This window comes from Drosophila teissieri, chromosome X (genome assembly GCF_016746235.2).
Source record: "Drosophila teissieri strain GT53w chromosome X, Prin_Dtei_1.1, whole genome shotgun sequence".
Classification (NCBI taxonomy): Eukaryota; Metazoa; Arthropoda; class Insecta; order Diptera; family Drosophilidae; genus Drosophila; species Drosophila teissieri.
In genome coordinates this window covers 8,743,291-8,801,501 of record NC_053034.1, presented here as the reverse complement: position 1 = coordinate 8,801,501, position 58,211 = coordinate 8,743,291, and the positions used below count along the sequence as shown (strand labels likewise).

The 58,211-nt window shown below is 44.4% G+C and overlaps 5 protein-coding genes across 12 annotated transcripts; 1 reads left to right on the top strand and 4 right to left on the bottom strand.

The window, feature by feature from the left end:
* Positions 1–99: 99 nt before the first annotated feature.
* On the bottom strand, positions 100–1,208 carry LOC122623035 (protein LST8 homolog). Its single transcript, XM_043801924.1, has 2 exons — positions 997–1,208; positions 100–927 (listed from the first exon to the last, which is right to left on the bottom strand). Exons 1-2 carry the CDS (start codon positions 1,108–1,110, stop codon positions 100–102), a joined length of 942 nt encoding a protein of 313 aa, XP_043657859.1. The 5' UTR covers positions 1,111–1,208.
* Positions 1,209–1,540: 332 nt separating this feature from the next.
* On the bottom strand, positions 1,541–4,070 carry LOC122624712 (lysine--tRNA ligase). 2 transcript variants are annotated; one of them, XM_043804392.1, is made up of 4 exons: positions 3,924–4,070; positions 2,829–3,495; positions 1,822–2,769; positions 1,541–1,744 (listed from the first exon to the last, which is right to left on the bottom strand). In XM_043804392.1, exons 1-4 carry the CDS (start codon positions 3,953–3,955, stop codon positions 1,655–1,657), a joined length of 1,737 nt encoding a protein of 578 aa, XP_043660327.1. In that variant the 5' UTR covers positions 3,956–4,070; the 3' UTR covers positions 1,541–1,654. The 2 variants fall into 2 exon arrangements, with proteins under 2 accessions (XP_043660327.1, XP_043660326.1); XM_043804391.1 differs by lacking the exon at positions 3,924–4,070 and adding an exon at positions 3,630–3,811.
* Positions 4,071–4,132: 62 nt separating this feature from the next.
* On the top strand, positions 4,133–18,876 carry LOC122624709 (E3 ubiquitin-protein ligase HECW2). Of its 3 annotated transcripts, XM_043804383.1 has the most exons (5): positions 4,133–4,883; positions 4,943–7,437; positions 7,554–7,720; positions 15,897–16,085; positions 16,142–18,876. In XM_043804383.1, the coding sequence occupies exons 1-5, from the start codon at positions 4,490–4,492 to the stop codon at positions 17,214–17,216; spliced, it is 4,320 nt and encodes a 1,439-aa protein (XP_043660318.1). In that variant the 5' UTR covers positions 4,133–4,489; the 3' UTR covers positions 17,217–18,876. The 3 variants fall into 3 exon arrangements, with proteins under 3 accessions (XP_043660318.1, XP_043660320.1, XP_043660319.1); XM_043804385.1 differs by lacking the exons at positions 4,133–4,883; positions 4,943–7,437; positions 7,554–7,720 and adding an exon at positions 11,833–12,101; XM_043804384.1 differs by lacking the exons at positions 4,133–4,883; positions 4,943–7,437; positions 7,554–7,720 and adding an exon at positions 13,506–13,665.
* A 2,672-nt stretch (positions 18,877–21,548) lies between these two features.
* LOC122624710 (tyrosine-protein phosphatase non-receptor type 9) lies at positions 21,549–52,665 on the bottom strand. Of its 5 annotated transcripts, XR_006326502.1 has the most exons (9): positions 44,340–44,616; positions 37,257–37,670; positions 36,954–37,184; positions 23,008–23,930; positions 22,785–22,945; positions 22,496–22,725; positions 22,223–22,430; positions 21,883–22,162; positions 21,549–21,821 (listed from the first exon to the last, which is right to left on the bottom strand). XR_006326502.1 is itself a non-coding variant. In XM_043804387.1 (8 exons), the coding sequence occupies exons 1-8, from the start codon at positions 52,602–52,604 to the stop codon at positions 21,936–21,938; spliced, it is 2,466 nt and encodes an 821-aa protein (XP_043660322.1). In that variant the 5' UTR covers positions 52,605–52,665; the 3' UTR covers positions 21,549–21,935. The 5 variants fall into 5 exon arrangements, 4 of the variants coding, with proteins under 4 accessions (XP_043660322.1, XP_043660321.1, XP_043660323.1 ...); XM_043804387.1 differs by lacking the exon at positions 44,340–44,616 and adding an exon at positions 52,533–52,665 and having other exon boundaries at positions 21,549–22,162; XM_043804386.1 differs by having other exon boundaries at positions 21,549–22,162.
* Positions 52,666–52,884: 219 nt separating this feature from the next.
* On the bottom strand, positions 52,885–56,431 carry LOC122623872 (nose resistant to fluoxetine protein 6). Its single transcript, XM_043803241.1, has 6 exons — positions 56,034–56,431; positions 54,754–55,156; positions 54,612–54,685; positions 54,020–54,549; positions 53,295–53,951; positions 52,885–53,220 (listed from the first exon to the last, which is right to left on the bottom strand). The coding sequence occupies exons 1-6, from the start codon at positions 56,317–56,319 to the stop codon at positions 52,951–52,953; spliced, it is 2,220 nt and encodes a 739-aa protein (XP_043659176.1). The 5' UTR covers positions 56,320–56,431; the 3' UTR covers positions 52,885–52,950.
* Between the last annotated feature and the right edge of the window lie 1,780 nt (positions 56,432–58,211).

Sequence of the window (58,211 nt, the reverse complement as noted above, 5' to 3'; positions counted from 1 at the left end):
AAAAATCCGCCAAAACGCCAGCAGGAAACTCTCGATGGTGACGCGCTGGTCACAAAGCTTACAAATTGCCTAGATTCTAGCGGCGGCTAGCAACTACAACTATTTGCCCACGATCTCGTCCTTGAAGGACAGGGCAGTGATGGCCTTGGTGTGACCGGTATAGTCCCTGATGGGACTCTTCGTGTGCAGCTTCCACAGCCGTGCAATGCCGTCGGATGAGGCGGTGAACAGCCACTTGGAATCGGCGCTAAAGGCGGCATCCCACACCCAATAGTTCTCGATGCACAGCTCGCGCCATTTGGTGAAGTCGTCCGTCTTCCAAATGCCCACCGTGCCATCTCCCGAGGTCGTTAGCAGGAGCCTGGAATCCGGACTGAATTTGCAGCGCAGTATGTAGCGAGTGTGCGCCGGAATCTTCTTGGTCGGCCGCAGCGTGCTCATCTTCTGATCCTGACTGGTCAGCGACCAGATGTAGCAGTTGCCCTTGTTATTGGCCGCCGCCAGGTATCTGCCATCCGGCGAGATGGCCACATCCTGTATGGATGCATCCACCTCGGGCACGATGCGTTCGTGCCGCTCCGACTTGACGTCCCACAGAAAGACGCTGCCATTCTGCGAGCCCATGGCGATCTCCACCTGGTTGGGATGCAAACAGGCGGCATTTACCGGCGCCTCACAGTCGAACACCCGGGAGCAGTGGGGCGGTGCGGCGATCATGTCCCAGATCCTAACGTGATGATCCTCGCCGGCGGTGAACATCCAGTTGCCGTCCTCCTGGAAGCCCAGTCGCGTCACATTCTTCTGCACGCCATCGAAATTGATCACCGGTGCGGTGCAGTTGGACTCCAGGTCGTACAGCCGGATGCACTGGTATCCGCACGCCGCCAGACGCGTCTTATCCGGCGTCCTGTCCAGCGCATTCACTTGCTGCAAGATACATAAGCTATGTTGATTAACCGGACATCAACAACATGCTCGATTAAAGGGTAATCCTACCGAGGTCTCCACGAATCTCATCGTTTTTATGCAGTTGCCCGTGTGCGCCTGCCACACCTTTATTGTGTGGTCATAGCCACCGGTGGCCAGGATCAGCTGTTGTTGGTCCCCCATCCTGTGATTACGGATTAATTAACAATTTCCGCTTTTTTCTCCGGCAATGTTTTCATTTGGCCGAATCTATCGGTCCGTGAGTCCTCGATAGCCGCCTATCGCGCTCATCGATAAGTGGCGCGGTGTTGGTAAGCGCGAAAATATTCTTATTGGAACGCAAAAAAACGAAACAACAAACTTGCTTTCAAAAAACAATGTTTTGCACAAAGCTTGCTAATCAGTCTCAAATATACAACATAATAATATAAAGCTCGCTTATCAGTATTAAATATAAACCATAATAATATAAAGCTTATCAGTTTGAAATATACACCATAATAATTAGTGGAGATATCTTCTATACAAAGTGTTTCTGTTTGAAAAGCATGTTGATTATGCAAATCTCGGAAATAACCATAAATCGACCACGCAAAATAACGCAAGCTTCGGATATTGGAAAAAAATGTTTATTGGTTGAATAACTTAGCAACTGGGACTAGTCCGGGACCAGCGTAACGTACAGGGATTGGGATTGAGTGGAGTGAGCGGTGGCGGTGGTGACCATCTACTGCTGGGCGCCAGCGGCGGCTGGAGCAGTTTCCGCTGCCGTGCGGTTGGCATCCTCCGGCTTCATGGCGGGGAACAGCAGAACCTCCTAAAAAACAAAACGAAGACAGTTTGAGCAATGATGTCAACAACTTAACTTAACTTAATGCCTAGCCGCAGACCCACCTTGATGTTGTTGGAGTCCGTGAGGAACATGGCCAGGCGATCGATGCCCAGGCCGAAACCGCCAGTGGGCGGCAGTCCGTACTCCAGGGACGTGCAGAAGTTCTCGTCGACCAGCTGGGCCTCGTCATCTCCGGCCGCCTTATCGCTGGCCTGCTGCTCGAAACGCTCGCGCTGCACAACTGGATCGTTCAACTCGGTGTAGGCGTTGCAGATCTCCTTCTTGGCCACGAACAGCTCGAAACGCTCCGTCAGGCCGGGAATACTGCGATGGTATTTGGCCAGCGGCGACATGATTTGCGGATGCTCACAGATGAACGTGGGATTCACGCAAAACTCCTCGATGAACTCGCCAACGAGCTTGTCCAGCAAGCGGGCGGTGGTGCGCGGAGCTGGGCACTCGACCTGATGCTTGGCGCACAGCTGGGACAGGAACTGATTCGTCTCCTGTGAATTGAAGGTATCGGCCGCCGGGAACTTCACCTGCAGCTTCTCCTCCAGCGTTTTGATCATGGATACGCGCTTGAAGGGCGGCGTGAAGTCCAGTTCTTGCTCAGGTCCCTCGGGGCCATCCGGATGATAGGTGATCTTGTAGGAGCCACGGATCGCCTTCACCATTCCCGAGACCAACTGCTCGGTGATGTCCATAATGTCGGCGTAGTCGGCATACGCCATATAGAACTCGCACGTGGTGAATTCGGGATTGTGGGTGAGGTCGATGCCCTCGTTACGGAACTGCCGTCCGATCTCGTACACGCGATCGAGTCCACCTACCACCAGCATCTTGTGGTACAGCTCGGGTGCAATGCGCATGAACAGGTCCATCTTCAGGTCATTGTGATGCGTCACAAAGGGCTTGGCAGTGGCACCACCGGCGATCATGTTCATCATTGGCGTCTCGATCTCCAGGAATCCCAGACGATCCAGGAACTGGCGAACGTACGAGATGATCTGCGGAGATGGAGAGTAGTAAGTGTTTTCAAGCCTCAACTGCTGAAATCATTTCATACCTTGGCACGGATCTGGAAGTTCTCTCGCACTTTGTTGTTGAGAATGAGATCGAGGTAGCGCTGGCGATAGCGCGTCTCCTTGTCCTTCAAGCCGAAATGCAGATGGGGCAGCATGTGTAGACACGGCGACAGCAGCTTGATCTCGCTGGGCATCACGGACAGTTCACCCTTCTTGGTCTTGCCGGGATGTCCGACCACGCCGATGATGTCGCCGCGTCGCAGCTTGGCGGTATCGGTCTCGAAATCCGCCTCCGACTTGTAAGACTTGGCGCTGGCCATCACCTGCACTTTGACACCCTCGCCGCGCAGATCGTAGAAGATGAGCTTGGCGCCCGACTCGCGGATGGCATGCACACGCCCAGCCACACTCAGTTTCACATTCTCCAGCGTCTCGCCCTCCTTCAGGCTAGTCTCATACTTGGCAATGAAGTCCTCCAGCGAGGTGCTCACATGGAACTTGTGTGGATAGGGATCCGTTTCGGGCGAACGCTTCAGCTCCTGGACGGCAGCGGAGCGCAGCTTAAAGTACTCATTGGGCGAGATCTCCTCCTCCTCGGCGGCGCTGCTCTTCTTCTTGCCAGCAGCTCCTTCCGGAGCCGGTGCAGCGGCCGCCTTTTCGGCCTTCTCCTTGGCCTTTTGCTCGGCCTTCAGGCGACGCTTTAGCTCACTGTGAATGAACACAAACAGTTGGGTATTAGCAGGCAATGGAGGTACTACCACAAGGCTGTTATAACCACGGATTATATGCTAATATCCATGCAGTTGTGACAGCCTGGCCAACGGTGCGTATGAGTAACCCACAGTTTGGTCTGCTTGCTTGGCTGCAATTGCGATGCGCTCACGTGGAAACCGGCGGCCAGTGGCCGAATTCCGACGTATCTGCATCGGGGCCACGCCCCCTGCACGGTTCTTAGGGCGCAGCGGGCGAACATTGTTATTTTAGGCAGCGAATTTCATCAGCGAGCGGCACACATGCAACATAAATAATGCGAACTGGAACGTTGCCGCTTCGCCCTAACCTCAAACGGGCAGCTACGTTGGCCGGATTGAAACGATTGTGGCAAATGGACGCGCTCTGGAGCCGGTTGCACTTACTTCTTGGACAGTTCTCCACTTGCAGCGGCCATGCTGATGCGGTTACGTTGTTCGCTGGTTAATCCGGGGATCACAGAAGCGGCGGAAACCCAAACGAAATGCGAATGCGAAAGCGCCACAAAAGTAAAAAGTACACGGCCAGCGCTGCCAGATGTGCTTAAAACGTTGCATTCGCTTTGCCGCACCCGGTGGTAGCACTGGCGCGTGGGCTTTGTTACGCCATTGCCATCTGGTCACACTGCACTAGCCCCGAAATATTTTATTTAGCTTTGCAATCCTTAAATTAACAATTGATCAACTAAAGCCAGCGCCACGGCCTCGCGGGCAATGAGCACAGCACAGCACGGCCCAGATCTGGACTCATGGCTGGAGGACGCGAAATGTTCCGGTCGGAAGGCAGCAAACATCAGAACGCCAAAGTAGAGCAACTGCAGCTGTAACTGTAACTGTTAACCCTGGACTGGGCGCGGGGGCGGGGTGGCAGTGGTGGTAGTGGACCAGGAAGAGGAAGAGCAAGAGTGCTGGGGAAGAGGAAGAGCACATCTTGAGAACCGGAGGCAAACGAAATGGAGCCACCAGCTGCACCGGTACCCCTACAGCCACTGGCAGCATCTTCCGCATGCCTGGCGGACAGGAGTCCAGTGGATCCCATTGCCGTCAGATTGCAGCAGCAGGAGGAGCAGGAAGAGGAAGATGACGAGGAGGAGGAGGAGGAGGACGATGATGATCCCAAAGAGGAGGAAGCCTTCTACGAGGCGCGCAACGGCAACGAAAGTGACGAACTGGAACAGGCCTTCCAGAGTGCCCTCACCCTGACCAACGATGTCCAGGTGAGTGTCAGCGAAGTGGTGGAACAGGAACCGCCCTTGGCATCTGGAAATCAGGACGTGGCAGAGGAGGTGGAGCAGCAGCAGCAACAGCAGCTGGGGGCCTGCGCACTGGCCCAGCCCAGTGAAGTTTGTAAGTTACTTGAGACTAACAAGCGAGTTCATCCACTTATCCACTTGCTTCACTTACAGCTTCGATAGAGGAAAAGCCAGCAGGCTCAAAGGAGCACAGGGAACCGCGCCACCAGACCCTGCTGTCCACCAAATCCTGCGAGACACCGGCCAACAATGCCACGCTCTCACCGACCAACTCCTACAACGGCAGCATTGGCAGTGATGGCGGCAGCAGTGTGGGCGGTGGTGCGCGTCGCAAGTCCTGGACACTGTCGCCCCAAAGCGGTGGCTCCACGCCCCTGAGCGGAGCCAAAAAGAAGACCAAGGCGGGCGCGACGACCACAACGCTGTCCAATGCTAATGGCGACGGATTTAATCTGTGGGTGGCACGCGAATGTTTCGAAACAGTGCCCGCTGAAATGGTGGATACTCTGAGCATGGCTGAAGTCGACGAGGAGGTGGATGAGGAGGAGGACGAGGAGGCGGCTGCCGTGGAGAGTCTTCTGGGCGCCGCTGCTGCCCTCCAGGCCAGTGCCCATGTGCAGCGCCGTCAGCAGCAACAGAAGCAACAGCAGCAACATCAGCAACATCATCAGCATCTTCGACAGCCCTCGCCTCCACAGCATCGTCCGCTGGAACGCTCTTGGCCGCCGCGAGCAGTTGGTCGGGATCTGAAGCTTCAGGGCGATGTCTTTCAGTTCGACATCCTGGACACGGACGAGCGATTGGCCGAGGAAATGGCCCAGGGCAGTGGAAGCTCGAATAATTCACCGCTGGCCACGCCGCCTGTGCGTTTTAAGCCGCTGCTGAAGAAGAAGATCGGACCCGATAGCTACATCAACACGATTAGCACACAAAAGGTGCCGGTCAACCAGAGCTATGAGTTCCCCACCTTTCCGAGCTCCTCGGCCGTTGGATCCTCGTCTTCGTCGCCAAATAGTCTGCAATTTCCGTATCTGCGCCAGCACCGTCCGCTCACCCGTGCCCTCTCCAATGGCAAGGCAAGTTCGTCGGAGGAACAAGCCTCCCCGCGCCTTCTCCTCTCACCAAAGCGGCCGAGAAGTCCTCCGTCGGGCTGTTCCACGCGCAGTGCCTCTCCCTTGGATCTCAGCCTGAGTCCCGAGCAGCACTCGCCCACCAGAGGCAGGGGAGTGGGTGGAGCTCTGCAGGATGTGGTGCCGCCCGGAACTCCAACATTCCATGGTCAGCGGCCGCAGCAGCGGCTGCTCAAACGCGTAGGCGGTGGAGCCGGCGCTGGTACTGCGGGCGGAGCAACCGGATCGCCATTGGTATGTCCACCAACGCCCACTCACCATGCCCGGCGGCATGCCCGCCTCCAAGCCGTCACTGCCAACTCCAGCCTCGCCAGCGGAGGAGCGATCCCAACGGATCCTCCAGCCGTTTCTAGTCAATTGGATTACATCTACCTGCAAGATGGTGGCCAAGAGCAGGGTCAGGAGCAGCCGGACGAAGTAGTGCACATAAGCAGCACCCGCCTGCCCTCCATTCCAGAACGCAGTGCAGCCGCAGCAGCAGCGGCGGCGGCAGCAGCTGCTGGAGCAGCTCTCTTGGAACCAGGATCGGGTACGGTATCCGGGTCAAGTGGAGCTGGAGCTGCGGGTGAGCCACCACTGCCGCCCGCATGGGAGGCGCGTATGGACAGCCACGGACGCATCTTTTACATCGATCACACAACGCGTACAACCTCCTGGCAACGACCAGGAGCGGCGCCAAGTGGCGGACCAGCTGGCAGAGAGCAACACCATCGCCAGCAGCTGGATAGGCGGTATCAGAGCATCCGACGCACCATTACCAATGAGAGTAGAGCTGCGCAGCTCTACAATCTGCCAGCCTCTGCCAATAGTAATGCTAATTCGACTGCTCCAGTTGCTCCGCCTCCCGCCACGGCTATACATCCAGCCATCCTGATGCTCTGCCGCCCGGATTTCTACTCACTGCTGCACACCAACGAAGCTGCACTGGCCATCTACAATCGCAATGCGGCACTGAAGCACATGGTCATGCGCATTCGACGCGACCCGCAGTGCTTCCAGCGGTATCAGTACAACAAGGATCTGGTGGCGCTGGTCAACACATTCGCCCAGATGAGCAGGGAACTGCCCTCGTGCTGGGAGACCAAGCTGGATCAATCGGGCAAGCAGTTCTTCATCGACCACCAGCACCGTCGCACCTCGTTCATGGATCCTCGCCTGCCCGTCGAGTGTCCGCGTGTGGTGCGTCATCGCCAGCAGCATCCGCAGCAGCAGCAGTCGGGTGTCGGCTACTATTACCCGGATCTGGTGGATGGCAACTGTTTGTCCGCCACCAGTGGGCATATTAACGCCAGTCCAGCGTCCTCGGTGTCCGGTGTGCCGCCTTTGCCTCCGCCGAGACCCTCATCGTCGTCCTCCTCCTCCAGAAGTAGCCATGGACATGGTCACAACTGCAGCACAACGGCAGCCATCTCCTGTGCCCTCAACGCGGACCGTTCGGCGTACGGTGCCGCTGGAATGGCCGGTGCGGGAGCCACTGCGGCCGGGTACGAAGACGTGCCCATCGCCTACAACGAAAAGGTGCGTTTTCTCCCTATTAAAATGTAAAAGCTTGAGGCAACGTTCCAGATCTTTCGATTGTAGTTTCTAAACTATCTTGCTTGATTTCCAATTGATTCCACATCGTTTGTTTCCAGGTCATTGCCTTCCTGCGCCAGCCGAACATCCTGGAGATCCTGCGAGAGCGCCAGGGCCAGCACACCATGTCCCGCCAGCTGCGTGAGAAAATCAATATCCTGCGGGTGGAGGGTGTTCCCGCTCTCGAGAGATTGGGCCATGACCTACAACTGACCATTTTGCTGAGGTGAGCGAACCGATTTCAAATAGAATAGTTGAACATGTTACTCAACAAGAATACGGTTCGCACCGGAGACTATGTATAGATTGTGCCATCAGCCAGACAGGTGGAGAACCCTCGGAACTGGCGTGGTGCTAATGAACCCACTGCCATGTAGTCCCGCTCACATGACGCACCGGTGGCCGTCAGCCAATGGCTCCACCTGCACTTGACGAAGGTCCCACGGCCAGGCCGAATCCACCTGGCCTGCAATTGCATTGCTGCGTCATTTTTTCTTGGCTCGAATGGAGTGTTGTGTTTTGGCTTAGACTTCGGCTTCGGCTTTGATTTGTAGCTGGTGCTGTTGGCTTCAATCGATTTTGGCGGCGGTCCTGCATGAGTGCGCCGCATATGAGTGCCGCTAGTGGGTTTAATTGTTTTTGAAAACCGTGTCGAAGGTCGCTGGCTAATTTTCCAAAACCAAACACCAAACGCCAAATGCGTTCAACAAAGCAAACGAACTAAGCCACCTACCCGCGGCAAGGCTAGCACTTCAACATCGTCTTGGCTTCTAATCTCATTGCTTATTGTCTAATTGAGCGTGTTTCTTCCAAGCACAAGACTACAAAAATATATATGTATATGTACATTAACCACAAATATTGAGGAACTGCAGCCCGCCAATTGCCCGGCATCCAATCCACAGTCCACATGCACATTGCGCTGACCTTAATCTTAATCCCAATCTCGGCCGGCAGCGAAATGGAAATCGAAGTCGAGAGTTCGAGTTCGAGTTCGAAGTTGCCGGCGCTCAAGCTCCCAAACTGTCGATTACTCCATGCTGGCCACCAACAATTCTGATTCCCATTGCGATTGAGCCATTTAATTGCATTTCAATTAGCCACATTGTCGCGCTTCATTGGCCCCCCGCACACTCGGAAAACGCAGACGTGGGAGTTTTTTATTTGCGAGGGCAAATACTCAGCACATCTGGTTAAAAAAGTCCTGGTAATCATGAAGAATCCTGCGGCATTTCGACACGATATTGGCATCTCGGATTTAAAAGGCTTAAACGCTTTAATTCTGACTCTTTGTGGATATCAGGGTCAGCAATCCCTTTACTAAAAAGTCATAGCTTAGCTAACCGCAATTTGATTGTTTATTAATTCCCTACAATTAATGCGATTGAAACAAGGAAGTTGTTTCTTAGAACTTTAGGCATTCACTAGATAAACGTATTTAAATAGGTTTCTATCCGATTGATTAGTTCAACATGTTTGCTAAAACGAAACTAGTAAGCTAATTAGTTTGTCAATTTAAAGCATATTGTATTGCAGCGAGTGACAGCAAATGACACTTGTTAGGGAAAGTATTTACACAATCTTTGGCAAGCGATCGGAAATCGGGGAAACACAACTAGCAACTTATGAATGCACCACTCCGGCTGAGATCAGACTCCGCAGCCTCAGACAATCTGCACTTGGCCATTAGTCATCCGTCATCCGAGTGGCGATGAGGTAACACCCGCCGCCCAGCGCCACCCCCTTTTGCACCTTCCACTTTTCCAAGTCGTTGGGCTATTAATATGCCCACTAAGAGTCAACAGATAAACGCGTTTAGTTATCTTCAGATTTCGCCAGTTGGCTAAATGCTTTTGCCGTTGAACTATAAATAGCGGAATGGCTTAAAAGAATCTCGATATATATGTTTCATATATATATTATAGGGTATCTATTTATTGAGCGATCTGGGGGCCACGCCTCCTTTTCGCTGGCAGGCCAACGCCCCAAAGGCTCAGCAGCAGCAGCAGCTGCCCCATAAATTCCGCACCCGCCGCACTAATCCGCTAATGCCCCTCGCCCCGGGTCACAATTTAACCCAATTCCAAATCAAGCATAATTTATTGCATATATATGTATGTATATAGCAACTCCAATTCGAATTTCGAGTCCCGTCCGATCGTCTACCCTTTTTTTTTTTTTTGTTCGTTTTCAAGCGGGGGTGTGGCAGTGTCGTCATCTTCATCAGCTAGTTCTATTATCATTATCGTTGTCATTATCATTATCATCGGCACCCTCGCAAAGTCTCGCTGAACTTCGTCGCCGTCGTCGAGGCATTGACAAGTTTGCAGTTGGCCTTTTAGCTGCTCTTCCCAGGGGTACATCTAGTTTTCCTAGGGAAATAGATGAGTGTTAACAAGGATTTCTTTAGCCACCGAAAAACCCAAAAAGTTTCGTTTTAATAAGTTTCGTTCTACTTAACCTAGATGTGCCCTGATAGAGGTAGGTCAAGAACTGCTCCATCTTATATACCATTATTTAACTTTATATTATTAATATGAACTATTTTAATATAGAAAGGGTATTTGGCATAGGCATACACCATTTGCCAAGCAGGAAGTTGGCGGTGGAGTTGGGTTAACTGCTGTTTGCCGTTCAAATTTGACCCGTAGAAGGGAACATTCGCTTTTTTTCCCCCCAGTTGTTGGTTGTTTGCTGCTTGTTTACAGTTCATTGGGCTTTTGGGGGGCGGCTGTTGTGCTGCGCATGCGTGCAGTTCGATTGGGACATGGGATCATCGAGGCATTGAAGCATTGGAGCATTGGAACATTGGAGCATTGAGGCAGTGGAACATGGAGGCATTGGGGCAGGCAGTCAGGGAGACACACTCAGACAGTGGCCGGCGTCTGTTTGCGGTTTGTAGTGGCTTCCGTTTTGGGGCGTGCTAAATGCGGGGCGTGGCAGTAGTTCTTCACATGTATGCATGTAGTTCCAGTTGGAAACGGAGTGTGGCAGTGGCTGGGAGAAGGGGAAGTGGTAGTGGTAGTGGTAGTAGAAGTGGGAGTGGTTGACGCGGTGGAGTGATGAGCGGACAATTATAACCATGACCAACGCCACACACTCACCCATCCACATGCCATGGATTGCGATGGGTTTCGGGAATGGGAATCGGAATGGGAATGCGAATGGGTAAGGGTATTGGGATGGGAATGGGGATGGGGCTGTCGTCGATCGTTTGAAGTGCACTCCTCGTGGGGGTGACTCAATCGCAATCGCAATCCCAAAGCCGAACCCGAACCCGAGCCCAAAATCGTAGTCATGCCGGCAACAGCTGACTGGCGGTACAGTGGATCCAAGTTCTGGCACTTTCAATTAATTCTAATATAATAATAATGATGGTTTAATTATTAACAAGTTCCAATTACTTTCCTTGTTAGGATTTTTTAAGAAGCAAGTTTCTTATTTCTAAACTAGAAAGTTTAATTCGGATTTAAAAAATTTCTTTAGGTTTGCCGCATTATTAGAAATAAGGAAAAGAAATACAGAAAAGAAATAAGGAAAAGAAATAAGGAAATATTCCTTATATAGTTATTAATAATTCCTGTCCACTGTTGAACGACCTCCTGATCTGCAACCCGACCACCTGACCACCCAGTTGGTGACCACTGTGCCGTCGTTGCCGCTTGGAGTTCGTCGGCGGATTCTGCTGGCTCTGCGGCGGCGTCATTTGGAGCATTTGGAGCTTTTGGAGCAGCGCTGCACCGCCTCGCACGTCGCCGCCTTGCACAGCAAAACTAAAAACCAAAAATCAAAGACCAAATAACCGAAAAACGAAAAAAAAAAAAAAAAAGTGCAGAAAAGAGAACTCCGGCGGTACGAGGCGATACGAAAAGAGCCGATCGAAAACAAAAACCAGCGAGTAATTAAATAATTTCCTTAGCCGCCTAAATTGAATCGAAACGAAACGAAATTCATATTTATCGGTTCGGCGGCCAGACAAACGCCAGCATTCTGCATTCGTCGGTCATTGGGGTAGCATGCTACATGCTATTTGCTATCTGCTATCTGCTACTTGCTACTTGCTACTAGCTATCTGCTACTTGCAACTTGCTACTGGCTACTTGCTTTTAGCTATTAGTTAAATGCCATTAAAGAATCGGCGAAAAATATAAATATATCCGAAACCACACTGTTGATATTTGTGATATGATTTTTGTTTTTCGGTGACTTTAGTTTTGTTTATCGGTGACTCCGCCGGCTTCGTTCCGTTCGTTGGGACGCCGCTGCCGCTTCTACCGCTTCTGCCGCCGCTGCCGCCTCCGTTGCGACTTCGTTCCGTTCGTCGGATAGTGAGCTTCTATCACCAGAAGCATTTCAACAGCCGGAGCGTGAGCACACATTCTACCGTTTCTAGTGTTTCTGTGTGTGTGTGTTTTTTTTAACCGTTTGCTTGAACCGCTTGATAACCGATACGCAACCGTTTCGCGCCCTTTTTAAACGTCTCGAGCAGCGGAATATCCTAACGGCACGCAGTGTTCTCAGTGATGGTTAACTATTTGGTGCTCAAGGCTTTGGGCGCACAACAAAATGGGCTTTCTATCGAAGGCTGCCTACATCGTGTGGGCCGTGTAAGTAGATCAATCCATCTAGTAAATCCCCATTTGGCAAGGGCTAAGTTACCACCTTGCACTCGTTTAGTCATCGTTTTGGGTGTGAAGTACCCTGCGATTACCAATCGATCGGTTTTAGGTACTTTTTCTTAGTTGAGTTTTCAAAAACACGGCAAGCAATCCCAAATTATCTTCTTGATATGAGCAGCATAAATATTTGAAGGGTTATCCTTAGGTAATAGAAGAAATAGATGGAATATTAAGAGGATGAAGGATATCAGTAAAGTAGCTAATAGATATTCATCAAGATTCGTAACTATATTTTATACATATTTATTAGTTAAGCTGCCTGTTCACCATATTTCTTATACGCAAATAGGTATTTAAAAAGAGAGTGATTTAAGCACCTCACCCAACTGATGAATGGCTCAACTAAAGTGTTATTTGCCATTTCGCAACATTCGATATCTTGTTTTTGAGTCATCCAAGAAGTGTCTACTCATCTATTGCCCAGTCTCCCGTTTCCCATGCACTTCCCCCACAAAAAAACAAAAATGCAGCGTATGCAAAACGAGATCACATCCTGTCCCCCTAGTTGCATCCGATTCTGTTTTCCGCAATTCCGCATTTCTGTCCGTGGCAAAGATCTCCGATTCCATGGGACGGACGGCTCCCATTCCATTCGCACGTTACAGCATTACGATCTGGGATGGCACTCCGGTTGCCTTCAGTTGCCTCCAGGAATGCTGCGGAATGCCAAGTAAACAGTTCGCACAAATAATTATGAGTAATTTGTGGCGGGAACCCAGTGCTTCTATTATTCCCAGTGTCCGATTGCAGATGTTATGCACCACCATGGGAGACCCAAAAACAAAACCGAAACCATAACCTCAAGGATATATGCTGCGCTCCACTCAAGTGGTTTGTTTATATACACTGCCCCATTACTTGGTTTATAGATTGCTTTCTGGCATAGATATTACAAACTTGCGCGTTGGTCAATCGCCAAGTGGCGGAGTGTTGTAATTTTAATTATTTCGGATTAGATTTCAAGTTTGTGCCCAAGTTTTATGGGGGTTTTTATACTTTTTCGCCGCTTAAATCTGAAATTAACAATATACATATCAAATACTAACACTTTGGTCTGAAACCGAAACCATGCAACCCCAAAAACGCACTTCATAATCAGGCACACGAACCAAACCCCAAATGGGTTAAGGCTCCATTATCGCCAGCGGTCTTATCAGCTTATCGTGGTATCGGTGGGCCCACCCCCCTGCTTCCTGCTGCCCCCCAAATGCACCAGGTGCTGCAGTTTGGGTGCGAAATGAGCTGGGACTCCAAATCAGTTGGCCGTCTGCTTTAGTTCGACTGGGAATCGATTTACCACCCAACGTATTCGTTTGTGATTTCAGTTATATTCATATATATTTTGTTTTTTTTTTTGGTTTTCGGTGTTTTTGATCGGTGTTTGGCTCTTTGTGGATTTAGTGTACTGCTAATTGAGAATCCATTTCGGATTTACAGCCCAGCAAATGGGTCTCTTTTCCAAGTTCGTCTACACCTTCCACATGTGGGAGAAGTACGTGAGTCGCCACAGATTCTGGATTCTCTCCAAACTTTTTATGTTATATATATGTTTCTTATTCCTACCAGCATAAAAGCACTTCCCCTGCGTATCATATCATATTTCATATGAGCGGCAATTCCGAATATTTAGCGAATAATTTGTGAAGTTGTCGCCCGGCATAATGTGGGTGAAGTGGGAGTGGTGCAGTCGTAAATTGGGCATTAAACATGCAGCGGGCCAGTCTCGACTGGCTGATAATAGAGTGGAAAGTGAAGTGGGAGCTGTTGTAAAACATATATAGAGAGTTTAGGGAGCTTCTTCCCGCATAAAGCGAATTATTTTTGCAGACGGGGGGCGATTTTCAAACGAACGACCCACAAAATGCTTTTATTTCGGTACGTAACTTAATTGAAATCCACAACTGACTTCAGTTTTTGTGTGATTTAGTTATAGCAAAAGATCCTCAAAGAGAACGAGTTGTTCTTTAGATAATGACTTGTGACTTATGACTTTATCAAAGGCATAAGCATTTCCCTCAGCATTTCCGCACTTTTGTGTACTTTCTTTGGCAGCTTTGGTCATTGACCGGCTGTCCGCTTGCGATTGCATCAAGTGTTGATAAATATTACTACGTACCAGCCACGCCCCCTAGACCATATATATATATATATATTGTATCGCATTATATCGCTCAGTGTCAGCACACAATGGCGTACCATACATAATTCTTTGTTGGGCGCGAAGTGGGTGTCACCACACAAGCATTTGGTTTTGCGTCGAATTTGAAAATGTTATTTTAATTTAGCGTTAATAGCGGCTTCCTGTTGTTCCAATAATTTTGCAAGAATTTCAATCAATTTGAGTGTAATTTGACACGGCATGTGTACCACCAGTACAGTACAACCCCAATTAATTGATCCGTTTCCATTTCCACATCCACTGCCAAAACGCAAAACTGCCAAAATGTATTGCTAATGAGCCCAGAAAATGGGGCAGCTTCAATTGGGGAATTAGTCACTTCCGAGCGGGCGATAATTGCAGCCAAAGCTGTTGTCACTTTTCACTATCCATTATCTGGTCGATCCCAGGCCGATCCGATCCCCTGAAAATATATATAGATAGATAGATATATAGATATATAGATATACATATATATAGCACCTAGCCGCAAGTGCGGTTGACCGCCATAATTTGCGTTATTAATTGGCCAATTTTCAATTTCAAGTTGAAGGCCGGCGGAGCAAAAGCAAAAGGCGCAACCAAATAGCAATTTAAATTATGGATTAACTACTTAGAATCGGAATAGTTCATATTCGATTGGGCTAAACGAACTAATAAACTAATAAACTAAAAATCATAGAAAAAACAAAAGAAAAAGGGGAAGAAAAAGTTTGTTCTGGCTTTTGGGCGAAGGTCGCCTTTGACCTAATCGATTGCATTGATTGAGAATCGAGCGATTCTTCCGCCTGGCGGTGAGAAAACTTTGACGGTCTTTTTTTTTTTTGTAGACGGGCGTGGGCGTGGCCCTGCAGGGGCGGAAGAAAGAATCGCTTGCGCTATAACAGTGTATGCAAGTCGCATATTAATGCCCATGACAAATCACTTGCCCTGCTGACCTCTTCATCTTCTCATCTGTGGTCTGATTTCATCATTTCATCAGCGCTGAATTCAATGCAAATGGGTCGGAATCTATATGTCTATATGTCGTCGAGTGACGTAGCAGCCAGCTGCAATCGCACGATTTTCAGCCTGAACAAGTGTTTATGGTGGCATATGCTAAGTTGCAAATGTTGTCATTATTATGGAGATCAATTAGTTCCTGAATTTTAATTGATTGTAATTTTATGGTTTTTCTGCAATGAGTTGTTTCAAATTTGGCACGCCAGTATTGAAAACATAACGTTATTAGTTGAAAATATATGTTTGCAAATGCAGCGAAAGATATTTTTTCAAATATTTCCGAGATTTTCTCACAGTGTCAAGTGCAAAGCGCATTTATCTCCTTAATCCGCTATCGAAGCACATTCCATATGCGGATTGGCGTCCTTTCCGGGCTGTCGGATGTGCTGGCCCAATCAATTGACGGATTAGCCATGAGCCATCAATAGCACCGCCGGTGGCCATTGGAGCGAGCGAAGTGACGCCACCGATAGCGGAGTGTGTGCTAGCCGTAGATTTATGACCAATGCCCGACGAGTACAACTAATTTGACTTTGTATCTGAATCGATTATCTTCCACACAGCCTGTTCGAGCAGGAGATCATGAGCTATGTTCCTATTGAAGAGCGCAGTCCGCAGGGATCGCCGGTGCTGAGCTCGCGGATGCCACAGCGGGCGCCGCCACCGTTCCGCCGGGATTTCGAGGCCAAGCTGCGCAGTTTCTACCGCAAACTGGAGTCCAAGGGCTATGGACAAGGACCCCACAAGCTTAAGTAAGTAAACTTACAATCCTGGCTTAGCATTACTAATCTGCGTATGCATTTTGTAGACTGCACATCCGTCGCAGCCATTTGCTGGAGGACGCCTTCCGTCGCATCATGTCCGCCAACAAGAAGGACCTGCAGCGCGGCCGTCTCGCCGTGCTGTGGGACACGGAGGAGGGCCTGGACTACGGCGGACCCTCCCGCGAGTTCTTCTTCCTGCTCTCCCGCGAGCTGTTCAATCCGTACTACGGACTGTTCGAGTACTCCGCCAACGACACGTACACGGTGCAGGTGTCGCCGCTGTCGGCGTTCGTGGACAACTGCCACGATTGGTTCCGCTTCAGCGGACGTGTTTTGGGCTTGGCGTTGGTCCATCAGTATCTGCTGGACGCCTTCTTCACGCGACCCTTTTACAAGGCGCTGCTGCGCCTGCCTGTGGCGCTCAGCGACTTGGAGTCGCTGGACAATGAGTTCCATCAGTCGCTGCAGTGGATACGCGACAATGACATCGGCACGGGCGTGGATCTCGGCCTGACGTTCTGCGTCACAGAGGAGCTGCTGGGCCGTGTGGTGGAGCGGGAATTGAAGCCGGGCGGCAAGAACATCATCGTCAACGAGAAGAACAAAAAGGAGTACTTGGAGCGTATGATTAAGTGGCGTTTGGAGCGCGGCGTTCAGGAGCAGACCGAATCGCTGGTGCGCGGCTTTTACGAGGTGGTCGATTCGCGGCTCGTTTCCGTCTTCGATGCACGGGAATTGGAGCTGGTTATTGCCGGCACTGCGGAAATAGACACCAATGACTGGCGCCTGAATACAGAGTATCGTTCCGGCTATCACGATAACCACCAGGTGATCGTGTGGTTCTGGCAGGTCATCGAGCGCTTCAGCAACGAGCAGCGCCTGCGTCTCCTCCAGTTCGTGACTGGCACCTCGAGCATCCCGTACGAAGGCTTCTCGGCACTGCGCGGTTCGACTGGGCCACGGCGCTTCTGCATCGAGAAGTGGGGCAAGCCCAACGCACTGCCCCGTGCCCACACCTGCTTCAATCGGCTGGACTTGCCGCCGTATCCAACGCCCGAACTGCTGTACGAGAAGCTGCTGCTGGCCGTCGAGGAGACGAACACGTTCGGCATTGAGTAGGCACGTGATATTGCACCTCAGCCTCACTTAGTTGCACCCAAACATAAACACACCCCGAAACGCTTTATTTCGATTTTAGAAGTTTTTATAACTTGCCTAAGTCTAGAAATTCGCGGGCTTTGCAGAAATCCTAGGGATTTGGATGCCACTAGTTGGAGTCTTTGAAGAATAACAATGAAGTCTTTGTAAAACCAATAGTTTTAAAGTTACATTTCACTTTTTTGAAGTCTAAACAGTAATTGAAACTATTATTTAGTTTCAGATTATAATTCATAAAATTATAACTTGTTACGAATAGATTTAGGTAAACGAAACCCGATGCATAATTCGTAATCTTTAACGGAGAGTTAGTTAATACTTTAAATTTGTTAGATATTTCTAGGCGCCTAAACTCTATTCAAATCTACTGGGATTTCTGCAACACTCCGGATTGTACTGTAGTTATTTATATACGTAGGTTACCCGTCCCCCCCAAAAAGAAAAGAACAAAATTGAAAAGCAAAGAAAAGCCTAGCCATAGACAGACTTGCTACTTTAGGCATGGCATCCCACTAGTTCGTAGACAATTTGCATTCGCCTTCGTTTGCCGTTCACTGAATGGAAGTTACCTCAAGAGCAAAACGGCTTGCCAGCGCCGCCAGTCATTAGTTCTAAGATCTACACGCCCCCGGATAGCTTCTAAGCCTTAGTATCCTTCGCTTGACTCTGCCTGATTTACAACTCGAAACGATGCCAACTGCCTCTAGAGAAATTTACGACGCGTAAACGCTGCTCCAGATTCAGATCCAGATTCAGATTTAGATCCAGTTTCAGATCCAGATGCAGTTCAGCAGTTCCCAAAGAAAGAGAGCAGAGCAACTCTACGCCAATACTTAACTAGCTTATAATGTTGTCTTAGCCTAAACTCGAATTCAAACTCAAATTTGAACACTCCCTAGATGTGTGCATTCCAAATAAGCGTATTGTGGATGTCAGTTATTATAACATATATAGATATATATATATATTTACCCCTCTCCTTTTACCCAAAAACTATGTAAATTATTTTTGAATTTACAATCCCCTTTGACAACCAACACCCCCCCGTGTAGAAGCTTCCGTGTGCATCCTCGCCAGCCACTTGACCAAATCTCTGGCCAGGACAGGCTGCACATGGCAGCTCCGATCGGGTTTATATATACAAAAAACTTGGCTGCTGTTTTGCCAACGATTACGAATTGGTCCAGTGCGTTGCTTCGGCTTTATTGGTTCTTTCGGCGCATACAATTAACGATAATATGAATTATATTTAACGAAAACATACAACAAATTCCAAACGTAGCTAAATAATTGAATACCAAAAGCAAAAGCAAAAAAAAAACAAAAAACAAATTTTTATGATTAGTATTTATCGAAAGCGAGAACGAAACGAAAATATAACTAAATGGTGATTTGTTTACATGTATTTTTGGCATTAGTTAATACGGAAAGCAACGGAGATGGAGAGAGACAGAGCTAAAGGCAGTGAAAGAGAAAGAGAAAGAAGAGAATATAACGCTTTTTGAACTACTTATTGATAATTGAAGATTGTTTTAATGAACTATTAATGTGCGTGTATTTATGAACAAATTAACTATAATTATAAATAAATAAATGTGAGCCTTTTACTTCGAAAGCAAAACTTTGAACGTGGCAATTATTTATAAAATGTATATACATTTAGACATATACATGTTGTATTTGGTCCTGGAAAAGAATGGGAATCACCACATACACAAAGACCTCTAAATGAAACCAAAAGTATTCCGTTTTCTATATATTTTATCCACAATTTTCATTTGTTACTTTTTATTTGCTTTTTTTTTAACTGCAAAATGCATTTTGCTTTTACATCAAGTTGTATTTTGGTTTCTCGCTTCTTTTTTTTATGAAATGATAACACATACTTATATGTCCTTAAATATTATGCGACCATTTCTCTAGGCTAAGATTTCCATGTTTCGGGTGTGGATCGTGGATCGTGGACTCGTTTGCCGGACGCGCGTCCTGTCGCGTGTATATACAGTGTCTCCCTGTGGTTTTGAGCTGGATTGGGGCAGATAAGTGGATTAGTGGAGGCTAGTGAAGGCTAGTGGTCTTCCGGTTGGTTAGCGGTAGCTTATCCAAGTGCGACAAATGCGAGTATTCAATATGCGGGGAGTAGCTGCTGCTGGTGAGTGGATAGATTTAGTCAAGAGTTGGTTAAGGGTGGGCTGGATCGATCGATCGATCGATCGGATCGGATCGATTATCTGGTGAATGGTATTTTGTTTCTTTGTTTTTTGGTTTTTTCTCCTTTTTTTTGATTTCTTGGTGCATGCTGTGCGCTGCAAAGCTTTCTGAAAGCAATCGTGACACATGCAACATTTCGCGTACTCGTACTAAGTAATTTTCTTTACACCTCGTTTGAACGGAAAACAAAGGCTTGTGACTCTAGCTAATTTTACATTACACTTGAAGAAATTTTGCTAATTTTCATACATGTGTTATTACATAGTTATATGTATATATTGTTTTTTGTTTTTTTTTAAATAAATTCTTTCCTTCACTCCGAGCCTGGAGACTACAAAAAATATTTATAGTTATCTTCGTGGCTTCACTTTGCGTCCTCTCAATTTGGTTTTGGATTATATGCAGTATGATCCGAGTGTCAAGCATTATAAAAATAGAGCATCCATCGATCTGATCTGGGAGGTGAGTAGTATTCATCATGCAATCTGGTAAGGTTTTTAGTTTTTAGTTTTTTTGTTTTTCGTTTTTTGTTGTTTGTTCTTTGTTTCGCTAGGAAAAGGCCTTTGAAAGAATTGAAAATGGTTCTGTTCGGTTAGGTTCTGTGATTAAATATTATTTGGAGTGTATGACTTCAGTGGTCTGACTGGCTGTGCGAGGAGAATCTGTGGCTCCAATTTCGACTTGCATCTTTCATTCTCGGGTTTGATCACAGCTTTTACAATTCTAATGATATACATACGTGTGAGTGGTAGAGTGTGTATGGGTTGTGTGTTTGGAGCACTATAAACGAGTATGTATCTCGTAGGTATATACATGCATGCAAACATGATGAGTTCAAAAAAAAAATCGTACATATTTATGTTATTTTTTGTTTGCAGATGTGTTTGCAGTATATGCACTTAATTTCTTTTTATATGTAAATATTTATAATACTTTCGCAAAGATGCACGAAGAAAATGCATTCTGACCGACATTACATACACATAATTACACTTAAGAGTTCGTTTTTTATTTTTTCTTTTGTTTTTGTATTTGTTTTCATTTTCAGTTTATTTTCTGTTCGAGAAAGCTGCCATTCTTGACTTGATTCATAATTTAATATAGATCTTCTTGTTATTTTAAAAAAGTAATACAAAATATGTTTTGGTTTTCCTTCATTTATTTTCATTACGATTATTATTCCGTTTTAGATTCGCTTGGCATATATATGAAAAATGTAGGTAAGAAGGCATGTTAGATATATGTTTCTTATTCATTTTTCTTTAATACTCGCTTTCTGCGCTTTTAACTATTTACGTTTAGTTGGTAAAATAATTTTTAGTAAAATTCACTACGACTCTCTGCACGACACACTTAATTACGCTCTATATATAAATATTCGTAAAGAATTACAAAAAAAAAAAAAGAAGTTAAAAACAAAACAAAAATTACACATTTAACAGCTTGGGGAGCGAAGAGAGCTTTTGGGTGGTGGATTCGATTTGGTCACATCTGGAGGAGATGCGGCCAGGAGGCTGGGCTGGCGAAGATGAATCTCTCTTCCTTTTGGGCTATTTTCGTATGCAACAACATTGAACAGTGCTTAAATGTGATTTCTTCTGGTATTTTTGTATAATCGTTATACGTATTCCATATTCCTATATGCGGTACGTAGATCTAGGCATATGCTATAAATTGTATGTAACTAGTTGGCTGCTGTGCCGCTGATGGTGCCGCTCCTGTTGCTCCGCCTTCAGCTGCTTAGTTGCTTTTAGGAAATACGCAGCCCGCTGCACCTTGATTACTTGGTTGAGATGGGGGGAAAATGCACAAAAATTTGTCCGCTTCTCGGGTCCGTCTACGATTTTGACTGTCCGCCGGACGGTTTGTTTGGTTTGCTCGCCTTGAGTGGCCTCCAGTCGCGCTTGTCCTCGTCCTCGTCCTCATCCTCGTCTTTATCCTCATCCTCATTCTTTATGCCTTCGTTGTACTCCGTACTTTATCGGACTCTAGTTAACTTTGTCATGGTTAAACACTCTTCGCTGTTAATTTCGGTTTTTTTCGCTTTTGTTTAGCCTTTTGTTTGTTTGCTAATGCTGCTGGTTTTGTTTTTGTTTCTTTATTTTTAGCTATTTGTTTTTCATTTACTTTAAATTTAATTTAAATAATGTTTATATATAGATGTTTTTGCTATACAACTATAGCTTGGTATGTAATAATATTTAAAAAAAAAATAATAGATTAACGTAAATTGTTTACTCTACTCTCTACAATTTCATCTCTCTCTCTCGTCGTCCGTGTCTCGGAATCTATCTGTGCTTCCCATCGTTTCTCTCGTATCATATATATCATATTATATCATATCAGGACGAACATCTAGTCGAAGAAAGTTACAACTCCAATTTTCAATGGTAAAACATAAAATTATTCTGTATACAAGTTGTTTCCTCGTCCGCTTTCCGGTCCAAAGACTGTGTTGATAGGAGTAGTCTACTCCGAGTCCGGTTCACGTTCATCGAAGCCAGCCAGATCCACCGTCTGCAGCATTCCACGCGAATATGCGTATTCGATGAGTGCCAGGTGACAGAACACATACTGATCGGGCATCTGAATGGAGTAGGCTCGCTGCGATCGGATCTTCTCAACGGTGCCGCGTATGTCCGCCGTGCCCACGTCCTCCAGGCGCGATATGCAAATGTCCAGGGTGATGAATGTACCTGCGTCGAGTTTTCGGTCAGTAAATCTGACGGGGATTGTCTACAATGCCATCGACTCACCTGTGCGTCCAATGCCTGCACTGCAGTGCACCACAATGGGCGGTCCACGTGGATGACCCGCCCAGGTGTCGCCCAGTCCTTGGACGAGCTGCGCCTGCTTCTCGCGCACCTTCTGCAGGAAGTTCAGCATGGCCATGGCCGAGCTGGGCACACCATAGTCCGGCCAGCTGGTGAACTGCCAATGTGAGACATTGCGAACTTCGTCAGTCTGTTGGCGAAATGACAAAGTGATTATAATTTTGCGCTATTGTTGCCATATTTATAGAGCTTCACCTTTATGTTTCTCAATTCTAACGAGGCAACCATATAGTCCTCGTTGCACTCAACGCTAATTGTTCGCACATGGTAGTCGCCAAACTCTAAGGAACTTTCTTCAGTCGGCTCCCAGTACTGGCCGCATTTCACGCGTCCGCGCTCCATCACGCGCGTCGTCATCACTATAACTAAACAATGTTGCTCCCAGATCATGCGCCAAAAGTCCTGGGATGTCTTTGGTAATGGACCTGCAAAGAAAACTCCATTAGCTTACAGTTTATAGATATGATTATGTGTCATCGCTCACCTTGAGTTGAAATATAGGCATTCTTTTGTTTGTAGCCATCGACGAAATTCGCATTTATATAATCCGACGGCTCGTCGCCGTCTTCGTTTGCCAGCACCACTCGACTGTGATCGTAGCAGAGGACGTCTGTGTAGCGATTCTTGGTCAGATTGGCCCGCATTCTGCAAGGATGTGGGGAAAGTAAATTAGCCGAGATCTAGAATTAGGATTTCATTGAGCTTACCTCGCATGCAGGAAGGTGCCCTCGGGCGCCCTATTCCGAATGTCCGCATACTCCTTGATCAGCCCATGGCGTCCGCGCTGCTTCACCATCTGGACGATCTGATCGATGGGCTTGGGATCGCCCTCCTGGCCGGCGAGACTATCATCGTCACTGAAGCCGGACGAGGCGCTGCTGGGCGGATTCTCTGACCAGAACTCGCCGCCGCCATTGGTGGTGGTGGTGGTGCCAGCAGCTGCTCCGGCTGCTCCAGCAGCTGTGGTGGCGTTCGTGATGGTACTATTGTTATCCGCGGAACCACTCGTGTTGAGCTTGAGGGGATTGGCCGCCGTGGCTGCACTGCTGCTGCTGCTGCTGCCGCCGCTACTGCTGTTATTCGCCGCCTGACGGTGGCTTGGACTCAGTCCGTTGATTGTGATATTTTCGTTGGGTTCCGTCGTCGCCGTCGCTGCTGCAGTTACTCCTCCGCCAGCTGTCGAGCCAGCTGGACCGACACCATTGCTGACTGTCACCACGGTGGTATTATTGTCGCCCAACTGGTGGACGGCACTGATTATCGTGGCTGCCGTTGACGCGGCCTCCGTTTCCGTGCCATTGGTGGACACAATCGCCGATCCAGCTGCTGTACCGGATCCGGATCCACCGCCACCCACACCCACGATATTGGCCAGCAGCTCGTCCTCACGATTCGTCATCGATTGGCGGCAGCTGAGCAACCATGTGGCGTGATCGACCTCCAGCGTGCCACCCAAGTGAATGGGCAGCGCCTTGCGCGGCACGTGCAGCGCCAATTGAGGCACCGATACAGTGAACACTCGCTCGCGCAGCTTCTCGCGCACAAACAGACGCAGGATCTTGAAGGGTGCCTTGAACCACAGTGGCGCCGTCACGATCAGGACCTTCTTCAGACGCGCCGGATAGCCGCCCTGCAAGGATCAAACAATGGTTTCATGATTAGAACTGGATTCATAAAGTTGAAGTAAGGTTTTCGCCCCAATTTTCCGCTTTTTTTTACTCAGCAATCAGTTTCTTTAAAATGTGTATTTAATACTGCAGTTTCTTAACAATCTGCATACAAAATCTCATTAAATCGCTATCCTTTGATCAATTACTATTGACCATGGTTCTCAGTATACATTTTTAATTAGTTGCGCCATTTGTTATTGACTTCATTTGCTAATTGACACACGAAAGGCATGATTAAAAGTAAGATTAATGTACATTGAGCTGTAAGCAGCCAATTACAGGAGCATGCAGCAATTTTCCAGGAAGTTTTCAAAGATATACAATGTACATGTACATGTTTGTTCGATGGAAAACTCATCGTATTTCATTTTACGGGGAATCAATTTGTGGCAGTTGACATTTGTGCTTAATATTCAGTTTCGACCCTTGCACTTTTCCCCAGAACTGCGCAGCTTAGATTTTGCATTCGGATGGGTGAATGGGTGGTGATGGGTGGCGATGGGTGGAAAAGTCCACGCGTAGCAGAACCCAGTTTCCAGGGAAACCTTTGTGCAATAAAGCAAGTTCTGGTTCCGGCTAAAAACTTTGCATTTATTAATCAACACGCAACGCAATGAAATGCTCAGCTCACCATCGTCACCACTTCCTTTGAAAAACATGGAGATAAAAACCTTTCACTGAACTTTCAATTACAGACATTTCCTTCTATCGGATGATCCAAAATGAGTTGTAAACAGAAATGAACAACACTTTGACAGGTGGCCTGAAAACTCTCTCAGATATGGAATTTATGAAGAAATTTAAGTAATTTAAAATATTAAATTGCGATTTAAGGCGTATTTAATATGCATATAAATAGTGCAAATTGGTGCCGATTATATGGGCATATTTTTACGGCTAACTACTGCAGCTTTGATTAAGTTGAAAAGCCGCCAGGTGAAGTGGCTAAAAGAAAACTGCGTCAACATACAACGGTTCCGTGAACAAGAAGGAAAAGTGGGTGGTGGTGATGGTGGTGGTGGTTGTGTTTGTGGTGATGGGGAAAAAGCACCGGCAACCTTCACCCAGTTGGGAAAATGTTGAGAAAATTTCATTGCGGCATTTTTCGTCGATGGCACATTGAGATACAGCAAAAACAACAAGTGGAAAACTTGGCTTCACTCGGAGGTGAAATGTGATTTTCCAGCGCAAGAGCGAGAAAGTTGAATATGAGACAGAGATAGAGATGAAAGAGAGAAAGGGGGTTGTGGGTGGGCACCTCGTTCTTTCCCCGCTGTATTTGCTTTGCGGAGTGTGTGCACACACGTATGTATATACATACATATATCATCCATGCCATCATTATTTAGTTTATTGGCCCCAAAAGCAGTGCAGCAAGCAGATTAAGGTCAGCAAGCACAGTGGGCAAAAAACTACATGCATATGTACATTCATATGTACGTATATATCCAACAGAAATGCGGTACAACCAACCAATAACAACAACAACAGCAGCAAATGCACTTTAATTAAACGCACAATCACAACCAATATGGGCACACACACACACACACCAGCAGCGACACACATCCATGCGATTTTGTGGAAAATTTAATTAAAAGTTCTTTCAGCAGTTTACCTAAAAAAAATATTGTCTTTTCTCCTCCGTTTCTCCGCGTGCCCCCATTGTTTCGCTTTGTGCATCTGCTGTTGGCTCAATAAATTCCGTTTAAAGCCCTAATTGGCAACATATTCAATTACACTGGCTGAACTCATCCCTCCCCTTCTCGTGGATTTCTTTCTCTTCTCCCACAGAAGATTGCTACAGATTGCATCATCAAATCCTACACAATAACACATAAACATACACATACGCACTCGCAAACATTAAGGAGTTGAGCTCCGCAGTGCAGTTGTAAAAGTCAGTTGTCATGTGAGTGAAAAAATTGCGATTTAATTGACTTTGTATCGGACGTCCTGTAAAACATCCTATGCAAAATGCTATAAGAAAAAGGATTTCCTTTCATCCACCGCTGCTCCCTCTCAATTTTCACCTTCATCTTCATTCCTCTCAATTTTCACCTCCATCTTCATTCCTTGAACTCTCGAACCCTCGTCGTTCTGCCGCTTTTCATGCTTTTGTTTTGCCTTTAGGTTTGTTTCCGTGTGCACTTTCACTTTGATCCCAGCACACCCGCACACACACACACACACACATACACATACACTCACACATCTGAGATTATGCATGCTGAAAAGTAGGCAATATTGTTTTAAATGCTCTTCAAAACGAATTGGAATGCATAATAACCATTTATTTTTCTTTGACTCTTGTTGGAGGGGCTTAGAACGCAAATAATACCAAATGAATGCTTTCTGCCTTTTGATTCTCATATTTCGATAGACCCTTAAAATGCCTTAATTAAGTACTTGCAGTTATAATCACCATGTCTCGTTGCTTTCCGCCTTCAAGGATCAGGTGGCAGTCTGTGATATTATCCCATGCCCTTCAGCGGTGCAATTTGCATATTGAATATCCCCAATAAATCCCATAAATAATCCACTCCGCACAGATAAAATTCATTAAAATAATCCCACGCTTCTAAGTGAACCAATAATAATAATAATACAAAATTGGGATAAGCAATCATAAACTACTCCTTAAATTGACGTAAGTAAGCAACATTATTTATTACTAATTAGGCTACTTAGCTTTCGCATAGTTTCTTTGGGAGTCCAACAGGAGAAAGTAGTTGCCATGTCCTCGACTTGTCCAATTTGCATATCAGCAGTACTCAATAGAGGCAATAAATAATCGACTTTTCCCTGCTAATTTGGTCGTTTCCCCACCTAACTTGGCCAATAATAAATAACCCAAGGTGCGTGCCTTCAAGAAGTTTGAATGGGGTTAACAAAAAGTAATAATGAAATATTGTATAACATTTCATTTCATATTTCATTTCTTCTCGCATGTGAACTTTAGGGGTGCTTATGAGTCATAATTGGCGACTTGATTGTTTTTTTTTGCATTTGTTGTATCGCAGCGTACAATGTTATACTGAAATATATACTGAAACTGAAACCAAAACCAAGAACGCCAAAAAACGAACTTGTCGCCCGGCATTTCAGGGTCACACATGCCCTGCTGTTCACCCCGCGCCCTTCCGCTCTTTCGCCCCCCTGTTTCTGGTTGTTCCCACATCCAATTAGAATCCAATTGGGGGGCTGGCGGCGCTGAGATAGCAGGCAATCCAATAATAACAATCACAATGTTCAGTCAGCCACCCCACCATCCATGCACACATTTAATTGACAAACACAGCACACGGAAAATACATAAAAAAAAATATAAAAAAAACTAGAGAAAAAAAATAGGGAAAATTGGGAGATTCTGGATTTCAGATAGAAGTGGCCAACGATCATTTCGTTTCCAGTAGACACCTACTGCTAATTACGATCGCCTGGTGGGCGTGGCAAAAAGTTTTTCTGTAGATCGATTCCTTCTGCCTGTTACATACCTTTCAACGAATCTAGTATACCCTTTTACTCTACGAGTAACGGGTATAAATATTGGAATGGTGCTGTTCTTGGCCAGATTATTTGCCCTGAGGGCCAAGAAGTCTGCGCAAAAGTTGAACGAAACTTGGGACAAACTTGAAGCATCCACCTTCGCGTCTCCGCACTCAACCTTTCCATACCGCTCCGCCCCCCCTCCCCTCTGACATGCCACGCCCCCGCCGGCTAGGGGAGGCAAACCAAAAGGGACACTAACAACACAGTAGGAATTTTCCTGATGGGACTCAAGTGGGCAACTTAACGTGCCTTGGCATGCGTTTCACTCTCCCGATTCATCCCGACTGTGTTGTCTACAGTGTCTACGGTGTCCTTATGCCTCCCACTTCCCTGAATGAATACTCGTTACACGGCTGCAGAAGTGTGTGGGATGCCGGGAAAATTGTATATTGTTATATGAAGTTTATTCCGGGCTAAAGCTAAAATTAGCAACATTGCCGGTACTGAGATGCACAGAAAGAAATGAATAGTACTATAGTAAGTAGTACAGCGCAGTTTTTTAAACTTCAAATGAAAGGAAATTAACTTTTCAACACTATAACTTAAGCTTGGCCCACACTTGATGCAATAGAACTTTCCAACACTTTTTGGGTAACGTAGAGAACATATATTTTCAGTAAATTGACTTTAGTGTACAACAGCTCTGCTCGAGTGCCGAAATCCACTTTCAATCTGTACCCAGAATTATGAAACAAGCTGGCTTATTTAGCTGGCTTCTGGGAATCTGACGCAGGAATTCAATTTTAGTTCAATTATAAATTTCATTATGATTAGCGTGCTATCCAATCAAAGAGTTACTGTGTGGCTAATTAGCAATCAGTAATTATTTCTTTCACAAAAATACCACCAAATTAAGTAAAATCCCTTGAATTTGGCGATTTGAATTTCCCATGCCTTTTGGAAATTCCCGAAATGACGTATGGCACATATGAATATGAATCCACTGAATCCATGAGATGACATTTAATTGCAATCTATACAAATGTCAAGGGGGACTCACTCACAAGGAAGCCAATTAGCCAGGAACTTGTGCGGAATCGACGCCACTAAAGTTCAAAATGTTATCAAGTATACGCCACGCGGTACCAACAAATAGTAATCGTATAGTAGAAAAAAAAAAAACTTTTCACTGCCTATTTCATTTCTCAGCCATATTCCACATATTCAAAGGGGGCGAGAAACAATAAATAAATATGTGAAATTAGCCATGGCCAAAATTGGTAATGCGTTTTAAGCTTGTTCCCGTCTTTGGGCATGAAACGAATTTGTCGTCGGCGTTGGGCAAAAAAGGCGAAAGCGGCACGCACAGCAAACAAACCGATAAACCAGCAGGCAAAGAGACGCAAGCAAAGGGAGGAAGTGGAAGAGGAGCTTAAAGACAAATGAATAAGCGAACGTGGGGCCAAAAGATCATGGGAAATGGCCATCGATAAGTTATGATTAATCAGCATTATTCAATTATCTAATTGAAGAATAAAATTCGTATATGTTTTCAACAAAAAAAAGAAAACAAACTAAATATAGAGATTCTTTGTCAATAGCAAATTACGTGCGGCTATTTATGGATCAAAAGTATGGATTTTTCCATCAAAAAGTCCAGCTAAAAAATTACAAAAAAAAACCAGCCAAGCCAGAAATGTTTACAATGAAAAGGTTTTCAAGTAGAAAGGTACAAAATGACAATGTGTCAGTCAGGGGCAAAAAAGCATAAGCCGTACACAAAATAAATAATAAATATTATTCGGCTGCAGGTGGAACAGTCGCTGTGAGAGAAGTCGAAGATATCCGCAAGGGGAATCAATATTTGATGGCTCAGGCTAAGCCATGCTAATTGGAGAGCTCTTCACGCTGATTGACTGACGGCACTCACACACACTCTCTCACACACACACACACACACACACTCACACTTGTGGGAGATCCCAACCGAATCGAGGCTTATTTGCCCGGTATGATATAAGGCCGCAAGCCAATCAATTGAAAATACCTGCGAGACACGAAGTAAATACTTAAAACATTTGTCATAGTAAGGTCGAAGGGTCGCAATCGATAAATGTGCTATTTATCATAAAGTATGCAAGCAGTCCAGTTTGTCATTCATCAAAGAAATTATTTGCTTTCGAAACAGTTGTCTAATATTAATGATAGTTGGCGGTTATGGAGGCAAAGCGTTTACTAAGATCGATAGTTTCGATTTCTGACCGAATACTTTATACTTTCTAGGTACTTGACCTAATCAACTTAAGATCCTAATTCATAAATGCTCTAAATTCTGCTACCTTGATATTGAAAACATTTGTGCATTGCATATAGCCAACTGTTCTAATGTTCTGATACGCACTGTAACTGGGTCTCTTTCTCTGGCACATACACACACATTTAGATATGAGCAGACATCGGGGGATATAAATCAAAAGGTAAGAAGTAAAAAGTGGCAGCACAAAAAAAAAAAACAAAAAAAAAATAAGAAATGTATACGCGCCGTGGAACGAACGCCAACAGCTGTGTTTGATTGCCTCCACTTGTTCCTCCTCATTCTTCGTACTCCACACTCCACCTGCACCTCCACCTCCTAGTTCTACCGCTTTAGCCCCTGTATTATTGGCATATTTGCCATTGTTGTTGTTCTTGCTGTTGTTCTTGTTGATTTTTGTCAAGCTCTGACAGCCGCAGCAGCTTTTGTTGCGCCAATGAAAACGGCGGAGAGGACAGGTAAGCGCAAAGAAAACAAAAGTCGCATATCACCTGCCATTGATGGTCGGCCAAAGAACCCCAAAGATACTGTATCTGCATAAGGCAGCTTGCTTCGCCAAGCCGGAGGTTGGAAAAAGTAGAAAAAGTGTCTTGAGTATCTTGAGATTGCCTGTCAGTAGAAGCAAATTGAAAGTGGCACAAGTTGTATCAATATCGTTTGTTAATAAGCAGTTAAGCTATCAATATAATTTCTATGAACTGGCCAAGCGATTAAATTGATTGCCAATCAACATTGGTTCTGTATAACAACTGGCTAAATATTGATGTTAAATGGCTGCAAATTGTGAATTCTTTTGAGGTAGTTAACTCGATTAGACTTTTTGTCAGTTTATAAACTATAAATCGATAGGACTTTTTGTCAATTTATAAACTATAAATCGATAAGACTTTTTGTCAATTTGTAAACTATAAATCGATAAGACTTTTTGTCAATTTATAAACTAAAAAATATAAATCGATTAGACTTTTTGTCAATGTATAAACTATAAATACATCTTGGCTCTTTCATGCTGGATTTGCCCATACAATTTTCATGGCCTCGGGAAAGGAAGTATCCCCTGTCAGCAGCGTTTTCGCACCCAGCCGGGTGCCAACCCAATTAGCTGACCTACTTTGACACAACGACCCCTACACACTCTCCAAAGCATTTGGCATTAGCTAATTGAATACCACAAGGGCTCAATCCGCGAGATTTCAGCCGCTTGCTGATTAATAACGATGGAGTGTAGCTGTGATTTACCTAAGCACCGCGATCAACTTTAAACGTGATTCACTGCGAAAGCCGAGGCTAATGAATCATAAGCAAAATTCAAATTAAAATCAAATGTTTGTTGTCTACAAATAGCCAGAGAAACAAAAAATAGATTTCCTTGAAAACAAAAGACAGCGAAAACAGCAAATAGAAATGTTTTTGGCGAGGTCTTTACAAATCACATTCAGGGGGCGACTCTCTGTCCATATTGGCGACAAGTACATATATATATATAAATATATATGGATACATATACATATATGTCCATATCGCCAGTATAATATATATATGTATATATACAGCTGGGCTGTATCTGTATCTGTATCTGTATAATCATGTACCTGAGTCGCGCGTTGGCGTTGTTATGGATTGTTGTTGATTGCCGCGTTGTTGCTATTGTTGTTGTTGTTGCCGCCACCGCCGCTGTCTAATTATTCAGATTTTTATTGTAATATATAGTTTGGTTCGCACAATTAAATGCTAATTGCGTGCACTTTCAATTGAACAATTTTACATAACTTTTTTGCTTGCGTTGCGTTGCTATATCTTTTTTTTGTTTTTCGTGTTGATTCTCGCCGATTTGCCACATTACACAATGGGATGGATGCACATCCTCTCTTTATCTTTCTTTCTTTCTATTTTTTTTTTTGGGTTAAACGGCAGACACACGGGGGTTGGGTTGGGATTGTTGGGGTTTCAACAGGGAAAAAAACAAAACAAAAATACGCATTTGAGATCGGGTTCTATTTTGTTATTAAACCTGCGATTATAGTTGTTAATTGAGTAAGTAGACTACTTTATGCCCAATACTTTTTTGATATTTTTGTGTATTTTTTCACCCGGTTGCAATCCGCGAATTTGTTGCTGCAGAGTGCGTGTGGAACATTCAACAAACTAAAGCTGATTTCAGATACACACATACACACACAAACGCACACTAACGCACCGAGAGTTTTCCACTTTTTTCTTTGCACTTGGAAAAAAATAAAACACAAGAATGTTTAAGCACTTTAGCAGAAGGATTTCCGATTAAGCAACAATTTGGAAAGCATTTCGCTGGCTTTCTTGCGTTCGTTCAGTTGTTCAATATTTCGATTTTCCTACGCCTCTGAGTTGTCTCTTCTTGGCCGCTGCGTTTCATTGGATTTTCTCGCTTTTCTTTATGTCGTTTGTTTGTTGCGCGTCGTCGTGGAAAGCTGAACTACGTCTGACTGCTGCGGCTGCTTTATTTTATTTTTTTCGTTTCGTTTTGGTTTTTTTTTTTCAGCTATTTTTTTCTCGTTCGCTATTTTGCGGCTGCGTTCTCGGCGCACGCGCTCTCTTCTTTTTGCCACCACCATCGGGCAGCGCTCGCCCTCTCTCTGGCAACCCTGGTGGACGCCAGGGGGTTGTTGGGAGAGCAAGGGACGTGGAACGTGGGAGAAAGGAAGCGCGAGAGCGAAGGCGAGAGCCAAAGTGGCGGCTAAGGGTGGTTTTGCGAGTGCAAGGTTGCATGCGATGCAGCTGTCGATTGCTCGCGTGTGGGTGGCTCAAGTGGTTGAAGTTGGCAAACAGGGTTGCCAGCCCCGCTTAGAAAGCAGGATACTCAAAGCCTCAGGGTACTCAATAATATTAAATTCATTCAGAACTGATACCGAAAAGTAATGAACTAAGGAATGGAAAAATTTATAGAGAGATTATGAAAACATTCAGTTCTGAGTTCGTATAAATTAAGTCGTTTCAGCTGGAAATTGCCAAATAAAGTGCTTAAATAGTCATCAAATCATTGAACAAAATACGTTTCACTTCATATGGAGAGGTGCTTCAAGTCACAACAAATAAAAAACGGCTCACAAAAGTGACCTATGCATTATGACTGTGCCTTCGGAATTCTCCAACGTTCGTCTATAGATTAAGTAAGTTCTCTTTGGACGCATTGCCCGACTAAGAAGAAGGAAATAGCTACCATAAATCAACCAAAAATACTAATTGCTAAGATAAGATAAGTACTCTAGCCACACTACGGCTTTTAAAAAAATTGTTGTCCAAAAATATGAATTACGCAATGCTGTCAGTTAATTTGTTTAAAATCAAACTTTCCACGTTTAAAAGTCACACAACTCTTTACTGTCGTACGAGTACTTAAAAAATAAACAAAAATAACACGCCACTTATTTTCACTAAAACTATATGATTTTTCGGCGAATTTTTGTTTGGATTTTCCGATACCACTCTTGTAATGCGGAAATAGAGTAATCCACGTTCCGAGGGCGTACAATTCTCTAGTTTCTGGTGTATAAATTTGCATTTAGACGCTCGAATCTGGTCTAAACATTTGCGTCAATGTCGAACGGCTGTGGCAACAAAAAGCACGTTGTAAAAATAACACAAAACAGCAGCTAGCCAGTCAGTCAGTCAGTCAGCCAGCCAGCCAGCCAGCCGAGTGGCCAACAATAACAATAGCGTTAACATATCGACGCCGTCATCGTATTTAAGCCAACTGAGCAGCAATGAATGAACTGCGCGCCGAATATTCTTACGAACGATGCGATCTATAAATACGACCAAATTATCCCGCCGTCAATCACTGTGTGATCAAGTGTTTGTCGGCCAAGTGCAGCAGCAGCCAATCACATAATGGAGGCCACAGAAATGTTACGAAAAAAACAAAGCACCGAATTAATGACTTATCCAGGTGTACGCACATTTAACCGCTCTTTTCCGTTCGGTTTTTCTTTGGGGATTGGGGGTGCTTTCGGATACAATCTATAACGTTCGACTAGAACACGCCAACTGAATTAGTTAATCAAGCAAAAGCGTAAGATAGCCACCAGCGACACAGCGAAAAAGAGCGCGCTTTAAAGCTTTGCTCTCTCCGTGCTCTCTCTCACCTACCAGGTTTATGCCATAAATTTTTTGAATTATTGCATACTAATATTTTACATTTGTCATATTGACATGTACAAATCCAAGGCAAAGTAGGTTGATGTAAATCCCATGTTTACAAATAAATTCATTTTTTTCATATTTTTTATCCCGATTTCATAAACAGTGCTACGCATAAACACCGTCTCTCCCTCTCTCTCTCTCTCTCTCTCACTTCCACACTCTCTGTGTAAAAGTGAGAGTGAAAACGCGTGGGCACATTCCACTCTCTGCATAAGTGTGGGTGTGTGCGTGCTACGATCGCTTCCATCTTCACATTGCGACAACGCTGCGTATGCGTGATGGCCCCAAAAATATTGCGCATACGCGCCTTGGTACAAGCCAGAGTTGCCACACTCTTCCTCGTTTCTTTCCATCCCCATGACGTCACGGCCATCGGGCTTACCGCCAACGCAACTTATCTTCTACCCGCTCTCTCTTAAGCTAAAGTAAAAAAATAAAAAACAAAAAAGAGTTAGACACGCGTCAAAGAGAACGCTTATTGGACACTCTCATTCTCCCGCACTTCCTCTTCCTCACCCCCACCCCTCCACCTATTCAACCATCTCCATCTGACCAGTGGCGTTCCATTTGCGAGGGAAGAGCTCGCCCACGCCGAATCGGTTTCATTGTTAACTTTATTTTGTGCGTTTTGATTTTCGTGGCAGAATGGAATTCATATACATATATAGATGGATATGTATTTAAACAGTTGAGTCCACACAAATGGCATCACAATAGCGCAATTTTAAAATTAATCATTGTATTAGGCGTGGGTGGTAACCCTAAAACAGATATATTTTTGAAAGTGTCTTTTGTAATAGTTGCCATTTTCTCCGTAAATCGTTATAAATCGTTATGATTAAATTATTATAACAAAGTTCTGATAAAAATATTATGAGTTAATATTAGATAGCCAATAACGATTGACATTTGTCTAACGCAGCCTGTACATCTGAGTGGGCAGATTATGTATACAAATATGGGTAGGTAGATAAACACCAATGTAAATGTTTATTCATACATACATACATACATATATACCTGATGAGGCTTTTTGGCAAATTGAGCGCAATATGTAGAGAGACTCCAATGTCCGCGGACTTTCAATGCCGGCCGGCGATTTCTCTGGACCCCCATAGCACTTACATACAAATATATATATGTATGTATATATACTTTCGTTCGAGGTACGATCTCTGTTAACTGTACATAGCCAGTAGGACGACAAGTAGAACGCAATTTCAAGACAAACATCAAAACAGCAAAGAGCACAAAAATGTGGGACTCGAGCAAACGGAACGCAAATGAAATGGAAAACAAGGCAGCGACAGCGATGGCAGCAACAACAAAAAAATAAGAAAAACTGGGATGATGATAGCTACCTGTTGTTGTTTTTGGGTTTGCCTCTTGTTGGTTCATTTCTTTAAAGTAAATAGTGGAAAAGGGGCTGGTGACAGTGGGCAACCGAGTTCGCAATCAAAACTACGTCTTACTCTGCGTGACTTCGCCAGCAGTAGTTGTTTTCATCTGCTCGCGTGGGCAGACGAATGCTTCCGCCCACGCGCGGCATGCTGCGATTTCCACGCCCACCCGCAGGACCACCGCCCACCAGCAACCACTCATCTCCACCTTGTGCGTGTGTGTGTTTGTGTGTGTATATATGGGGGTGTGTGTACTTAGAGTGGGGTTTCTAGTTATTTTTTTTTGTTGAAGCGCTGATTGTGTGCGCTCAACTACTTCCTTCAGCAAGGATTTCCGAGTCAGGTACAACAGTAATATTTTATGGCAGTTCATGTAAAAAACAATGCGAATAACTAACTTTTATGGGCGGAAAAGCAGAATAATAGAGAACGCCACAACAGCACTTAAAGGGCCTACAGCTAACAGTTCTCAAAGCAATTGTAAAACAACAAAATTTCCCAGAGAAGTAGTTTTATTTTTTTATTTTTACACAATCTATAATTGGCATTACGCTATAAATGGCATCTATAATTAAGCTGATTTTAAGCTTACTTCTGAAATCATTATTCTGCTATTAAACAAAGACAGTTTAGAAGCCAACCAACAACAACCCAAAAAAAGCTGAAATAAATTAAGAACTTGCCCAATAGCGACTCCATGGATCCCTCCCACTTCCTTTCAATCAACGTGAACCACAAAGTAAATATGAAAAAAGAAAAAAGAAATACATTTGACGCATGACATGAAAAGCCAACGAAACGAGACAGAAATTTTCAGCTTGAAGACATTTTTCCGCCATTCCGTTGATAGAGAATCCACAGGCCACTTGGCACAGAAACCACGGATAGTTGGATGCGCGCATACTGATTCACAGATACGACAAAAAACAAAATAACAAAAAAAAAACATAAATGCGCATATGGCACATGAAAAAAACGCACACACCAAATGAGAAATATCTTTTGCATTAATAGAGGCATGTTTAATATTTTAATTTCAGAGGCCGCCGTGTGCCACGCTTCGTGCCTTTGTGGGGCAAGCTGGGATTGTGTTGCGCTGACTTTTGACTTGCCACGAGCCGGAAGTGCGGCACAATGGGGCAAAACTGCAGGGGGGCAGGCACTGTGATGACAGACGAGCCACCTGGAAATGTGTCGGATTCGTCATCATGTATGTTTAAGAACATGTTCAAAAGTTTTTTATCTGTTTAAATGGTTATGTTAATGACTCAACTCTTAAACAACAAGTACATGAAACTAGTTTTGCATGAACGCACGAAATTCGAGAGCATCTTCTACATTAAATCAGATAACTAAAACAAGAAGTTTAACATCAACTATCCATTTATAATATTTTGTAAAACGAACTTTTAGAACTTTTAGAAACTTTGAGACTTTGGTAATTAAAATACAACATGTTCAGTTTAAAACTAAGTGGAGATTGGCGCAACGAAGCTCTATTTATCATAGAGTTTCACTTTCTATATAGTTTCCAGATCCCCCTAGCAAATTGGCGATAGCTGCCCAAAAGTATGCCACGCTGGCCGATCGAAACTCACCTTGAGCAGTGTGAGAATCTTCTGGGAGAGGTCGTAGTCAAAGTTGGAATACTTGGAGCCGCTCATGTCGTAGATAAAAACGAGACCGGCGCGCTGCGTCTCCGAATCCTGGAGCGCACTGTCCAGCTGATAGACGATGCCCTGCAGCGTGGTTGTGTGCGAAACGCTCAGCGGACTGTGTCGATTGGCGGTGAACAGGGCGATGGCAGCGCCACTGGAAGTGCGTGCGGGCTGAAATCAGAAACGGAAATGGTTATCATCAACGCATTCCTGAAGTAGATGCGGAAATATGTAACCACTCACCAGGATTGTGAACTTGCCGGTCTGCAATTCGGAGCGCAGAGGCTCCACATCCGGATCGATGTTATAGAGATACTCCTTTAGGCGGATCTGTTCATGCTGTTCGTACAGCGAGACCGCTCGCGGTATATCGAATTTACGGGCGTACAGAAACTTGACGGCTGTCGTATGCGAGATGTGGCGCCTTACAGGTGTTGCTCCCCCACTACCACCACCGCCTCCGCCTCCTCCTCCAGCACCTGCTCCTCCTCCTGGCGCCGGTAATTGCACCTGCAGCTGCTGCAACTGTGGCGGCACTACTGCTATTAAGTTCTGCGTGCTGCTGGCTGAGGAGGAGGAAGCTGACGGGGATGTGGCTGTCGTCGTGCTGCAGTTAGCACCCAGATTGTTGCAGAGATCAATGAATTGTTTCACAGCCTGAAAGCAAAGATATGAATATTAATATGACTGCCTTTATCTGGTGAATTGTTTATGAACCCTAAATCAATGCTATCAAAATACACTTCTAGTTAATTCATTGAGTTGCGTAGTAATTACGAGCTGTAGTAAATTTTTTTTGTTCTGAGAAAAACAGGGTATACTATAAATATTTTTGGGTATGTTCCACGAAAAATGAAATAAAAGAATTTCAGAATGTAAATCCGAAGGAAATTCCACAATTTGAGTATTTTCATTCATATTTTTTTACGCAGTGTTTTCAGAAACAAGTTTTATATATAAAATATGGTTATCAATGGGTATTTTAAGAGCAGCAAAAGGTCCAAGATCTTTAAAGAGTAATTCAATTCCATTACATTGCGAATTTATGAGGACAAGTACTGTGACAGTACGAGTTTATCGCATAAATCCAGTATCTTGGCAAATATCTTGGAGATCTGAAAAGATAGCCTCATTAAATGCATCTGCAGCAAGAGAACGGGTTAAACTTCGATGGGACCTCATAGCCATCATAACCAAGTGAATTTACGACAATTGGTTAAATTACGGAACTAGTTCTGCCACTCTGACACACATTAAGTGGTCAACTGGTTTCCGCTTTGCCATTGCATTGATTTGATTCATGGGCATTGAATTGCACTGCCAACGGCTTGCAGATCAATAAAACCGCCGTCTTTATGATCAGCGGAACTAGTTCAGAGCCTGCGGATCGTAAATTTGTGCAGTTTATGGAGTGATGCAAACTCTGTGTTCTCACGACTTCGTGATGCTGTGCAATTAAACACGGTGATCATCTTTCATTTTGAGCTAATGCCTCACGCCTATGATCACATCATTGCCTCTATAAGGCTGCCGTATATTCGTATATGTATATAGTGTACTATGTACATGTATAGTATGCACATTGTGCAATGCCAATGCACTGTGGCCCACCTTATCTGCCTCGAAATGGGGCGAGATTAAGTGTGTAAATGGGAAATATCAACAAATGTGCCACCTTTTGGCTTTTCCGCTTTCAGTCGACTAATCTTCTGTGTCTGGCAATTTCCGCATATATACAACATTGTTATTATATCTTTCGGTGCAGATAATACACATATATACATATGTACATTGTACATATGTACTCCTGGTGAAAAGTGCAAGTTTCATTCATTTCTTAATGGGTCAATCGTCATTCTGGGGGGTTCTTTTGACCCCGTTTCCTATCAAGGTTAATGCAATACGATCCGCGCCACCAAAGTGTCGGATCAACGAAATTAAAACATTGCTTGTGAGCTTGTGGGAATGGCTCAATTAAAACAATTCGTCATTATTGGCGAACCAATTGAGGCTTTATTTCTTTATCTGACTCCCTCGTTATTGAATTTCCAATGTTTATTCTGCGCCGGTTCTTTTTCGCTTACCATTAAACAGGTGCGAATTTCATCAACTGGAAATTGATTCATTTAATACCCCTTCCCTATTCTAGCGATTTTCCGCACCAACTAATTAGACAATCCATATGCCAGACACGACCATTATCTATATATACATTACAAAACGTAGAACGGAACTGAATGGAAGCGTTTGGAGCCCATTGAAAGGGATCATAACCCACCTGTTCGCGGTTGCGACGTCGTTGATACAGATGCACCATGGTCTGTCTTTAGAGTACAACTTAAATCACCGATAGATCATTCGCACTAGCACGACACCTGAACAAAAATAGGATATATCCTCTAGATATGGATGGAGTCTCTTCTAATCCGATCTTCACTATTGGCCACTTTGCACTTCCCTTTTCGCGACACGCCGCGTCCGAAGTTTCTTGGGTACTGAAAACTGCAAACAGTCGCGACCACTTGGCTTCGATCGTCGGGCAGAGCGGAAAACAGCGCTGTCGGCGTCGTCACCGTCATCGACTGGACTGACTGATAGTAGATACACCGGGAGAAACGCAGGTCTTGTGTTAAGACCACCCAGTTTTACATTACAGATTCCTTTTTAATATAGAATCGCATGATCGTGGCTTGATGCTCAAAATTTGCTTAGGGGATTATCATTTTTAAAGATGACTTATAGAAGTTTTCGCCAAGTGCAGCGCCGCTGCTGCGCTGCTGCGGTTAACGAACTGCAGGGGCAGAGAACACGTTGAGCGTTTTCTCGGAAGCGGAGACGCGGGCGGCGCCAGGCGGAGGCATACCAACAATTTGAGTCATGCGGGAGTCGCCGGCGGAGGCGAAGAAGGAGGAGGAGGAGACGGAACCGAAGCCACCATATGTCACCCTTCGACCGGTGCACAGTGGGCCAGATCGGCGATAACATCGATGTTTGATTAGTGCTGCGCCAAGCGATAAGTTATCTAGCAAATTGTGTTCGTGAGAACTCGAGCTTTTTATCTGCGAGAAGAGTTCGCAGAAGTTCCCATTCAATGAAACGAAGCCTATCAATTAGCATGAATTACTCAAGCTGCTCACGTTCTCATGCGAATTGTCATAAATTAATTAGTATTTTTCGCAACACGAAAAAAAAGTGCAAGTTCACGACAAATATTAAAAAAATAGTCATTAATTTTTGCAAGCATTTTTTTTTTTACGAGAAAAGTTAAGGCAGGGCAGATACTGAAATGATGTTTCTGTGAAAAAGGTTTTCTGGCTAAAGATAATGGATAACTTATATCATTATATCATTATAATAGCATGCAACTTGTACCACTGTGCGGGTCCAGGGATTCCTTTGAAACGGATTCGGATGATGTCGACCCAAAAGAGAGGTGAGCGATGCTATGCGTCATCGTATTTATGATCCTCACCTCTTTCCCAGCGATCACGTTTGTTTATCTCGCGTCTTTCTACGAATACATTATCGCAACGAAGTCTGGAACAGCGACTTAATGGTCATGACATAAGACATTCATTTGTTTCGAGGAAACTGACGAAATAAATCCATTCAGGAGTCGAAATTCAAGTCCTTTTATCCGTAATTGGACTATTTACATTGCAAAGCCCATTTTCCATCCGAAAAAAAACAAAACACACAACCACACACATACACATGCTGAGTGGAACTGGATACGCGGTATTTGTTTATGATGTGTCATCCGTCGGGTTTGTGGGTTGGTTGTTTACTTGCAGTTGGTAGCTGGTAGTTGGCCTAGGCCAACAGGTCACCAAGTCGTGTCTAATTTTGGATACCCGCTAATGGCCCCGCGGGCGCTACTTTCACTTTTGGCACGCGGGGATCACGGGGGCGGAGCGGAGTGGGGCGGGGCGGGGCCGGGCCGGACTGGAAATCAAAAAGGTTTATCGGAGAGAGTCGCCCGAATGCCCCGCATTTGTGACTAAGTTCAATGGAATGGGTCAGCAAAGGGTGTACATACATACATACATATGTGATGGGTATGCTGCTGATGTATCATTTCCATGAAAATATCTCAATCAATCAAGTGAGATATGTTTACAGAAGATCATTAGTTCGTTTTGTTCTCATGGAGTTTTTAACATGAACATGATTAATTAATCAAAAATAAATATTGTTTCCAAACTTTTTAGTAATTTCTCAAAAGCTGTTCCTATTATGAAAGGATAAAGTGAAGATTCAAGAATAGCTTCTAAAAATATCGCCTGAAGTGTTAGCATAAACAAAAGATTGTTTGTCAATTATTAGCCTGATGCTAAAGAAAGAAAGATAGAAAGCAGCTCGTGAAGACGGAAGGCGGCTCACTCACTTCCGGTTTCGGTGCACAGTTCGAGTTTAAGTTCTGGTTATGGTTATGGTTATGATTACAGTCAACGTAAATCTCTTGGCCAGAGCCAGTTAATAGAGCAACAACCAAGCAACCAAGCAAACCAAGCAAACCAAGCAAACCAACCAACAACCAACAGCGACCAGTCTTCTTAACTGTTTGCATGCAAAGTAAAAGCGACAGACTTGGCAAAACTGTTCCAATCCGTTTCGTTCGGATCGTTCGGTTAGTTCGGTTCTACCTGGAAACTGTAAAACCGCTTGGGGCCATGGCTAAATCGGTGTCTCCGATCTCTGGAGAAGACTCTTCTGTTAACGGACTCTGAGCATGGAAGCCGCTGGTTGCCAGTTGCTGGTTGTTCTGAAAATCAAGCCAACGATCAGCGATTGGAAAACTCTCAGTCAGCCAGATAGTTAGTTAGATTCGCTTGGGGGAAAAGCTAAAACTAAAACAAAACCCCATAGACCAAACACCATGCAGATTGGATGGAGAAACTACCAACATCGAACAGCAGCCATATCTATCTGCCTGATCAACATAGTAGTTACCGCGCACAGATCACTCATCATCGTTTATGATTTCATTGCTGACTAATCTGGTCGTGAACAATTGCTCTGCAGTAAATGGAGCATTAAATCAGAATATATATATGTACATATATACATGCTTAATTGCACTTGGTCAGTGAGTTGACAGCAGTTGGTCGGTCACTTGGAAAAGGTGAAACACAGCTTTAGAATCTGTATGATGCATTTTCCTGGCAAACCCTCATACAGTAAATAAATGGGATGTTAAATGGCTATATCAAACACCAATAGAGATTGCATAAAGTGGAGTTTAAACAAAAAATCCGTCGTTATCTCACCTACCCCTTTCGCTTTGTTATGATTTTCCATTTCCCCTTATTGTAACCATTCAGCGGAGCTCGGATATTAACCCCCATTGTGTGAATGCACCAGACCCTCCCACAGGATCATCAAACGAGGCTTTGGCCATTATTTACGACTTCATTCCGCCTCCTTTCGACGATTTCCTTTCACAGGATGCAGGATATTGCTGACAGATTGTTGTCTGAGAATATTGCACAGTTTCCAGCAGGAAACGACGCACAACGAAGGGGTTTTTTCTTTCGCAGGAGGGGCCACTTCCTTTCACACTTTCGCAATTGATTCGAAATGCTCTGCTAAAGCGCATTTACTATGCTTCCGCTGAATGCGCAGTCGCAAATTGGTTTACGGGGAGTGATATGGTGGGGTTTATGGGATGGGAAGCGGAGCGGAGAAGACCTGACCCCATGGCGGATGGTGGCAACTTGGAGCTGGACAAAAGACCGCTCAGTTCATATGTTGCCGCTACAGTATGTACAGTATGACCTCTCTAAGGCGAACCACTTGGTACTAGTCGCATAAAAAGATATAAATATTATCGTATTATATACATTTTACTATAGATACAAAATTCCAATCTCTAGATTCATTAAAAAAGAGACTTTATTAAAGAACAACAACTATGCTTTTCAAACGGTTTATCTTCATTGTCTATCCTAATAGGCCCCCCCCTCTTCAGCTAGTCCCCCCGCATTCGTCACGACCATTTGCATATGAACAAATGCTTTTAGAAAGAAATCCAAAGAAGCGGCGAAATTTCATTTGCATGCGAATTGATGTCGGGTCTCCCGTTTGCCTCATGTTTCTTGGGTTTCTTGTGCGATGGGATGTGTTACATATGGGTTCGAATCCGAGTTCCAAACGGAACTTGGCCAATAGCAAAAGAAATGCGAGGCGAAAAACAAAAGAAGCCAGCTGTTGGATTACGAGGCTAAAAAAGCTAAGGGAATATGATTTCATACAACCAAAACCAACAGCAGGTATAGGTTTTCGAAACTATCTGTTAGCATATTTCATAGGAAGAAGCAGATGAGTAATTAGAATGTTTAAGTGCAAAATACGTAGAATCAGAGTGTAGGTGTTTTGTAATAACAACAAATTCCATAATGTTTTCCATGAGTAAGCCAACTCTGACTGAAATGAATTGTTAAATCGATAAAATATAGTATCTAAAAGGTAATTGATAGGTATAGGAAATAGTTGGGCTTTAACATCTTTCTAATTTAATGACTGGTGAAAAAAGGACCATTAGCAATATCTCAATTTCAAAGATCTAACTCTCTTGTTTCCCGGTATTAGCCAGTTTAATACTCGATTTTGGCAGCCCACTGAAGTGTAAGGCTTTTATTTAACACCAGATCAGATAAGATAGCTACTTGGTATAACTGAAATGGATCCATTCTTTCTCTCTTAAGACAAATACAGCATCTGAGATAAGTGAGTGAGTGTGTTCATCTCGCTTTCCCGGTAATTCTCAGGTTGAAAGAAACCAACTTCGCAGAAGTCTTTGTTCGATGGTAATGAACTAGAGAAGAAAGAACAGCAGAAGAACACATCTTAAAGCTCGAGAGAGCGCAACAAGTTGAAAAGGAAAAGAAGGAGCTAAAAAGGCAAGCTAAACTATCTATAAATAGCGCAGGAAAAGAAAAAAGATGCAAGTAGAAGAGAGTGATCACACAGGAAGAAATAAATTGGCAAGCAGAAAAAAACTTTAATCAAGTACCTTTTATGTGCATTTACCTTGACAAATATATTAGTAATATATTTAAATTTTGATAAAGTCGTTATGTAAGTCTGGGTTTGTATTTTTATGAAATCTAGTAGAACCCAATATCATAGCTTAAAAAGACTAAGCTCATTCGTTCTTTCTTTCATATTATTTTTTTCGGTGTTCTAAAGAGAGCACCTAGCAAAAAGAGAGCATCCTGAGGTGAGAGACAAGCAAAGCAAAGCTTAGAAAGTAAAAATCAAAGTCATATGTAAGAATGAGATGGATGTGCGCACACGCACACATACAAACACACTGACACACACCTTGCCAATGCACAGGAAGAGACGCCGATGACAGCCGCTATCCTGCTCGCTCCTGCTGCTACTATTGTTGTTCCTATCCTCCTGCCTGTCCTTATTCCATTGCGTTTGCTGCATTTTACGGCATTTTTCACACACCCACACGCTGGAACAAACACTATATTGCACACACACACACGCACAAAAACAAATAAATAAATAATAATAATTTAATTCCACATCACAGCGAAAAGACGCGAGCGCACGAGGCGGATGAGACGAGATGAACGCGCGTCGACTGACAACAAACAATGAACAGTGAACGGCGAGACAGCGAGAAACGCAGCCAGCAGCCTCTGTCGGCGTCGGCAGAGCTGCTGCGCATGCGCAGAAGAGAAAGAGGAGCGCACAGTGGGTCAAACAGGTAATCTAGTTTTTTTTGATAACCAAAATTATACGTAAGCAGTTGTTCTTTCTACATTCTACAATTAAGCTTAGGACTCAGAGGTGTTCAAAATTTTAAAATACAATAAAACTACTTTATATATATATTAATACAATAATTTTGCAGACACACAAAACGTATGCCATCTGAAACGCCACTTTGTCCACTGTGCTGCGGAGAGAGGCTGAGCGAGTGGAGCTGCGCAGTCCGCCCATTACAAGGTGTTGTTGCTGTTGTTGCCGCTGCCGCTGCCACTGACACAGTTCAATGTCAGCCGGGAGCGGGAGCGAAAGAGAGGGAGAGAGGAGAAAACGGGAGCCCATGTTAAGATTAAAAGGATGCCCATTAACAGTGATCATGATCTGTAATTCGCCAGCAAGTACAGTAGAACCGCCAAAACCAAACCTCTTGTAACTAGTAACTTTTTTCATTAAAACTCTGATTGAAAATAATGGTTTTTAATTAACCTGTAAATTCTGCGAGTTCCGTTTTTTTGTTCAATTTAAGGAGTCAATGTAATCATGGCTTCTTCCACAGGGAGGTCCCACTGCATTCTAACAGAAGTGCGTAGCGAGCTCAGTTGGGAGCCGTCATGAAAATGTTGAGGGGGCAAAAAATGTGAGGAAAATAACTAAATCAAGCTTAAATCTTAATGCCCAAAGGCACGGCTCGCTGAGCGGCTTTTGTGCTTAATTTAATTTATTTTCTTTGCCGCTGCTCATGACTTCTTATGAAAGTGTTAAGAAATTTCGCCAGTTTCGAGTGTCGCTGGAAAAAATTTCACTTGCTTCGCGTACGACTCACAGGCATACATACATATGTACGTATGAACATATGTACATATCATGTGCATTTGCGAGTGCGTATTGTTTTCTACCGTTTGTGCATGATTATTGTTATTATTTTTCATTATTATTACGCTTTCTTGTGTTTGCGCGCGCCTGTCTCTCGATTATTTAAACAAAACGCTCGCTTAACTCTGTCTCTGTACCGCCAACCACCAACCGCCCCCCTTCCCCTTTCTTCCACCGAGGGGCGTGACATTGAGACAAGACAAAAGCCTCAAGCATCACGCTTCGCTGTTGTTGTGTTGTTGCTATAATAATATTATAATTATTATAACTACTATTGTTGTGGCCGCTGTAGAGCAGAAAACTTTCTTTTCAATGCGTTTTTATACACAAATCCGCATCGAAAAGAAATCACCGCAGCTTAAACACACATATGTTAATATCGACGAATCGATCTGATTGCTACAGTGGGACTTCAGTAAGGGCAACGATTCAGCCGTAAATATAGCTTTGAATGGTTCAGTTGTTTAATTTACTATATTTTTTAATTACACTACTGCAGTGTTCTACACAATAGTATGTATAATTGATCGATTTAGCGAATTACGACTGTGTTTGGCGCCCTCAAAACGAGTTTGATCCACAAATTAGCCACTGCTGTTGACCTCATTCCTCATAGAAAGTGATCACAAATGGGATTAGGGGCATTAGCATTTTCCCCTCCCCCATTATAAATACATATCTATACGATTGCGCAATGGAGCGAGATTCGGAACCCCCCGAAAAACAACGAAAATAAAAACCTGGTAACTGCCTTCGATGATGCGACATATTTCTCCAGTTGGCCGTGGAACGTGACTAAGCTGAGCAATTGAAAGCATTTCTCATTCTCCATTTCTCCGGCTAAAGACTTCTTATGTCATGCCCCCAACTTAAGATTGCTTTATTACGAAGTTGGTAATTTAAATTCAAGATGTACATATGTCCAAAGAAAGTGCTTGCAAGATTTGCGTTACTTGATTTCAACTGCATAAAACGTATTAAATATTCAAGATCATTTTAGATGACAGTTCTAAAAGGACTCACACAGTATATAATAACAATCAATTGTGCATCTGATATTAGATGTTTATTAGTAAGTCTGGAATTCTAAAGCAGAATAAATAAACTGCAAGTGCATTTGGCAGCCCTGTGAGATTCCATATTAGTACCCCCTCCACTTCAGATTGAGTCCACAATTAAGTCTGCCAATATATCCAGTCCATTTCCCCCTCCTCACCATTTCTTTTTATGCTTTTGGCACAGTTGTTGGGCAAAATGCCAAGGGAGCATAACAGCCTTAGAAATGCAAAGGGGGCAAACAAAACAAATGAAATGTTGCCTTTTTAATTATCAGAAATGGCTAAAAACTTCTGAACAGGAGAGCCAGCCAAATGTGGGAGAAACGAACAGCAAACATGTTTTTGGAGCCCTATGTAGGCCAAACAAATGAAAAGCCCCCCATATCACCACATTTGGCGCTCTATACCTCACCAAACATACATACATACCTCCCCCAAAAACTCATTTCTTTTGCACAATGTAAATCGGTCAAACCAATCAAAAGCGAAAAAAAAGAGCAACAATGCCCCCTAAGAGTTCTTTCAACTTGGATTCTGCGTTTTCTTCTAGATTTTACACGTGGAAAAAGATGTGGAAATATGGTTATTGGTAAGAGATTTACCATCTGATATGATCCATCGTTTAATAACTCCATACTAAATAATCAGTGCGGTGACGTCCACTTGAAAAATGTATGAACCTTTAAAATTACTATTGCAAGATAATAATAATATCTGCTTCTTTTTCTCCGTGTACCTTTAGTTTTGATTTTGGTTGGAAATGGTTAAAAGCCCGCGGCATTCGAAAGTGTTGAGGATGGGATCAAGACAAGTTGGGAGTCAAGAGATGAGAGATGAGAGATGCGAGATGAAAAATGAAAGATACGGACGAGATGGGGACACATGTCATTGTCAGGCCGTGGTCCAAATGCAATTGAGAATATATCGCAATGAAGACTTGAGCACGACACAATGCGTTGATAGGAGGATGGCTGGGGGAAGCTGGTGAAGAACAGCGGAAATGGAGACTCAGACAATGGGAGCCCTCGCATTAGAAACTATATAATTGTGTAAAGAACCAACAGCAGGCAAAAGTAAAGCAAAGCGAGGCCAAAAACTTTGCTGGTAATTGTGCAAAAGAAAGCCAAAGAACTGAGAAGAGCCTATGAAATGAAGAGGGATATAGAAAAAGCCAAAAAAAAAATATCCGAAACACCACAGTAAGTTCTCGATAAAGCTAATTCTAACAATGTAAACATTGCTGAATATACACATTTTCTAAATTTTCAAATATATGATTTATAAATATTAAATATATTTTTCCTTACACATTTCTCTTCTAGCTAGGCTGCATTATCGAATTGTTACTGTACTCGCGAAGAAATCTGCGCGAAAGCAACAGCACAGGGCAAATCCACGCCAGCATCTGAAGCTCAGAGGAGGAGCATGAGCATCATCAGCGCCAGATTGGGATTCGGATCCAGAATCAGAATCAGAATAAACTAGCAACGGAGGCGAAGAGCTGCGCCTCCGGTCTCTGAGAGCCACTCACCCGGTCGGTCACATGCGAGTGTGCGAGTCGGCGGGAGTTCAACAACCTGCATGATTGGCATGGTGGCATGGTGGCATGGGAGGCATGGGAGGCATTGGAGGCATGGCATAGAGCGAGAACAACAACAACAAGCGAAACACAATGCCCTAGCTGCACACCAAGTTCTACTCCTCCAATGCCCCGAGAATCAGCACTGGCAATCGCAATAGTTCCAATTATCCATAAGTAAATGGAAAATCGTAATAAACCTCGGACCTGGAATCCGGCCACGATTAAAATGGCCCTACTCAGATAGCCAGACTGCATTCATTGACCCACTTTGGTGGCAAACACACATCCCCGGAGATGAGGAGCAATTGGTTGGCAAACAATCGAAGGGTTAACAATGCCAGAAGGCTCGCAGATTAATGGTCAATTCCTGAGTTCCAGGGGGCGAATAGGGGGTGCAGATTCCGTATGAGCTGCATTTAGTAGTTCTAGAATTTGGAAATAATACTTTTGGTTCCAAGAGAGCCATGTAAGGCATCATTCCATAAATTCAAGACATTTCTAACATACACACTAAGCTCAGCATCTGGTATTTACACAATAATTTAGAATAATAGACAAGTCGATAACACAAACTATGCAAAACAATCCGTTTCACTTGCACCCATACGAGTCGAGTATCAATGAAATATTCTCGAACAATCAGATTCTTGCCTATATGTTTATATACGTATATACCATAAATATCCGCAGGCAAGTGTACTGTAATAATCGCAGAAATTGCGCAATTGAATTTTCCATATGAAAAGCGCAAAAGTTTAAGGAGTTACGAAGTATTTCGTTTGCCCAAGGAGATAAAGTTGTGTGGCATCTTTATAACGAAAAACGTGTACGCCCATCCATTTAGTTTTCTGAGTTATATAGTTGTTTGAGTATTTAGTGCTATTTAATTAAAGTTTAGTGGGTTAAAGCCAGTCAGACATTAGGTTCTATACGAATTCTGTGTGGAGTCTCTACACACCTTTTGTAGTTTTTTTGCGCATTTGTTGCTCTGTCTTTGCTCTCCCCTTCATATTTTATTTTTCGCCAGCTTGTTTATTTTCGGAATATTATTTTTGCCAGGTGCTCGGGGCTCCCAGAAAATGGGAGGGAAGAAAATAACTGCAGACAACCCCCAAACCACCAAAAAATAAAAACACCGTTCCAGTTTTGATTTCGGTCTGGGCGGCTGCTCCACTTTGGCTGGATTGTGGGCTTGGTTCTGGGCTATGCACTATGGGACTATGGGCTATGGGCTATGATAAGAGAAAGAGCACTGGGATTGGGATTGGGAATGGTAATGGGAATGGGGACTAGTACTGGGCCTGACCCATTTCCAGCGAGCGAGCGAACACACACATGGGCCCAGTTGCACAACGTTTTAGTGTTTATTTTCCATTTTATTTATATTCTCCGCTTTTTCGCTTTTAATGAAAGTTATTGTGGCCGCTATCTGTGGCACAGCCCTTGCGGCTTAATCAACGCAAATGAGGAAGCCCAGTCAAATCAAGAACAGGCATAGCAACAGGCTGCCGCCACTTCATCCCCATCCACATCCACATCCACATCCACATCCTCATCCTCCTTCACATCCACATCCCCATCTACATCATCATCCTTTGGCTGTGGCTGTGGCTACCCTGCCCTGGGTTATTGTACTTTAGGCTGGGCTGTGCTGGGTTCAAAATACCGGCACAAGGATGCCATAATAAATCCAGGACAACCGAAAAGGGCAAAATGATGATGATGTTGGCAGGCATGGAAGGAAGCCCAGTTGCGGCGGGTATGAAAAGGACGAGCAGTCAACTGCAATGGGACACAAATATTTCATAACTTTGTAAGCGCTCGCAGCGCAGAGGTAGAGTTGAAAAAAACACAAAAACTACACAAAGGGTTCGTCCGAATTCGTTTTGGGGATTGCATTTGAAAGGGGGGAAACTAAAACGCCTAAAGAATCAAAACATAATTATTAAGGGGGCGCATAACATGAAAAATGTTTAGCTTGTAAGTTAAAGTTAAAGAATTCCCCTGCCATTCGGATTTCAGATCACAACAAGGTATTTTAAATGTGAAAATCCAATATTAAGAATACCAACTGAAGACCCCTTTTCAAAAGAAGTGAGCAGCGCCACTGGCGAATTTACTGCACAAATAAATTTATTTGTGCACATGGAATCCAATGGATGACCAGAAACCAGAGAGTCGACTGAAGTGTTGTCATTGTTGTTGCCCGACTGTCTGCCCTTTTTATGAGCAATTTGATTTATGCATCGAACAGACAGACTGACGGGGTGGTGGCAGCCACAAAAGTTGGCAAGTACATATGCAACATTGAGAACGCAACAATTTGTAGTTAGTAATGTCAATTCAAGTGAAATCAATTGTGCGCACACGAAATATGTGCAAATTGCGGGCAAAAAATAGTGGGCGAAAGCGGCAGAGGCCACAAAAAAGGATGCCAGCAGGAGCTGTCGTTTTCAGGACTTTCCATCGATCGCATTCCAAGTCCTGGCAATTTATCATTTCGCTTCCATTGAATCCAATAATATTTGAAATATGTATATATTGCATGTAAAAAGATTACTTTAATTGGGATATGAAGTTCGCTTAAGAGTGTTTCTAACTTTTAATGGAACCCACTGAGATCACACAAAAAACTGATTAATTATAAATAATTACAACACTGTGTGAAACCCTTTTGAAAACGATAATTAAGTGATTAGAATTTAGAGAATGGTTTAAAAATTCGGAACACTTTCTATATGTATATTTCCAATGATATGGATGGCAAATCAGAAAATAAACCACAAATTGACCTTCTCTCTAATTTCCCACCTCATCACTACCACGTGCAACAACAAGCACAACAACAACAACGATCAATTTGCATGAATGAAAATTTCGCGTTAAAGCAGTTTGGAAGACCCGAAATAAGAATTCCAAGGAAATACGAATTTACGATGCTGGTGGATGGGGAAATCTTGAGAAGAAAATAAATAAATTATCGGGAAAGCACATAAACAACACTACTTCCGATTGGCGTAGAGAAAATACAAAGAAAATGCTGGCGACTTCAAAAGAATTTCGTTATAAAAATTATTGAACCAGAATTGCGAACAAATTTCGAGGAATATTTTAGCCAATTGGAAAATTAGTTTAAGCAATAACAGAAGTAGTTGAATACATTTTACAAACTAATTCGAAAAAAATGTTTCTATATAAGATAAATGTATTAAAAAACATAATTCGGTTGGAGCTTATGAAAATAACAAATTAAATAACAACTAGTTATTATTATTTTTTGGGGAGTTACGATTTGTAATATCATGTGCAATATTTTGAAACTTTATCAAGCGCCTTTTAAAAAGGAATTGGAAATCCCAATTAAATTAATATATTTACTTGATCTCTCAGTCGCTCCGCTCTTCTTCTCGCTCCTCCCCCCTTCGTCTCTCTCGCACCCGTTAAGTGATTAAGCAAACAATGGCAGTACAATTGTGCGCAAGTGTGTGTGTGTGACAGCGGTATTGGGAGCAAAGATTTGTGCAATGCAAAATCGGCCGGCTTAAAAAAAACAAATAAAATGCTGCTACTTTAACGAAGGGAAAGCGTTTTTCCAGCACTCGTCTCTCAGTTTTTTTTTGTTTTTCTACTTTTCTTGCAACTAAACCGGTTTTTGACCCTTTTGCAAGAGCAACAGTAACAACAACAACAATAACTGCACTCCGGAAATCACTTTCCCTAATGAAGCGAACCCACATACACACACACACACAGGCACACACATACGCCCAAACAGGCACTCTTGTTGTTGTTGCAGTGATAAGAGAGCTGCAACGGAATGTGCGAGCGGGAAGGAGACGGAGCGATTAGCAGAGGGGCGGGGGCGGCACGTGTTAACCGATATAAACACGCACAAACACACACTTGCAGTGCACAAACATAGATGCATGCAAACATTGCAATTGCGGAACAACCGCACAAATACCGCCACACAAAAAGTTTGCCCAACAGCACACACACACACACACAGGTAAGCTCGCATAGCGACACACACAAACACACTGGCATACGAATACAGGTTGAAAACACGCACGCAAAATTTCGGTAAACGTTTCGTTAAGCCTTTCTGTTATTAAGGTTTTCCCGTTGCAAGTCCTGTTTTATTTAACCCATGACGATCACTATCTCGCACTGGCAAGTGGGCGTGGCGTGGCATGCCAGTAGGCGGCAAGGCGGCACAGTAACGCGCATAAACAATATTTATTTGTTTGTTTGGTTTATTTTGGGAACGGAACTTACGAATTCTTGTTGTTCTGCCTCCATTTTTACCGTAGAGCTAGTGATGTGAATAAACATGGATGCATCGGGCATCGATGTTTTTCGGGTATCGATACCTTTCGATATGCCCCATTAGTTATCGATGTTAAGCGATTCATCGAGTTACTGCTAGTTGGCGCATTGGTTCGCAGCATTGGCGCTTTTTCTAACAGCAATGTTACGCTACAGCGATTTTAACATTTAAGTCCACTGTTACTATCGCTGTTAAGTCAACTGTTACTATCGCTGTAGCGTAACATTGCCTTAAGTTGGCTTATGAAATTGGGTATAAATACACGAACCGTTTAGTGGTTGAAAATTTTTTAATAAATTAAACTAACTACACACAAAAACTTGGTTCGCATGGGGCAAAAAAAAAATCGTATTGAGGCTGCCGAATCTAGGCCTTGGATGGATTCTCTTCGTTGGTGGGAACGGGCGCTACTTCCGTCTTGGTCTCCTCGACGATCTTGGCTTCCGGTTCCGGTTCGGCGGGAGCAGAGGTGGCTGCCACCGGGGCAGCCTTGGCCAGCTCACCGGGAGTTGGCTTCTTGGGCGCCGGCTTGCCGAATATGGCCTTCTCGATGCCCAAAATGGGTGCTTCGAAGGCCAAAGTGGCGAAGATCGAGGCGGTAAGGGTCATGCCAAAGTCGTGCCACCAGCGTAGGATCTGAAATGGGAAATGGGAAGAGTTCAAGAGTTTAAATCACCCTATCGCGTGGCAAGATTATAATCATTACATACCGCATCGTAGTTGGAGAAGTGGGTGTCCGTCTGCAGACGAGCGGCGTTGACCAGCTGGACAATGCGATGAATGACGTACATGCAGTAGCACAGTCGACTGAAGCCCGTGAAGAAGCCCCAGGACAGGAAGTCATTGACCAGACCACCATGACCATTGTAGCACGCCCACACGATCCAGCCGATGGCCAGAGCCCACGACGTGCGGCTCAGGGGCTCAAAGAAGGCACCTTCGATCAGTGGCGAGTCCGGAGTATCGGGCAGGATGCGCCAGTAGGGTCCCCACATGCAGGCCAACATCGTGCCAAAGGCCACAAACCAGCCGGTCAGTACCAGGGGCTTGGACATCGGTATCTGGCGTCCACGGTTGCGCGTGAACAGGAAGTAGCCGAAGATCACGCCAATCAACCAGGTGGGAATTCGTGTGTGGGTTGGATAGTAGGTCAGCCGCTGTCGCAGATCCACTTGATCGTCCTGCACGCGGAATAGCGTAAAGTCATTCAGCATAAAGGTGGCAAAGGTGCCGCCCAAGCACAGGATCAGTACGAGGACGATGGGCACCAAGGCCTTCTTGCCCCACTTCCACAGCGGAATGAGGAACAGTGGCGATAGGAAGTACAGCTGGGTGTCCACGGCCAAATACCACGATTGTGAGATGCACTAAAAATTTAAGGGTATTTAGGATTCGTTACTATAGCAAACTCGACTTGTGCTAGATGCACACTTACAATGCTGTAGGGGAAGGCATAGTTCTGGACGTAGATCAGCGTGGCCCACCAGGTGTCGGCGCATCTCTTGTCCTGGGTGCCCAGCTTGAACCACATGGGTCCGGCGCCCGAGTACTTGTACAGCGACATAATGTAGAGGACGACGACGGCCACCACCGGCGTGAGTCGGATGTAGCGATGGAAGTACATCATGGGGATGTTCAACTTGCCCTTGGTGCGCTCCATTTCACGGAAGGCACCCCAGCACATCAGCAGGCCGGACATGAAGAAGAACGTGTCCACGCAGAGGGAGCCGTTCTGGACCAACATCGAGTAGGGTGTCTGCACCCAGGTGTAGAACTTGTTCTTGTTGATGTGCGGCAGATCGTAGAAGGTCATGTAGCCGTGGCCAAATACCACCCACATCATGCTGAAGCATCGCAGTCCATTCAGGCAGTGTATCACATTCGGATTGTTCACCTTCTTCACGGTGAAGATCTTCGGCGCATTGGTCAGCACGGAAAAGGCAATCAGCAGTGGCTTCTTGGGCGCTATATAGAAAACGGATCATCATTGGATTATATTCTGATAGACTGAAGCTCGCAGAACTTACCTCCATTGCGAGTCTGTATATAATCGTAGACACTGCTGGCCACCATGAAGAAGATGATCAGCGAGAAGAAAATGCTGTGTGGAACATGGCATTAGTAATGGGATTGGATTGCTATCAAATACAGAAAAACACTCATACTCACATGGCGAAAATGTCAATGCCGCGCAACTCGATGGGTGCATCGTACTTGCAGCGCGCTTCCGTTACCATTGTAAAGTTCGATTCGCTCACATCCTGGCCATAAAAGTGGGTGATGGCGTACTTGAGCAACTCATCGGTCTTGGATGCACTGCACGTCTTGGGTATACAGATGCCCAGCTCGAAGATCTCCGGATCGGTTTGCTTATAGCTAATGCGATTGAACTCTTCGCCGCGTTTCTTAACCGATTGGTAGAACGTGGTTATGTTCAAGCTGGCCAGGCAGTACTGTCCACGGATCTCTGTGGTGTGGGTACTGCTGGCTGCCACACACTCCTCGTACTGACCCATGCTGATCGTGTGGCCCCAGAAGAGACCCATGGGCAAGCGACCCCATGTGTCGGGAACTGCAAGTAGCCGCATATTAGTATTAGGTGTTAGGGTGTTAAGGTGTTAAGGTGTTGAGTGGACATCCTGTTAATAGTGTGTCATCTAATATACAAGTCCTTCACATTGGAGTAGCCACTTTTGAGTGTTCAAGTACCGCATTAGCTTCAAGAAGTGCCGAAGTACATTCCGAAAAAGAAACCACTCCTCCACAGAGATAACAACTTTTGAAGAGCTACAGATTTTGGACTCCCCACCTGCAGGTTTTATGCTGGGGATTTGCAGCACCGATAAGCCACCAGATTAAAAGGTGCCCCCCGATATGATACGGACTTGATAGTGCACTTTACTATGCCGGCTTGGTTTGATGATATACGGGTGTCGTAAATTGCACTCCACTTATGAATGGAATTGTGAAATGCCAGCTGAGATAACGCCAATAATGTGCCATAAAGATGCCAACAAAATTTCATGGGTTATTTATAAAATAATATAGAAAAAAATGCAAAAAAAAAATAGAAAAATGGTCGGATCAGTCTCGTTCTTAATCTGCTAATCATGTTAATAAACTATAAGAAATGTTCCCATGCAAAGCCACTTATCATGTGGGAAATTTCGCAGTCACTCGCCAGATCTAATCAGCGAAATTGAATCGACAGAAATTGATTTGCAATTAAATTTATGGCCCACATAAAAGTGAAATCAAGGCTAAATTGGATTTATGAATGTGGATTTATGAAATGTGGAGTGAGGACTAGGACTAAGCTGTAAGATTGGATCAGAATAATCCTAATTGTAACAATCACTTCCTTAGTCGGTAAATGAGAACTTCCTAGTGGCAATAGTTGAACACTTGAAAAAAAACGTAGTGTATACTACTGCCCCAGCCATGCTTACATTCCAGAGCCCACTCCTCCATGTTGTTGATGGAATCCCGAATGAGGTTGATATCCCGATCGCAGAGCTCATCGTCGTAGGCGCGATCCACGTAGCTCTGAATCGCCTGGGTGTTGGTTCTATTGGCGAGTGCGGCGCGTTGGGAGGCCAGGGTGAAGAACTGGTGGGCAAAGCTGCTGGCCAGCGGTGTGGAGTGACCGGTGAGCAGGTAATTGGACGATGCATCCTGGGCACCGACAGTCGCGATCAGCAGCGCGACTGCCAGGACACCGAAATGCTCCTTCATAATCCTGGTGGCGTGTAGCGTCAATGGATGTGGCTAATAGTGACTAGTATGATCTGGGGATCTTGAGAGCGCGTCGCGGCCACCTGAGGGTGGTTCGTATTACTGAGTGGGCGATCGCAGAGATCGCCTGCCTTTTATAGGCTAGTTCTTGTTGTTTTCATTGGGGTTCCGTTCCGTTCCGTTTTGGGAGCGAGTGGAGTGGGCCCACTTGAGTGGGCAGCGCAGCGCAGCGCCTCGCTAGCGATGACCAAGCAACGCCCGCCCCTGGAGTCTATAAATATTGGCAGCTACTGGTCTTGGAGCCCCCGCGATAAGGGGTAACCTCTCCTCTCCTCGCCTCACCAGCGTCGTCTCCTAATCAAATGGCTTGCATTGCCCACTTTATCGCCGCGTGTGTCTTATCTGGGCCCAATCCACCAATCCCCCAATCCTATCCAGCCTGGTTACCTCATACGCTGTGCGAACTGGATTCTCCAAAACGGATTTGTGAACGCAGTCCGCCGTCCATAAATCCATGTCAAAGACAAAAAAAAAAAAACAAAGTAGTGGTAGTAGTCGCAGTGCTGTGGTCAAGATTGCAGACAGTTCATCATGGCACTATCAGAGGAACAAAAGTTAGACTCGGTTTAATTAAATTACCCAAAAGCCCCGAGGACTTTGGTCCCACGAGTGGCACACCTGAACAGACAATTATACGATCATTTCGATGGGTATGGAAAGTCAAGGTCGATTTGGATTCCGATTTTGGTGGAATAGATATGGAAAACTATAGATAGAAGAATGCATATGGGACTTCTTATAAGATTAAGTGTCTTTATTAAGTAGAATAAATATATATCATATAAATATATTGGCTACAGTTTAAAAGGGATCGATTAGCAATTAAATAAGATAAGAAACGCAACTTTACTTTAGCAATGATCTAATTCCAGTAAATAAATGAAGGAGAATTATTGGATTATAGAAATTCGGGAGAATAAGCTTATTATAAATGTTGAGATAGGGTGGTTAGCCAATTTCCCATGGTCTAAACACTTCCTAGAATTTGAATAATCGAGGCATTTCAAGGAGGTAAAGAAAAAACCCGGTGAAGGAGCATAATCAGCCTTATTTCATTTACCATATCAGGCAATCGTATCTGCGATCGGAGAGGCCACTTGCCCGTGTCTATTGAGATCGAGTGGTGGCATTCGGATAGGATTTTGGATTGGATGACACTCACTTCAGATGGAGTGCGGAACCATCGCGATAGGGAATTGCTGGTTGAGTACTTGTCACCCCGTCCACCAATCCAAATCCTTATCTGCCACTTGCAAATTACCCAGCTGACTAGATTTACAAGATCAGGTGGCTTGCTCTCGTTATTTACCATCACAGGAAATCATTGTAAAGCAGGCGTTGCCAAACTTTTGCACCTGAAAGGCATCGAATCTCAGTGAACTTGGGGGATCCATAAATTAGTTGATAAGCGCGTCTGGATGGCAAAAGTCTCGAGAGGTTAACTGCCAGTTTTGAGTCCGATGAATGAATGTGAATGAATCACTGGATTCGGTTGCCGAGGAAAAATCACTTCTCGTTTCCCACCCATAAAGATTGCAAAATCTTACAGGTGGGAATATGTTTTACTTTTTAAATCTTTGAAATAAGCATATAATCTGTTGCAATATAATCTGAAATGCTTATGAAAGTGTAGCAAAGAACAACGTAAGTTTTACTTTTCTGTTAGCCTTGATATGGACTTTGCGACCCCCCACTGAAGGTCTTGCGTACTACTCACTCGTCTAGGGTGGACCTTCTTCAGCTTGAGCTGCACACCTGTGACACCCAAGTGCCTTACTGCAAGCTAAATCAGTGTCCGTAATTAGAATACCTAGTACTACCTAGTACTGCCT

Excerpts from the sequence above, each read along its gene's own strand:
- LOC122624709 (XM_043804383.1), top strand. The coding sequence starts at position 4,490 with ATGGAGCCACCAGCTGCACCGGTACCCCTACAGCCACTGGCAGCATCT. Across the intron at positions 4,884-4,942 it reads GGCCCAGCCCAGTGAAGTTT|CTTCGATAGAGGAAAAGCCA; the intron begins GTAAGTTACTTG and ends CTTCACTTACAG. Across the intron at positions 16,086-16,141 it reads CAAGGACCCCACAAGCTTAA|ACTGCACATCCGTCGCAGCC; the intron begins GTAAGTAAACTT and ends TGCATTTTGTAG.
- LOC122624710 (XM_043804386.1), bottom strand. The coding sequence starts at position 44,453 with ATGCAGCAAACGCAATGGAATAAGGACAGGCAGGAGGATAGGAACAAC. Across the intron at positions 23,931-36,953 it reads AGATTCTCACACTGCTCAAG|GGCGGCTATCCGGCGCGTCT; the intron begins GTGAGTTTCGAT and ends TGATCCTTGCAG. Across the intron at positions 22,163-22,222 it reads TGCAGGCATTGGACGCACAG|GTACATTCATCACCCTGGAC; the intron begins GTGAGTCGATGG and ends AACTCGACGCAG.
- LOC122623035 (XM_043801924.1), bottom strand. The coding sequence starts at position 1,110 with ATGGGGGACCAACAACAGCTGATCCTGGCCACCGGTGGCTATGACCAC. Across the intron at positions 928-996 it reads TGAGATTCGTGGAGACCTCG|CAAGTGAATGCGCTGGACAG; the intron begins GTAGGATTACCC and ends TGTATCTTGCAG.
- LOC122623872 (XM_043803241.1), bottom strand. The coding sequence starts at position 56,319 with ATGAAGGAGCATTTCGGTGTCCTGGCAGTCGCGCTGCTGATCGCGACT. Across the intron at positions 54,686-54,753 it reads GGCATTGACATTTTCGCCAT|CATTTTCTTCTCGCTGATCA; the intron begins GTGAGTATGAGT and ends TGTTCCACACAG. Across the intron at positions 53,221-53,294 it reads ACTTCTCCAACTACGATGCG|ATCCTACGCTGGTGGCACGA; the intron begins GTATGTAATGAT and ends TTCCCATTTCAG.
- LOC122624712 (XM_043804391.1), bottom strand. The coding sequence starts at position 3,760 with ATGTTCGCCCGCTGCGCCCTAAGAACCGTGCAGGGGGCGTGGCCCCGA. Across the intron at positions 3,496-3,629 it reads CCAAGCAAGCAGACCAAACT|TGAGCTAAAGCGTCGCCTGA; the intron begins GTGGGTTACTCA and ends GTTCATTCACAG. Across the intron at positions 1,745-1,821 it reads CGGACTCCAACAACATCAAG|GAGGTTCTGCTGTTCCCCGC; the intron begins GTGGGTCTGCGG and ends TTTGTTTTTTAG.